Here is a 69,122-nt window from a genome sequence, read left to right as displayed (position 1 = left end):
TTTTATTGGGGTGTTTCATATAAATGGAATGATACAATACGTGGCTTCTTTTACTAAGCAGAATGTTCTTGAGTTTCATTCATGTATAGCATGTATGCCTATTTCCTTCCTTTTTATTGCTGAATAGTATTCCTACACCTCGGAAACAAACATACCACCAACCACCTGAAAGCCAAGTGCTGTAGTGGTTTTACAGCTGTCCTTCCCATCTGAAGTGAGTCAGAATTGAATCAGGTGAGGGGTGAGGGAAAGTTAATTTCATTCCCCTTTACTATCTAAATGCCTTTTGGAGAAAAAGAGGCTGCCTTAAAGATTTAATCCCTCTCATGGTAGAAAGAGCTATGCTTTTCTTAGAAACCCAGCTGTCTAGCCACTGCCACTGATACTTTCCTTGGGAGGAATTTTAAGCCTTCAGGACAATTAAAGCTGTCTTTATCTTGTTTGTTGAGCATCCTCAGTCAGGTTTGGATAACCTCCTCCAATTAGGCTGGGCAAATTGTTATGATGCTGTTTTATCTATTTAGGAAGAGTTCACATCTTGGAAAAAGGCTACCACGCCACAGCTCAGTAGGCAGTACGCATGTGGCTGATAGGTGCATGCTATTCAGAACTCCCACAGGGCGCAGCCCTCCTCTGATGTAATGTCACTGAGCCATTTGGCAGAGTCAGAACTATGCAACTATTTTTGTGACTGATCCTGAGTCTGTGACTACTACAAAATAAAGGAAATACCTCATTGGGTTTCATGGGTTATTTACCCAAAGATACATCTTAATTATTTTGTTTTGAAACATTTAAGAGAAGTCTTTATTTTTCTATTTTGAAAGGCCAACCACTGAGGGTGGGGGAATGGGGATGAGATTTCTTATTCTCCTTAAGTATACTGAGTGGGGGGGGAAAGATCTGAACTTAAGAGGTAATTGTTTCTGCTGTGGAAACATCTGAAGAAGAGGGAAAGTCAAATCTGCGTACGTTTGACTTAAAAAGACAAATTGTTAAAATTATAGTTTTATATTCAACTGAGTAATATCTCAGGGTTTTGTACTCCTAGGATGCCTGGTTTAATCCAGCTTTTTAAGAGTATTTGATACTCAAAGTTTAGACTAACTCCGTGTAGAGCAGAGGATTCCTAACTGGGTTGCACAATGCAATCACCTGGGGAGCTTTAAAAAGTACTAAAGCCTGGGCCCCACCCCAGAGATTCTAATTGATTTGAGCCAGGGCCAGGGCATGATGAGTTTTTAAAGTTCTCCAGGTGATTCTAATGTACTACTCAAAGGGCATAATGCTTAGGTCAATGTTAGAGGTTAAGTTACTAGTTCTAATTTTTCATTCTTCTTTCATTGTCTTTTCATTACAGTTGAGTTCAGTTCCTCAGTCGTGTCCGACTCTCTGCGACCCCAAGGACTGCAGCACGCCAGGCCTCCCTGTACCTCACCAACTCCCGCAGTTTACTCAAACTGATGTTCATTGAGTCAGTGATGCCATCCAACCATCTCATCCTCTGTTGTCCCCTTCTCCTCCCGCCTTCAATCTTTCCCAGTATCAGGGTCTTTTCCAGTGAGTCAGCTCTTTGTATCAGATGGCCAAAGTATTGGAGTTTCAGCTTCAGCATCAGTCCTTCCAATGAATATTCAGGACTGATTTCCTTTAGGATCTCATTACAATTCCACCTTAAATGTGCCTACTATGTTCCCCTAATAAAACATGAAAGCATCTTCTGGCCTGATGGTTGTTTGAAAACAACCCTTAACAGAAAGGTTGAAAACTCATTTTCAAAAGCAGTTTTTCCTGCATATGCTGTCCGATCACAGAATGGGTTGGCATTGAGAAGGAAGTGGGCTGCCTCTGAAACTGATATCCTAGGTGGCATCTTCAAGCTTTAGGATGCTGCTGATAGCCCTAAGAGAGTTTCTGAAGATGAGCATCAGATGTATCTCTGAGTGGATTTGGCTCATTGTCTACATAGATAACCTCTAGCTTATAGGTCTGCTCTGTTTTGTTTTTAGCTAAGTATGAATCTGCTCTTACCCTGAAGTTTTTATGTTCTTCTTGTTGGTATTTTGTTTCCATTTTTAAAAGGGATATCATTCAGTCCTGACCAACACCCTATACATTTAGGCTTTTGAACAGCTTTAGGTTTATAGAAAAATTGATAAGATAGTAGAGTTCCTATATGCCACACACTCAGTTTCTCCTGTTATTATAACATTAGTATGGTACAGTTGTCAGAATTCGTGAACCAATGCTAATGCATTAATGTTAATTGAAATCGCTGTTTTATACAGATTTCCTTAGTTTTTATCTAATGTTCTTTTTCTCTTCCAGGATCCTATCCAGCATTCCACCTTGCATTTAGTCAGCTTGTCTTAGACTCCTCTGCACTGTGACACCTTCTCAGTGTTCTTTATTTTGATGACCTCGATGACCTCGACATCTTTGAAAAGTACTGGTCAGGTATTTTGTACAGTGTTCCTCAATTGGGATTTGTCTGATGTGTTTCTCACCATTAGACTGGGGTTATGTATTTCAGAAAGGAGGACCACAGAGGTGAGGTAATACATTACATCATATTAAGGTTTCATAGTATCAGCATGACTTCTCACTGTTGATGTTGACCTTGGTCATCTGGCTGAGGCAGTGTTTGTCAGGTTTCTCCATGGTAAAGCTACTCTTTGTTTCCCCTTTCCATATTGTCCTCTTTGGGAGGCTGTGTATCCTTAAGTAGTAAGGAGTTATCAGCCTCCTTGAGGGCAGAGTAGCTACGTCAATTATTGGGAATTTTCCTGCAAGGGAGATTTGTCTCTTCTCCCCTTTTTATTTCTATACTGCTTTGCTTTTTATTTGTGGCATTTCATGTCTAAAAGACTGTCGGCTCCTTAAAGGCAGTGACCATTCCCTGTGCTCCTGTATGTCCCTAACTACTTGCATGATGCTTTGTAGCCCTGACTAGATGCTCAGTCACCAGGGTAGAAGATGGTCCATAACTTCCAGTCCTGGGAATTTTCTGCTGATGGCTTATCCTTCTTTCTCACTGCACAGTTTGGGCCAGAAAGTTGCATATTTGGTTCTCAGCAAAAGTGTAACCAAAATGCTGAAATAATAGTCATCCTGACACTGTATCAAGCTCTTCATACATATTACCATAGAATCTTTGTAATATGCCTGCAAGGTGGGTATCATCCTAATTTCATAAATGAAAATACTAATGCCCAGGTTTCTTAGAAGCCATGTACCACATCACACAGGTAGAGAGCAGAACCCATCTGGGTTTCTAAAGCCCTTATCCTTAACCATCAGATTATATTGTCTTTTCCCTCACAATAGCCAAGTAAAGCCACATGGAAAGGTTTGAATAAATGCTAGGAAGTGAGGGAAATGACAAGGGCTCTAGGAAGATGGAAAAAGAAGAAATAAATCCATCAGGGGGAAATGCCTGGTAATATCTTCCAGGAATGTATGGCCCTTGAAATCTGCTATAAAATTAGTACATCCTCCAGAGAAACACAGTATTCATAGGTTAGCATAACAAGATAATTTGAAAATATTATTATGCCTTTCAAATACAACACAAAAGGTTCTGCTCATATTATTAACATTCAGCTCAAATAGTAATTTCTAAAATACATTTTTATGAAGAAAAAGCCTGATGAGATTCAATTAACTTGTAAGGTAGATGGGCATTAGTGCTGATTCCAAACTTTGCTCCGGAGGTCCACTCTAGAAATGATTTTTATAATATACGTATTGTGGGACTGTTTATTCTCCTCCTCCCCAGGAGATGTGGTTGATTAATGGTATGGTAGTCAAATGATACTGACAGTAGTGGTTGTGTGAAGTCATTGATCCAATACGCTTTGTTGAATAATTAGGATCTGAAAGAAAATGTTTATACACATGGTTCTGGGAAATTTTATATTAAGGTTGAAATATGAAGCCTGCATAACTTTTTCTGTTGGAACAAAGAGTATAAGCTGAATATAAGATGTTTTCAAATAATTATGTATAGCAAAGACCAATTCCTTCAACACATATTAATTTTTAAAAGGTAAGACGTGAGAAATAGCTCTTTGAAATATGGTAGATAAGTTGAAATATTTAATAAGGCTTAACTCCATACCTAGCTTTTCTAATTTTAATGTTCTTCTACACTAGTATTTTCCTATTACATTTATTGTTGTTGAAGACATTTTCACATTTTGTCAAATCTAAGCTCCAATAAGATATAAGATACCATTATTAGTGTTATATTAAATAAAAAGAACATGCTTCTGGGAAAACTATAAGATGTAGGCCTGTTTTGGAGATGTGTGCATCAATGACATGTTTTTACTAATTCTGAAGGGTACATTTTTATAATCATTAAGTCGCTCAGTCGTGTCCGACTCTCTGCGACCCCATGAATCGCAGCATGGCAGGTCTCTGTATAAAGATTTATAAATCATGTAAAATGGATGCAGGGGACTCTTAAAAAATAGAGTAGTAATGAGATTTATCTTTGAGTTTCCTGGAAGGCTAGAACAACAACAACAAAAAGGCAGGAAATTCATTATACTATTTACTGAATGATTAAAAAGATTTATACCACCTTAAAAGAAAAACTTTTTCTGGAAGTGAGGTATAAAAAAACTTTTGATTTGGAACATGTATAAAGAGCTCCCTTGGAGAAGGAAATGGCAACCCGCTCCAGTGTTCTTGCCTAGAGAATCCCAGGGACAGGGGAGCCTGGTGGGCTGCCGTCTATGGGGTCGCACAGAGTTGGACACGACTGAAGCGACTTAGCAGCAGCAGCAGCAACATAAATTGAGTAGGCATGTGCTTCTATCAATTTATTACAGACTTATTGATCTCCTTTAAACTTAATATTACATATAGCTTTATTTGTCATGTAGTTTTTGCTGGGTTTTTGTTTGTTCACAACTTATTCAAAACTTCCATAGTGCCTGAGATAATGACAGCACCAATCAAAAAAAAAAAATAAGGAGTTGTATATTTTAAGTATTTAGAAACTGCTTTCAGGTACTGTGAGATATATCAAATTAGTAATTAGAGTACTATCACTGAGAATTGAGTTTTTTAATTGAAATATAGTTGATTTACAGTATTATATTAGTTTCAGGTATTCAGCATAGTGATTCAGTATGTTTACAGATAACACTCCATTAAAAGTTATTACAAGATAAAGGCTATAATTCCCTGTGCTATACAATATATCCTTATTGTTTATCTATTTATACATAGTAGTTTTGATAGTTAAAATAAAAAAACACAATAGAAAGAATGGATAGCAGACTAATACAGAAGAACCCTTAAGTGATCTAGAAGATAGAATAATGAAAACCACTCAATCACAACAGCAAATTTTTTTAAAATGAGCAATCTTGGAGATCTCTGGAATAACACTAGGCATTTCAATATTCATATTGTAGAGGTTCCAGAAGGAGAAGGAAGAAAGGGATTTAAATTATATTTTAAAAAATTATGACTGAAAATCCCCTTCATGGATTATACCTTGTTGTGGTGAAGGGGCTTGTTAACTCAATGAAGCCCAAACAGACCCACACCCAGACATATCATAATTAAAATGGCATAAGTTGATAAAGAGAGATTTCTAAAGGCAGCAGGAGAAAAACAGAGAGTCTTATATAAGGGAATCCCCATAAGGCTATTAATTGATTTCTCGGGAGAACTGAGATTTTTAAGTATATTTGAAAAAAGGAGGTAAAAATTAACAAGTAAACACCCTATAGTTCTGAGTTGGAATTGGAAGTACCCACGTGAACCCGTGATGTAGTTTATAGAAAAAAAAGTTCTCTCTATCTTTGTCCACTAAAAAAGGCCAAAGAAACAAAGACCAACTCAGTATCAATGGGCATGTTTAGCACCTACATTACAGTCTCTAAATACCATTTCCCATTAAAATGAATCAGAGTTCCTTGGTGAACTAGCCAGTTCTATATGTTGGGCAGGAAATTTTCATGATGAGCCAGGAACATCTTGTTATACAAAAGAGGAGGGAGCTGTTATCAAAGACTACTAGAATCAATGTCAAAAGGACTCAGGAGTAAACCAGGAAAGGCATCACAGATCACAAATGGGCCAATTTGAAGATGAACTAGGACAACCACACGAAGACTGAAATACACCAAATGTGCTAAAATTCATGAGTTCTTACTAACACTTTAAAAAAGGCAAGAATAAACAAACGGTCACTTTTGGAAAGTGAATGAAAACCAACTTTTGTTGTTGTTTTTAATTTATTATGGTAAAATATACATAACATAAAAGTACCACTTAAACATTTTAAAATGTACTGTTCAGTGGCATTAAGTACATTCACACTGTTGAACAACCATTAGCACCATCCATCTCCAGAACTTTCTCACCTTCCCAAATTGAAACTCTGTGCCCATTAAACACTAACTCCTCATTCCTTCTTCCCCTTAGTCTCTGTCAATCCATTATTTTGAACTGGAAAATAAAGGTTAAAAATGAATCATTTATCCTGCTTTTCCCATAAGATCTGCATCTCAGGGTTAAAAAAAAAAAGGAAAAGAGAGGTTACTTTTTTTTAGAAGTACTCCAGATAATAAATAAAGAAGACATGTTAAAATTAAGTGTCACTGGGACTCCCCTGGTGGTCCAATATTTGGGAATTCACTTGCCAATGCAGGGGATACAGGTTTAATCCCTGGTCAGGGAAGACCTTACATGCTGCAGAGCAACTAAAGCCATGCATTGCAGCTACTTAGCCTATGTTCCCCAACAAGAGAAGCCACTGCAATGAGAAGCCCACACACCACAACGAAGAATAACCCTGCTTGCTGCAACTAGAGAAAGCCCACGTGCAGCAATGAAGACTCAGTGCAGCCAAAAATAATAAAAAAATAATTTAAAAATAAAGTTCTTTAAAAAAAAGTATCATTTTGAAAGCTCCAATAAATTAATAAATTAAGACAATGGCTACTTAATGGCTGATGACATCACAAAAGAAAACATTTTACTTCTGACACTTTCAAGTACAAACTGTGGGATTTTCCTCATGGTCTAGTGGCTAAGACTCCACGCTCCCAATGCAGGGGGCTGAGTTCGATCCCTGGTCAACGAACTAGATCCCACATGCTATAACTAAGCGTTCACACGCCATTGCCACAACTAAAAGATTCCGCATGCAGCAACTAAGACCCACTGTAGGCAAATGAACAAATGAAAACAAATAAATATATTTTAAAAATAAAGTACAAAAAAAAATAAAGTACAAAATGCCTGTCCTAGAGAATCTAAATGATACTCTTGCCCATTTGACCACTGTTTATTAAATATAATCACTAAAATCCTAAGAGATTTTGCTATTTTTTAAAGAGTTCTATGGGTAGATAAGTTTGGCAATCATTGATTTATATAAACTTAATCTGATTCCCTTGGTGTAAATACAAACTGAAACTGCCATGTGTAAGTATCACACAAACATGTACCACAACAAGAACAACAAAATGACCTGCCTGGATCAAGACTAGAGCTAATTCCTAAATGTATAAGAAATGAAGGGCCAGCAGAACATGTTTAATGACACCATGGAGATACAATCAGCAAAATACAAACCATGAGGAAAGCTAGGGGAAATGATCTGATTTTTCAATAAAAAGCAAACAGATAAAGAAAGAAAATTTTAAAAGAAAGCTAGAAAACCTAAATATCAGAAGAGGCTCAATATCAAACAATTATAATGTATAAATCTTATTTTGACCTTCATTCAGCAAATGATCCACTTAAATATAAAACTTGTAAGAAAACTGAAGTAATATAACCCTAAGTGGTTATGATATTAAGGAATTAATTATTTTTGCTGCTGCTGCTGCTAAGTCGCTTCAGTTGTGTCCGACTCTGTGCGACCCCATAGACGGCAGCCCACCAGGCTCCCCTGTCCCTGGGATTCTCCAGGCAAGAACACTGGAGTGGGGTGCCATTTCCCTCTCCAGTGCATGAAAGTTAGTATGGCATATTTCTGTGGCTTGTAAGAACCGCAAACGACTGTAAAGAGATGAAGTGCAAAGAGTGCTGAGTATTAAGTCTGTTAAGTCAGCCTTTCTGAATTGGAGTTTTAAAATATGATTTGACTATTTTCTCAGTTCTCTCATGGATGGTACATAGGAAGTTCCTATCTAGATGCAAAGGAGAGAAGTCAGTTCTTCGAATACAATGGATGCCTTAGGTTATTAGGGCTCGGGAATGGATTGGGAAGGGCTACTCTAGATTATTCTAGGAAATTTGAATCCCTTGGCAGAAGTTGCTTAAGATGTCATGCGTGCTAAATCGCTTCAGTTGCGTCTGACTCTTTGTGACCCCATGGACTGTAGCCCACCAGGCTCCTCTGTCCATGGGATTCTCTAGGCAAGAATACTGGAGTGGGTTGCCATTTCCTTCTCCAGGGGATCTTCCTGACCCAGGGACTGAACCTGAGTCTCCTTGTAGCTCCTGCATTGCAGGCAGATTCTTTACTCCTGAGCCACCAGTGAAGCCCTGTTTAAAGGGACCTTTGTTAGCCTAACTTATTCCTACAAAGGCTAAAGAAATTTCTGATCTGTTCCTGTTTGTTCTTTTGAAGCAACAAGTTTTTCCCTTTGTTCAGAGATTTGTTTTGGATTGTGGCATAATTGGGATGATGATTTCTGTACTGGATGACGTTTGTTTGCTTGGGCCTGCTAGTTACTGAGTTTAAATAATTCAACTGTGGAGTGTTAATCACACATAACTGTATTTGACAGACTGAAATTTTGCTGTTTGGCATTTGCTTGTGTTTTTTTTTCATGGGCTTCTTTTTTTCAATCATTTTGGTAGTAAAGTTTTTTTTTTAATTTAAAAATTTGTTTTGGTGTTTCCACTTTTGCTTCCCTCGTGATGGGGATGAAGAAGATGGACACGATCTCCTCAGACATGAAAACATGTTACCTCAGACATTAAATAAGATTTAGACTTTAAATGTACTCAGAAAATATGGGATTAAAACATGTGAGAAATACTGTGCTTTCTTTCACCTCGCCTTTGAGAAGTAACTTTTTCTAGGAACAGTAGCTCTTTAAGACTCTGGAGCCCTGTCTGGAACACAGAGTAATGGAACTGATGCATTAGAGAATACCTACTACCTAAATTTTAGTACCTAAAAATGTCCTCATTTTACAAATTAGGAAGCAGACCAGGAGAAGCCGACTGAGATACCTAAGACCGGATAACCAGTTACTGACAAGTGTGTTAGTCACTCAGACGTGTCCGACTCTTTGCAGCCCTATGGACTTTCCAGGCTCCTCTGTCGGTGGAATTCTCCAGGCAAGAATACTGAAGGAGATTGCCATCCCCTTCTCTCAACCCAGGGATCAAACCTGGGTCTCTTGCACTTCAGGCAGATTCTTTACAGTCTGAGCTTCTGTCAGCTCCCTGTCCTCCAGGGAGGCTTCCCTGTCCTTCACTATCTCCCAAAGTTTGCTCAAATTCATGTCCATTGAGTCAGTGATGCCATCCAATCATCTCATCCTCTTTCATCCCCTTCTCCTCCTGCCTTCAATCTTGAACCAGCATCATGGTTCAAAAGCATGAGTTCTTCAGCACTCAGCCTTCTTTATGGTCCAACTCTCATAGCCTTTGTAGTGCTCCTCTTTCATGTCTGCTGTGCATGTAGCTATGTATGTGCTCTATAACTTGTAAAACACTCTTCTGCACAGTTAGTGGTAGATATAAGGTCTGTGTCCAGCGAGGAGAACTAACCCCAAATGGTTATTTTGATGAATAATCCTTGAACTCGTAAGTATTTCCATGGAAACAGTAGGGTTTCAGTTAGAATTCAGAAGAGATGCATGATAGTGTGCAGAGTGTAAATAACATCATTTTAATGATTTAAAGTACTTTCACATCAATTATTTCTTTATCCTTTCTCCAGTCCTATGAGTTACAAGGATGAGTGTCTGTACGTGGCAGGTAGCAAAAATGCAGAACTAAGAAATTGTGCTGTTTACAGGATACATAAAAATGTAGAATGGCAGAGACTCTGATCTGCCCATCAGAAATCCCTGCTGAGAGGTTAGTTATCTAGACTTAGTCCATGTTCCTTTACTGGTTTCGATTTCTCTGGTGTTTTTATGAAATCACGTGATGCTGACTGTACTGTAATAGAAAAGGAAAGGACTGACACATCTAACATGTGTCGGTTACTTTAACTCTTCTGCTCACTCCCCTTCTCAGAGTCTGCTGACATAGCTCCTCCAAAGTGTGCAGCAGAACTAACCTGGTGATCATGCCCTCCCCAACCATCGCTTATGCCAAAGACAGATACCTGACCCTAAATGTAGAAGCGGCTCTTGAATAAGGACTACATAAAACCAAGGCTGACCCATGAACAAGCTGACCCAGGAAAGCTGACTGTGACAGAGAGGAGACTAAAGCAAGTCAACATTCACTTCCTGGTCAAGTGAATCCAGTCCCTTTTGAGGCCAGCTTTAATTTCTGGCTGGGAAATACTTGGTTTTCATCCAATAAATTCCTTTTTTCACTTACATACCTTGAGTGGATCTCAATATCTTACAGTCAAATGAGCCCTTAGACCTAGGAAATGCATTATTTAGGCAAAAGGAAATCACCTTAAGAGGCTGGTTCTGGGACTTTTACTTTGTTTCTAAGTAGAGATCACGTTTGTGTCAGTGCTTCTGCCTTTCCAGTGGTATTGACTGAGTCCCAATGGTATTGACCAAGTATTCATGGATTTCCTGTGGAAAAGCAAGGAGAGGAGCTTTCATTGTTAAAAACCACATCCCAATTCTGGAAAAGTTTTATCCTTCAGTTTCTCCATTTGATTTCAGATTTGTAGGAATTGGAGTGTTACAGTCTGGGATTTCTGTTGGTCAGATCAGAGTCCCTGCCAGCTCCTTACCTGCTCCTGAAAGTGAAAGTGTTAGTTGCTCAGTCATGTCCTACTCTTTGTGACCGTAGGGACTGTAGCCCACCAGGGCAGACCTAGGGATCTCCAGGGAGATCCCTGAGTCAGGGATTGAAACAATGTCATCTGCATTGACAGGAGGATTCTTTAATGTCTCAGCCACCATGGAAGCCCAAAAAGTCTCTTATTGAATTTGTTACAATATTGCTTCTGTTTTATGTTTTGGTTTTTTGGCCATGAGACATGTGAGGTCTTAGCTCCCTGACCAGGGGTGAACCTATACCCCCTGCATTGGAAGGCCAACTCGTAACCATGAGACCCCCAGGGAAGTCCCTATCTATTGGTACCCCCTGCCATTTGTGACCCCATGAACTGTGTAATCTGCCAGGCTCTTCTGTGCATGGAATTCTCCAGGCAAGAATACTGGAGTAGGTGCCCATTCCCTTCTCCAGGGGATCTTCCTGACTCAGGAATTGAACCTGGGTCTCCCACATTGTGGGCAGATTCTTTACCATCTGAGCCACAAGGAAGCCCTGGGCTTATTAGGATCCTAGAAACCTCAGAATCCAATGTTTCTTCATAGATGCCTTTTTTTCCCTTAAAAACAAAACTCCTTGGCATACACTGTCATCCACTAAGCATGTATTGTGTTAATGTAGTGGACATCCTGGTTGTCTCTGTGACATTCATGACATCTTTCCCCACTGTGTGACACCTCTCCACTCAGCCTGCCCACTCCTGCACAACAGGACATGGCATTGACCTGGTCACAACGACTAGTGCAAGGGCCTCCTGAGGACTCTTGTTCATTGTGAGAAGTCACTTTCTCTCTTCCCTGGATGTGAAGGAGAAAGTGTGTTGCCTCGGTAGCTGCTAGTGGGCATAATACAGCAGTGGGGGGAGCCAGCCTGCAGGAGAGGCCTCCAGTGGAGGTGGGCAGAACCAGGAGGACTGCAGAGAGGTCGAGCTGGACCTTACGTAAACAATGCCTGATGCTGGCGTCTTCTATGGACCTTTCAGTCACATGTACCAGTGAAACCCCATGAGCATTTAACCAGTTCCAGTTCGGTTTTCTGCTATTTTCATCAAAAAAATATTCTGTTAGGTGCAGAGCTGTTAAATTCAATTACGTCTTTCAAACTTTTGGATTTCTGGTTTCAGATTCAAATACTAGCACCTTCACTGTGCTGACAACAGCAGTAGGAATACTACCCATATTAACATCTGCCCTCACAGCAGTCTTTTGAAATAGGTACTGCTGTTATTGAATTTCCACTTTTCAGGTGAAGATAGGTTCTGGGAGAATGTGTTATTGTTGTTCAGTTGCTCAGTCGTGTCCGACTCTTTGTGACCCCATGAACTGCAGCATACCAGGCTTCCCTGTCAGTCACTGTCTCCTGGAGTTTGCTCGAACTCATGTCCTTTGAGATGATGAGTCATGCAAACATCTCATCCTCTGCTGCCCACTTCTCCTCCTGCCCTCAATCTTTCCCAGCATCAGGGTCTTTTCCAGTGGTTCAGCTCTTCGCATCAGGTGGCCAAAGTTTTGGAGCTTCAGCTTCAGGGTTGGTTTCCTTTAGAATTGACTGGTTTGATCTCCTTGCTCTCCAAGGGACTCTCAAGAGTCTTCTCTAGCATCACAGTTGGAAAACATCAATTCTTCAGTGCTCAGCCTTCTTTTGGTCCAACTGTCACGTCTGTACAGGACTACTGGAAAAATTGTAGCTTTGACTATATGGACCTTTGTGGTTATCTGGGTCATTAAGACCTTTTTTGTACAGTTCTTCTGTGTGTTCTTGCCACCGGTTCTTAATATCTTATGTTTCTGTTAGGTCCATATTATTTCTATCCTTTATTGTGCTCATCTTTGCATGAAGTGTTCCCTTGGGATCACTAATTTTCTTGAAGAGATATCTAGTCTTTCCCATTCTATTGTTTTCCTCTGTTTATTGGCATTGTTCACTTAGAAAAGCTTTCTTATCTCTGCTTGCTATTTTTTGGAACTCTGCATTCATTTGGGTATATCTTTCCTTTTCTCCTTTGCCTTTCACTTATTTGCTCAGTTTTTTGTAAAGCCTCCTTGCATTTTGCCTCATTGCATTTCTTTTTCTTGGGGATGGTTTTGGTCACTGTCTCCTATACAATGTTATGAACCTCCATCCATAGTCCTTCAGGCACTTTTGTCTATCACATCTAATCCCTTGAATCTATTTCTCACTTCCACTGTATAATCATAAGGGATTTGATTTAGGTCATACCTGAATGGTCTAGTGGTTTTCCCTACTTTCTTGAATTTAAGTCTGAATTTTGCAAGAAGGAGTTCATGATCTGAGCCATAGTCAGCTCCCATTCTTGTTTTTGCTGACTGTATAGAGCTTCTCCATCTTCAGCTGCAAAGAATATAATCAATCTGATTTAAGTATTGACCAGCTAGTGATGTCCATATGTAAAGTCTTCTCTTGTGTTGTTGGAAGAGGGTGTTTGCTTTGACCAGTGTGTTCCCTTGGCAAAACTCCGTTAGCCTTTGCCCTGCTCATTTCATACTCTAAGACCATACTTGCCTATTACTCCAAATATCTCTTGACTTCCTACTTTGCATTCCAGTCCTGTGACTTTTCTAAAGTCACAAAATCTGTAAGTGGTAGAAGAGGCTGAAATGGAGCCTCTGTGGCACCCCAGTCCAGTACTCTTGCCTGGAAAATCCCATGGATGGAGGAGCCTGGAAGGCTGCAGTCCATAGGGTCGCTAAGAGTCAGACACGACTGAGCGACTTCACTTTCACTTTCATGCATTGGAGAAGGCAATGGCAACCCACTCCAGTGTTCTTGCTTGGAGAATCCCAGGGACGGGGGAGCCTGGTGGGCTGTCGTCTATGGGGTCACATAGAGTTGGACACGACTGCAGCGACTTAGTAGTAGTAGTAGTAGTAGCAGCAGCAAATACTATATCATATCTATTTTTTATAGAAAAGATATTGGAGCTCAAAACATTCAGCTTTGTAGGCAGCTGGCCATAGTCACCCATATTTATGAAGTACTTTTTTATTTTTCCAAAGCCCCTTGGAACCTATGTTACCACTATGTTGACAAGTATCAACAGTTAACAAGTATCAACAGGTTCTGACTGATGAAGAGTCCAGAAGCAGATGCTCTCTAGGAAATGAATCAAGGTGTTTTTATCTAAAGGATTCACATGAAAGAAAGTGCTCTCAGGATACACAGTAGAGATGTCAACAATATTCTTCAGTGACAGACACAATGTATAAGCCTGTGGACCTTCCAAAGAGGGCTTGTAGCATCATTGTACGTGATTGAGTCTGAATGAGGGTTACCCTGGGACTTGTGGGAAGTGTCACTGAGCGATGGCAAGTGACATTTGCCCCACTGGCAAGCCCAGCTGGATCTTTAGGATCAGTTCATCCATCCTGGTATTATATGATATGGCCATAGACTGGCATAATACAGTGTACACAGGCATCTTATTTTTCTAGTTTTCAAAATATGGAATACTTCACAAATTTGTGTGTCATCCTTGTCCAGGGGCCAAGAATGACACACAAGGATATATATGTGTGTGTTTGTATGTGAGAGAGAGAGATTTAAATGAGGGTTTAATATTCTTAAATAACTGCCAAAGGTGGATTACAGCACGTGCTGCTGCTGCTGCTAAGTCGCTTCAGTCGTGTCCGACTCTGTGTGACCCCATAGACAGCAACCCACCAGGCTCCCCTATCCCTGGGATTCTCCAAGCAAGAGTACTGGAGTGGGGTGAGGGAACATCCCATAAAATGAACTTCACATTTTAGCATCACAAGCATTTGGAATACGAAATATCCAGGGATGGATGTTATAAGAAAGGTGAAAAGAAGTTTGCTTAAGAAATTTAAAACTTAAAAATTGATTATTCCCCCAAAGTCCAAATAATTGTGGTCCAGGTAACCATCAGGTTAAGACTTCATATGTTGATTTCTTTGATAAGAATCTTCTTCCCTGTATAGTCCCAGTTTTAGTCTATGGGCTGCAGGAGTGAGCACCACACTCTGTTTCAACACATTCACTTTCCCCAGGTTAGCACAGTCTAGTTTAGGATCTTTTCTGATCTTCGAGCTGCAGAGTGACACCAAAGGTCAATCACTCAGATATCTCTGAGAATCTCAAAAGCACTCAGACCAGCTATGCATCCGTCAGAAAGATGATTAAAATTTTACAGATAGGAGAATTAAAGTCGTTAAATTACAGGGGTAATTAGACTTAAAACCATTTGGCCTCCCAAGTACATGTAGTTGGATAGTAACAGAACTGAATAGAAAACTGAGGTAATTTGCTTTTGTGTTTCATCTTTGCTTAACTAGAATGCATTAGCTTTTTAATCATAGGAAGTTACCTAAGCAAATTTTATTTTGACTGAAGCCTAGAATAAAAACCAGGAACATCATTGGAAGGCCAGGCTTGTGTCTTTAAGTATAAAGCCTTAAAGGATTAAGCCTGGATTAGTTTTTAGTAATTAATGTTGAAGAGTTGGTAATGAGACTGTGCATGTGGTTTAATCAGACTGTCTTTTTGGAACCTAGATCAGCCATGCTATGATGACTGTGATGCTAATAAGAAAAAACGTGGCTTCTTGATCAAGGGAGTGACAATCAGTCCTCAGGGCAATGATGATTTCCCAGTGTGGTGAGGGGCTGCAGGGTCAGGGGGTTTTTCATGGCTTTCTCATGTATATGCTGATCAATGAGTTTTTGATAAAGTAGATAGTAGTCTCTTCTCATGGTTAATATCCCATTTTGGCACCCTAGTAATAGCCTAAGAAATCCTCTACCACCATAAATTCTAAATGCTCTTGGCTAACTTAACCTTGACAGTTCCTTGGACAGCAAGGGAATCAAACCGGTCAATCCTAAAGGAAATCAACCATGAATATTTATTGGAAGAACTGATGCTGAAGCTCCAGTATTTTGGCCACTTGATGCAAAGAACTGACTCACTGGAAAAGACCCTGATGCTGGGAAAGACTCAGGGCAAGAGGAGAAGGGTGAGACAGGATAAGATGGTTGGATGTCATCATCTACTCAGTGGACATGAGTCTGAGCAATTGCTGGGATGAACAGGGAAGCTTGGTGAGCTGTCATCCATAGGGTCACAAAGAATCAGACATGACTTAGCGACTGAACAACAACAACTTAGCCTTATTAGATAGACTAGAATTAGAGACAGTGATGCCATCCAGCCATCTCATCCTCTGTTGTCCCCTTCTCCTTCTGCCCCCAATCCCTCCCAGCACCAGAGTCTTTTCCAATGAGTCAACTCTTCGCATGAGGTGGCCAAAGTACTGGAGTTTCAGCTTTAGCATCATTCCTTCCAAAGAAATCCCAGGGCTGATCGCTTTCAGAATGGACTGGTTGGATCTCCTTGCAGTCCAAGGGACTCTCAAGAGTCTCCACTAACCTCACAGGAATGTTGTAGAGGTTAAACTAGATGCCATTTGTAACATACTTGAGAGTGGGTAATAGTCATTCAACAAATCTGACTAAATGGAAAGAACCAGAGAGTTCTTTCCCAGTCTGGTCCAGGTGTATTATCTTATTTGATACTTGTAACAACCCTACAAAGTAGTCAGGACATTTTATGTATAACCATAAAACTAGACAAACTGTAGGTAATATATGATAAAGATTGTTTTAATTCACTTTTTATACTTCTCTAAATAATTCAAATCTACAGCTACTCAATAACTCATTTTGATTTCTATCAGTCTGTTCTGTCAGAGCTTCTTTTCCTTGTATAAGCCTCTAAGCCTTTCATTCTTCACCCTATGCCTTCTTCCATTTTTAGCAAATTGTAAAATAGTTTTCAAAGACTTAAACACAGTCATTTATATTTGTAGCCTTCTCTTTTTCGTCATAGTTATATCTTGTGTACAGGTTGGTCTCTATTCATTTGAAGTTCTAAGTTTTATAGTTTCCTTCCAAATGTCCTGAACTTTTCTTCCTAGGTCTGTTTTCTTTCTTATTGTCTTCGTAGCTTTCTCTCTTTTCTCCGTGAAGGAGTCTTTCCTTCACAGAAAGCTATGCTGATCTTTTACACCGATGAGTTGTAATCTGTTAACTTTTCCAGCATAATTAGCTGAACACCACTAGGTTGCTTTGGGGAGGGCCTCGTGTTGCCTGATGGAAAACTACCAGTTACTTAAAATGCTGGAGGCTGGCAACCCTCCTGCCTCACCAGCCTACCCCTTCTCTCAGCTGGAACACCTTACTGTGGGAGGCCTTCCTTTTACTAGGTCTTAGTGGAAAAAGGCCAGGGCATATCAACTGAGTTCTACCCAAGGGGCTTTACTGCTTCCCTCTTAACATTGGCTGAGGATACAATTTAGACGGGCAGGAGAGAGCTCAGGCAGCCTGGGTTGCTGTCTGCTTTTCCTGGCAGGACTGTGGGGGCATGCTGTTCCTGTCTGTTCTCAGAAGCTGATCATTCTCCTCCTGGGGCAGCCTGGAGGGTTCCACACAGCACTGTGACCTCACCAGCAAGATGATAAAGAGGAGAGCTCCAAGGGGATGTCCACACCTGGCAAAACGAATGACAATCTCAAGTCTCACACTTTTCTTCAAGTCCAAATCCCGATAGAGATTCTCTGAATCACACCCTTCATCCTTAGATTATTCATCCTTAGACCTTTTGTTGTAATGGAGAAACAGAAAGAGAAAAAGAGAAGAGATGAAGGAAGAGGAACATTCAAAGAAAACTTGGAAACTTGACTCCTAGATGATTCAAATATATGTGTTTAAACAATGCTGAGAATGATTTCGCTGAAGGGAGCATGAAGGCAGTGCACCTGGTTTTACTAACTGTGAAGTGACTGGTATTTGAACATAAAAACCATATAAATTAGTGTCTTTCAGATATGACAGAAGGATGGAGTGCTTTATGGGGCAAAAAGTTATTTGCTATGTAATTTTAAGAGTAAGCAGAATAGTCTAAACACTAAAATTCTTTAAAAATAGAAGCTGTCTTAATTAGTGACAAATATAAAATCTAAATGATTTGTAAGAGTAAAATACTAGTTCTGGTTTTTATAATGAAGTACTTTTTATTAAAATTTAGTTTTTGAGAAACAGTACAAAATATAAAACTTGGCTCTAAAAATAAAACACTCTAACTTATCATTTGAGACCTACCCAATTTTAATGAGTTTCTTTGACAGGCTCTGTTTCCCTTGTGACAGACCGTCTCTTTTCAGTTTGAGTCATCATTGCACATTTATGAAATCTGACAATGCTGTTTTTATACAGCTTTAGACATTTGGGTCAATGTGATGGGTGAAACATTGCAAAAGTGGAGTTATTTGACTGATTGAAGGTGGGTGGCAAAGAAGGTTTACCTGGGGGTGGAAGAGGGTTACAGAAAGAAGTGGGGAGGGTAATGGGGCACCAAAGGTGAATTTCACTGCCTTTTCCATTTTCCCCATCAGTTAAGTACACAGCTGCCTGAAGCTGTAGAATCCAGTTCTTTGTAATTTTTGGAATTAGCCTAGAAAGGGATTCTTCTTGTAGCTAAATCTAAAGTTCTAAAATTGGGGCCCCAGGTGTGTTTGATTGTTAGTTCTGTATTTCTCTGCCGTGTACATCACCCATTCTTTTTTGTTTAATATTGTTGGTTATCTTGGAGAGTGCAATTGTGCGGTAGTTTGAGCATTCTTTGGCATTGCCTTTCTTTGGGATTGGAATGAAAACTGACCTTTTCCAGTCCTGTGGCCACTGCTGAGTTTTCCAAATTTGCTGGCATATTGAGTGCAGCACTTTCACAGCATTATCTTTCAGGATTTGAAATAGCTCAACTGGAATTCCATCACCTCCACTAGCTTTGTTCCTAGTAATGCTTTCTAAGGCCCACTTGACTTCACATTCCAGGATGTCTGGCTCTAGGTGAGCGATCATACCATCGTGATCATCTTGGTCATGAAGATCTTTTCTGTACAGTTCTTCTGTGTATTCTTGCCACCTCTTCTTAATATCTTCTGCTTCTGTTAGGTCCATACCATTTCTGTCCTTTATTGAGCCCATCTTTGCATGAAATGTTCCTTTGGTATCTCTTAATTTTCTTGAAGAGATCTCTAGTCTTCCCCATTCTGTTGTTTTCCTCTATTTTTTTTGCATTGATTGCTGAGGAAGGCCTTCTTATCTCTTTTTGCTATTCTTTGGAATTCTCAGATATGCAGATGACACCACCCTTATGGCAGAAAGTGAAGAGGAACTCAAAAGCCTCTTGATGAAAGTGAAAGTGGAGAGTGAAAAAGTTGGCTTAAAGCTCAACATTCAGAAAACGAAGATCATGGCATACAGTCCCATCACTTCATAGGAAATAGATGGGGAAACAGTGGAAACAGTGTCAGACTTTATTTTTCTGGGCTCCAAAATCACTGCAGATGGTGACTCCAGCCATGAAATTAAAAGACACTTACTCCTTGGAAGGAAAGTTATGACCAACCTAGATAGCATATTCAAAAGCAGAGACATTACTTTGCCAACGAAGGTCGGTCTAGTCAAGGCTATGGTTTTTCCTGTGGTCATGTATGGATGTGAGAGTTGGACTGTGAAGAAGGCTGAGCGCTGAAGAATTGATGCTTTTGAACTGTGGTGTTGGAGAAGACTCTTCAGAGTCCCTTGGTCTGCAAGGAGATCCAACCAGTCCGTTCTAAAGGAGATCAGCCCTGGGATTTCTTTGGAAGGAATGATGCTAAAGCTGAAACTCCAGTACTTTGGCCACCTCATGCGAAGAGTTGACTCATTGGAAAAGACTCTGATGCTGGGAGGGATTGGGGGCAGGAGGAGAAGGGGACGACAGAGGATGAGATGGCTGAATGGCATCACCGACTCAATGCACGTGAGTCTCAGTGAACTCCGGGAGTTGGTGATGGACAGGGAGGCCTGGTGTGCTGCGATTCATGGGGTTGCAAAGACCTGGACATGACTGAGCGACTGAACTGAACTGGTCGTGGAGAGTGTGATTTCTTGCTTTTTGTTTGTTATTTATTGACAAAATTCCAAGGGAACAGATTTCCTGTGCTGCTGGAGTATGAGAACGCATAGGAGCCACTAAATAAAGAGGGAAGAAAGGAGGCTTTTCCCCTTGGCTCTCACAGAGAATGCATTACTGGCAGCTTAATATACTCTAGCAGAGGGAAGGCCACAGCTGTGAATGCAGTTAATGGCCCTTGCATTTACAAAAAACACAGATTCATAAACATCAATGACGTCTTTTAAAATGTGTACCTTATTTAGGGGGTAAAATTTTTTTTTACAGACAGGGTAGGAATGTATTTAGAGTAGATGGATATGTTTTCAATGTACCATGATATGCAGTGGAGCATGAGAATGACCAGTTCTACCATAAAATATTAAATCTGATGTGTTCTGGAACTTTTTTTGGTGGTTGCTTCTTAGACCTTTTTAATACCCCTGCTTTCTGTCCAGATCTGGACCCAAATTGTGGCCAACTACTAAGACCAGAGAACTAAGTGGTTCCATGTGTTCCTGGCACCCAGTTCTTAGAAAACAAACATAGACGTGTTTATTGATTACTTTTTCCATCAATGTGCCATATTCTTGGAATTTTTTGATGTGTGGTCTACCAGATTGTTTACTACTATGCTGCTTCTTGGTAATGCTGACAAAGTCTTTTCAGGATGCCTTTGATCTGTGCTGTGCTTAGTGGCTCAGTTGTGTCCGACTCTTTGTGACCCCATGGAGTGGGGCCCACCAGGCTCCCCTCTCCATGGGGATTTTTCAGGCAAGAATACTGGAGTGGGTTGCCATGCCCTCCTCCAGGGGATCTTCCCCACCCAGGGATCAAACCCAGGTCTCCTGCATTGCGGGCGGCTTCTTTACTGTCTGAACCACAAGGGAAGCCCAAGAATACTGGTGTGGGTACCCTCTCCCTTCTCCAGGGGATCTTCCCAACCCAGGAATCGAACTGGGGTCTTGTTCATTGCAGGTGGATTCTTTACCAGCTGAACTACTGGGAAAGTCCTGCCTTTGATCAGTGGTTCTTAAACCTTATTGTACATCAGAATTACCTGAAAGTCTTGTTAAATACAGATTGTTGAGCCTCATCCCTGTAATTTCTGATTCATTGTGTGGAGGGTAGGACCCCATAATTTGCGTTTCTAACAAGTTCTCAGATGATGCTGATGCTGTTGGGAATCACATTTTGTGAAACATTTCTTTAGATAGAAGTTTATTAGCTATTAGTCCCAGTCTTCTAATTGGATTTAATTGACCCCTACAATTAGCCACTAGTCCTAATAAGGGTTTCCAGAAAGTACAATACAGTAAGTTAGAAGAACTCTTACCTGTTCATAAACTGCCTGAACCTATGAATGTTCCAGTGGAAGACTTTCAGGAGCCTATGTTGATCATGTGATATCTACTGTCTGTTGGAATTTGTCAGTATCTTTTGGGGTTTGTTAGTGTCCTGGTAGGATCTGGAGGTGCCAGGGTCGGAAATGTTAGACTTGAATATCTTAACACACTCTTTTGACTAGTCCTACAGACTGGATCCCCAGATCTCAACCACTGTTGAATCTGGTGAGATGAGACCTCATGGCATAGCCAGAGATATTGCTGATTCAGTTCCATGCCACTCAAGTAAAGTCAATGTTGCAATAAAGAAAGTCACACTAATTTTTGGCTTCCCAGTGTATATAAAAGTTATGTTTATCTGTAGTCCATTAAGTGTGCAATAAAATTATGTCTAAAAAGACAGTATATACCTTTAAATTTTTTTCTATTTTATTGAAATATAGTTGATTTACAATGTTATGTTAATTTCTTTTCACTTTCTTTTCCATTATGGCTTATCACAGTATATTGAATATAATTCCCTGTGTTATACAATAGGACCTTGTTGTTTATTTTGTATATGATAGCTTCATGTGCTGATCCCCAAATCCCAATTCATCCCTCCCCCAGCCCCCTCCTCCTTGGCAACCACAGGTCTATTCTCTATATTTGTGGGTTTGTTTCTGTTTCATAGATAAGTTTGTGTCATATTTTAGATTCTACATATAGGTGATATCATATGTATTTGTCTTTCTGTTCTGACATACTTCGCTTAGTGTGGCAATTTCTAGGTCCATCCATGTTGCAAATAGCATTATTCCGTTCATTTTTATGGCTGAGTAATATTCTGTTGTGTATATTTACCACATCTGCTTTATCCGTTGGAGAAGGAAATGGCAACCTACTCCAGTATTCTTGCCTGGAGAATCCCAGGACAGAGGAGCCTGGCAGGCTACAGTTAGTCAACGGGATCGCAAGAGTTGCAAGAGTAGCGCTATCTTTCTTTCTTTATCCATTCATCTGTTGATGGGTACTTAGATTGTTTCCATGTCCTGGCTATTGTAAATAGTACTACTGTGAACTTAGGGGTGCATGTATCTTTTCAAATTATACTTTTGTCTGGGTATATACCTAGGAGTGGGATTTCAGGATCATACAGCAATTGTGTTTAGCTTTTTAAGGACCCTCCCAACTGTTTTCTGTCGTGGCTGTACCAATTTACATTCCCACCAACAGTAGAGGAGGGTTCCCTTTTCTCCACAATCTCTTCAATGTTCACTATTTGTAGACTTTTTGATGATGGCCATTCTGACTGGCGGGCTACAGTCCATGGGGTAGCAAAGAGTTGAACGCAATTGAATATGACGACTATGATGATTCTGACTGGTGTGAGGTGGTACCTCATGATAGTTTGATTTGCATTTTTCTAAAGATGTTGAGGATCTTTTCATGTGCCTATTGGCAATCTGTATGTCTTCTTTGGAGAAATACCTATGTAGATCTTCTGCCCATTTTTTGATTTATTTGTTTTTTTTTATTTTTGAGTTGTATTATCTGTTTATTTTGGAACTTAAGCCCTTGTCAGTTGCATCATTTGCAAATATTTTCTCCCAGTCTGTAGGTTGTCTTTTCATTGGCAATATATACCTTAATTAAAAAATGCTTTAAAAAAAAAAAAAGAACCGTATGGAAAAAAAAATGCTTTATTGCTAAAAAATGCTAGTTATCATCTGACAATTTAAGAGTTGCCACGAACCTTTAACTTGTAAAAAACACTCTACAAAGTGCATAAAGCAATGCATAATAAAACAAAGTATGCCTGTACTTAGGACCTTATTTTATTTATTTTTTATTGAGCTATAACTGACATATTACATTAATTTCAGATGTACAGCATTATAATTTAATATATGTATATATTACAAAATGCTCACTGTAATAAGTCTAGTTAAAATCACCATACATAGTTGCATTTTCTTTCCTGTGTTGAGAATTTTAAAGATCTACTCCCTTACTGACTTTAATTATATAATACAGTGTTATCAACTGTAGTCACCATGCTGTAGTCACATTACATCCCAAGAATTTATTTATTTTATAAACTTATTCTTGTAAGTTCGTACATTTTGACCCCCTTCACCCCTTTCCTGATCCTCCACCTCTGTATCTATGACTTTGGCTTTTTTATTGCTTATTTTTTAGATTCGACATATAAGTGAGGTCAAACAGTATTTGTGCCTTTTTTTCACCTAGCATAATGCCCTCAAGGTCCATCCATGTTGTTGCAAATGGCAAGATTTCAAGTTTTATGGCTTGAAATATTTGAGACCATATTTTATTTGCTCAGCATAATAGCCCTGTTGTTATGGGATGGTTTTTAGTAATGAATAAAACAAAAGAGTCCTTGAGTTTCCTTCTGTTTAAATGATAGGTTATTGTATGATGAGAAAGAACCAACAAGGAAGAGTGGGAATAAGAATTTTCTAAGCAAAAGACAGACAGATTAGTTGTGATGATGAAGGAAAGAACTTGTGCTGCTAGGGTAACTGAAGCTGGAGTATGTGAGCAAGGAGGGAGGGGGATTAGCTGGGAGAGGTGGATAGGCATGAGTTCCTGTCCTCTGGCCATTTGAGCTCCGGAGGAGAATGAGGAACAGCAGACCTTTTGAAAGCTGTGTCTGAGTTATTGACATTCCTTATAATTACTGTCAAAACTTAGTAAAATTAATATAATGTCTCACTCTTTTTTGCCCTATATAGTTTCTTGAGTTAATTCTCTTACTTTGGGGTTAAGTCACATCTAATAATTACCTTAGTAGGCAATATTATTGGCTATTAACACTTTTAAACTTTTAACTGACGATCCCTTATTCAAGGATATAGCCTAGGTTGAGAGCTACTGTGCCATGCATTGTGTGGGCCTTACTCAACAGGGTGGAGTGGATTGTTCATAACAACAATTTAAACATTGTTTTTGTTGTTGTTGTTGATAATTTTAAAAAAAATGTAATGTAGACATATTCTAGGTCATCAGGTTGATCATCTTATAACTTGCCATTATATTTCATTCCCCACAAAGGCATGTCTGTTTATGATGGTTGTGTTGGGATCATGCATTTATGATAAGCTGTCATACATATATATATGAGAAAAAAACAGGGGCAGGTTGATATATAATGACACACTTGTACCAAGTGAAAATCAGAACACAGTGCAGAGACCCCATGTGAAGGAGCGTGCATCTGATGCTATAGATCCTGTGATAAAAAACCATTGTGGGGACTCAGAAAAGGTAGCGGCAATGAAGATGGAGTGGGGAAGAAGAAAGGTTCATGATGTTAAATCACTGTGACTCCATGATTGTCTCCTGGGGGAGGAGGGTTAGGATGGTAAAGGCGAGGAAGTACTTAAAGATGATTCCTCATGGTTCTTAAGCCTGAGCAATGGAGAGGTTTCTCCTAAAGAAAATAACTCTTATAGCATCTAGTGTCAACTTGAATTAAGTAAATGATGTTACTTAAATATGTATATGCATAAATTAGGTATAAGCTTATTAGTCTTAGAAAACCAAAACATATTTACAAATTTAATATAAAGATCTATAAAACCAGTTAATTTTAAATTAGCATTTTGAATTTTATATGACAAATGATATTGGCTTGAAAAAAAACTTAATCACTACTCACAAACTAAATACAGTGCAGACTGCTACTGCACAGATATTTTGAGTTAGGATAGGGAAAAGTGGTGAAGAATTGTGAATACACAGCTCACAGACAGATCAAACTCTCTTAAAGAAGAGGCCTTATTTTTCTCAAGCTTGAGAAACTTATTGAAGACTCCATTCAAGGGTTACTTCATTTGAAAGTCTTCTCTGACAAAACCAGCTGAACTGGCTGCCGCTCATCTGAGTCTGGGTTGAGTTCTGTAATTTATTTCAGAGCATAGTGATTCTTATGTATTTATCTTTCCCTAAAAGCAGTTTTTTCTAATGTCCTCAGAGACTGAAACATGGCATATAGTAGACGCACAGTAAAGACTTGTAGGTTTAATAAAAGCTTCAAATAGATATTCTGGACTTTTTTCCCCCCTCAAATAATTGATTTGTTGTTGTTCAGTCGCTAAGTTGTGTCTGACTCTTTGCAACCCCATGGACTGAAGCTCTCCAGACCTCCCTGTCCCTCACTGTCTCCCAGAGTCCGTCCAAGTTCATGTCCATTGAATTGGTGATGCCATCCAACCATGTCATCCTCTGAGGCCCCCTTCTCCTACTGCCCTCAGTCTTTCCAGCATCAGAGTCTTTTCCAATGAGTTGGCTCTTCACATTAGGTGGACAAAGTATTGGAGCTTTGGCTTCAGTATTACTCCTTCCAATGAATATTCAGGGTTTATTTCTCTTAGGATTGACTGGTTTGATCTCCTTGCTGTCCAAGGGACTCTCAAGAGCCTTCTCCAGCACCACAATTCAAAGACATCAGTTCTTTGGCACTCAGCCTTCTGTATGGTTCAACTTTCACATCCATATGTGACTACTGAAAAACCATAGCTTTGACTATACAGAGTGATTAAGCTAAATTAAAAGCCTTGAGGGGATATTAGGCAGAATGCAGTCTTGAGAGAAGGTACATTATGAATGCTATGGGATAAATGATTTTTATCAGAATTAGATCTTTTGCAGTTGAGAAGGTGTTTGAAAGGTGATGGTCTGGGAGGGGAATCATGGTTGGAGAAAGGTTTACCAAGGCAGGCATCAAAGGAGCCAAGCACATCTAGTAATGGTGTCCCTCATAGGCATGTCTGTGGGAAGCAGTTTGATATTATTTATGTGTCTGGTCCACACAGTCAAAGGCTTTGGCATAGTCAATAAAGCAGAAATAGATGTTTTTCTGCAACTCTCTTGCTTTTTCCATGATCCAGCGGATGTTGGCAATTTGTACTCTGGTTCAAGTCAGGAAGCAACAGTTAGAACTGGACATGGAACAACAGACTGGTGCCAAATAGGAAAAGGAGTATGTCAAGGCTGTATATTGTCACCCTGTTTATTTAACTTATATGCAGAGTACATCATGAGAAACGCTGGACTGGAAGAAGCACAAGCTGCAATCAAGATTGCCAGGAGAAATATCAATAACCTCAGATATGCAGATGACACCACCCTTATGGCAGAAAGTGAAGAGGAACTCAAAAGCCTCTTGATGAAAGTGAAAGTGGAGAGTGAAAAAGTTGGCTTAAAGCTCAACATTCAGAAAACTATGATCATGGCATCCGGTCCCACCACTTCATGGGAAATAGATGGGGAAACAGTGGAAACAGTGTCAGACTTTATTTTTCTGGGCTCCAAAATCACTGCAGATGGTGATTGCAGCCATGAAATTAAAAGATGCTTACTCCTTGGAAGGAAAGTTATGACCAACCTAGATAGCATATTGAAAAGCAGAGACATTACTTTGCCAACAAAGGTCCATCTAGTCAAGGCTATGGTTTTTCCAGTGGTCACATATGGATGTGAGAGTTGGACTGTGAAGAAGGCTGAGCACCGAAGAATTGATGCTTTTGAACTGTGGTGTTGGAGAAGACTCTTGAGAGTCCCTTAGACTGCAAGGAGATCCAACCAGTCCATTCTAAAGGAGATCAGCCCTGGGATTTCTTTGGAAGGAATGATGCTAAAGCTGAAACTCCAGTACTTTGGCCACCTCATGCGAAGAGTTGACTCACTGGAAAAGACTCTGATGCTGGGAGGGATTGGGGGCAGGAGGAGAAGGGGACGACAGAGGATGAGATGGCTGGATGGCATCACTGACTCGATGGACGTGAGTCTGAGTGAACTCTGGGAGTTGGTGATGGACAGGGAGGCCTGGTGTGCTGCGATTCATGGGGTTGCAAAGAGTCGGACATGACTGAGCGACTGATCTGATCTGATCTGATCTGATGTGTCTGGTCATAGGTGTGAGGCTGCTGTGGGCCAACAGTGTGAGCAGTGGGAAGAACTGGAAATGGAACAGTGGGGAGCAAGGACATGCTCCATCCTGAAAGCACCTTTGCATACTTCTGTCACCGTGTCTGACTGCAACACCTTTCAGAGAGTAATGGCCATGGCTTCATTCTGCCTTGTAAACCTTACACCAGTTTATTTCAACCCACAGCCACAGAAAGAGAGGATTTGGGGGTAATAGAGTTCCAGCTTAACTGAGTTCAGTTCAGTTTAGTCTCTCAGTCATGTCCAATTCTTTGCGACCCCATGAATCACAGCACACCAGGCCTCCCTGTCCATCACCAACTCCCGGAGTTCACTGAGACTCACGTTCATCGAGTCGGTGATGCCATCCAGCCATCTCATTCTCTGTCGACCCCTTCTCCTCCTGCCCCCAATCCCTCCCAGCACCAAAGTCTTTTCCAGTGAATCAACTCTTCACATGAGGTGGTCAAAGTACTGGAGTTTCAGCTTTAGCATCATTCCTTCCAAAGAAATCCCAGGGCTGATCTCCTTCAGAATGGACTGGTTGGATCTCCTTGCAGTCCAAGGGACTCTCAAGAGTCTTCTCCAACACCACAGTTCAAAAGCATCAATTCTTCGGCGCTCAGCCTTCCTCACAGTCCAACGCTCACATCCATACATGACCACAGGAAAAACCATAGCCTTGACTAGACGAACCTTTGTTGGCAAAGGAATGTCTCTGCTTTTGAATATGCTATCTAGGTTGGTCATAACCTTCCTTCCAAGGAGTAAGTGTCTTTTAATTTCATGGTTGCAGTCACCATCTGCAGTGATTTTGGAGCCCAGAAAAATAAAGTCTGACCTGTTTCCACTGTTTCCCCATCTATTTCCCATGAAGTGGTAGGACCGGATGCCATGATCTTCGTTTTCTGAATGTTGAGCTTTAAGCCAACTTCTTCACTCTCCACTTTCACTTTCATCAAGAGGCTTCTGAGTTCCTCTTCACTTTCTGCCATAAGGGTGGTGTCATCTGCATATCTGAGGTTATTGTATTTCTCCCAGAAATCTTGATTCCAGCTTGTGCTTCTTCCAGTCCAGTGTTTCTCATGATGTACTCTGCATTTAAGTTAAATAAGCAGGGTGACAATATACAGCCTTGACATACTCCTTTTCCTATTTGGCACCAGTCTGTTGTTCCATGTCCAGTTCTAACTGTTGCTTCCTGACCTGCATACAGATTTCTCAAGAGGCAGGTCAGGTGGTCTGGTATTCCCATCTCTTTCAGAATTTTCCACAGTTCATTGTGATCTACACAGTCAAAGGCTTTGGCATAGTCAATAAAGCAGAAATAGATGTTTTGCTGGAACTCTTGCTTTTTCCATGATCAAGCAGATGTTGGCAATTTGATCTCTGGTTTCTCTGCCTTTTCTAAAACCAGCTTGAACATCAGGAAGTTCACGGTGCAGGTATTGCTAAAGCCTGGCTTGGAGAATTTTGAGCATTACTTTACTAGCGTGTGAGATGAGTGCAATTGTGCGGTAGTTTGAGCATTCTTTTGGCATTGCCTTTCTTTGGGATTGGAATGAAAACTGCCCTTTTCCAGTCCTGTGGCCACTGCTGAGTTTTCCAAATTTGCTGGCATATTGAGTGCAGCACTTTCACAGCATCATCTTTCAGGATTTGAAATAGCTCAACTGGAATTCCATCACCTCCACTAGCTTTGTTCCTAGTAATGCTTTCTAAGGCCCACTTGACTTCACATTCCAGGATGTCTGGCTCTAGGTCAGTGATCACACCATCGTGATTATCTGGGTCATGAAGATCTTTTCTCTACAGTTCTTCTGTGTATTCTTGCCACCTCTTAATGTCTTCTGCTTCTGTTAGGTCCATACCATTTCTGTCCTTTATCCAGCCATCTTTGCATGAAATGTTCCCTTGGTATCTCTTAATTTTCTTGAAGAGATCTCTAGTCTTTCCCATTCTGTTGTTTTCCTCTGTTTCTTTTCATTGATCACTGAGGAAGGCTTTCTTATCTCTTGCTATTCTTTGGAACTCTGCATTCAGATGCTTATATCTTTCCTTTTCTCCTTTGCTTTTCACTTCTCTTCTTTTCACAGCTATTTGTAAGCCCTCCCCAGACAGCCATTTTGCTTTTTTGCATTTCTTTTCCATGGGGATGGTCCTGACCCCTGTCTCCTGTACAATGTCACGATCATCATTCCATAGTTCCTCAGGCACTCTACTTATCAGATCTAGGCCCTTAAATCTATTTCTCACTTCCACTGTATAATCTTAAGGGATTTGATTTAAGTCATACCTGAATGGTCTAGTGGTTTTCCCTACTTTCTTCAGTTTAAGTCTGAATTTGGTAATAAGGAGTTCATGATCTGAGCCACAGTCAGCTCCTGGTCTTGTTTTTGTTGACTGTATAGAGCTTCTCCATCTTTGGCTGCAAAGAATATAATCAATCTGATTTCAGTGTTGACCATCTGGTGATGTCCATGTGTAGAGTGTTCTCTTGTGTTGTTGGAAGAGGGTGTTTGCTATGACCAGTGCATTTTCTTGGCAAAACTCTATTAGTCTTTGCCCTGCTTCATTCCGTACTCCAAGGCCAAATTTGCCTGTTACTCCAGGTGTTTCTTGTCTTCCTACTTTTGCATTCCAGTCCCCTATAATGAAAAGGACATCTTTTTTGGGTGTTAGTTCTAAAAGGTCTTGTAGGTCTTCATAGAACCGTTCAACTTCAGCTTCTTCAGCATTACTAGTTGGGGCATACACTTGGATTACTGTGATATTGAATGGTTTGCCTTGGAAACAGAGATCCTTCTGTCATTTTTGAGATTGCATCCAAGTACTGCATTTCGGACTCTTTTGTTGACCATGATGGCTACTCCATTTCTTCTGAGGGATTCCTGCCCGCAGTAGTAGATATAATGGTCATCTGAGTTAAATTCACCCATTCCAGTCCATTTGAATTTGCTGATTCCTAAAATGTTGACATTCACTCTTGCCATGTCTTTGACCACTTCCAATTTGCCTTGATTCATGGACCTGACATTCCAGGTTCCTATGCAATATTGCTCTTTACAGCATTGGACCTTGCTTCTATCACCAGTCACGTCCACAGCTGGGTATTGTTTTTGCTTTGGCTCCATCCCTTCATTCTTTCTGGAGTTATTTCTCCACTGATCTCCAGTAGCATATTGGGCACCTACTGACCTGGGGAGTTCCTCTTTCAGTATCCTATCATTTGCCTTTTCATACTGTTCATGGGGTTCTCAAGGCAAGAATACTGAAGTGGTTTGCCATTCCCTTCTCCAGTGGACCACATTCTGTCAGATCTCTCCACCATGACCTTCCCGTCTTGGGTTGCCCCACGGGCATGGTTTAGTTTCATTGAGTTAGACAAGGCCGTGGTCTTAGTGTGATTAGATTGACTAGTTTCCTATGAGTATGGTTTCAGTGTGTCTGCCCTCTGATGCCCTCTTGCATCACCTACCGTCTTACTTGGGTTTCTCTTACCTTGGACGTGGGGTATCTCTTCACGGCTGCTCCAGCAAAGTGCAGCCGCTGCTCCTTACCTTGGACAGGGAGTATCTCCTGGTGTTAACTGAGTTAACACCATGCAAACCATCACAGTCAGATTTCTGCTTCTGGTAGTTTGACTCTCTGGGATACACTCTTGGGGGCATGTCTGGTCTCATAAGAGGTAATAGAAGTTTCAAAGGACCCTCTCTCCACAAATGTAGCAAGCAATAGATCAGGGACAGTGAAAGCACAAGGCAGATAAAAGTATAAATCACAGTGCTATCAAGATATTGGGCCTTGGCCTAGTGGCCAGGTGAGGAATCTGAACCTGGGACATATAGCATGAGCAGAAGAAGAAGCAATTGTCTCTGGAGGAAATCTTCTATGATTCAGTTTGCAGGTAAAGCAATCATTTCACAATTAAAGATCATTTTGCACATTGGAAGGTAAGCCATTTTGAATGAGAGGCAGCAGAAATAATGAACAGATTTAGATCTCTATAGTCATAGCTCAGTCAATAAAGAATCTGCATGCAATGCAGGAGACCTGGGTTCAATTCCTGGGTCGGGAAGATCCCCTGGAGAAGGAAATGGCAACCCACTCCAGTATTATTGCCTGGAGAATCCCATGGACAGAGGAGCCTGGCAAGGTACAGTCCATAGGGTCGCAAAAGAGTCAGATACGACTTAGTGACTAAAGAGAGAGAGAGTCTTAAAGCTGTCAGAATTGTCACTTATAGAATATAGGACAACCATGTTACAAATGTTTAAAGAAATACTGTAAGCAGTTGCAAAGATGAGTAAGCAACAAAATACTATCAGAAATGAATAGGTAGACTTGAAAATAAAAGGGAATTTCTGGAAATGGAAAATATAATTGCTTAAAATTTTAAACCTCAATAAATGTGTTTAACACTAGATATGGTACAGCCTGGAGAAGGAAATGGCAACCCACTCCTGTGTTCTTGCCTGGAGAATCCCAGGGACGGAGGAGCCTGGTGGGCTGCCGTCTCTGGGGTCACACAGAGTCGGACACAACTGAAGTGACGCAGCAGCAACAGCATGGTACAGCCATTATCACCCCAACATAGGGAGAAAAGAAATTGGAAAATATGAAAAGAAATAGATGTATGAGGAAATCTAATATATATGTAATTGGGAGTCCCAATTAGAGTGAGAGTGGTTAGGTAATATTTAAAGAAATATAGGCTTTAAGTTTTCCAGAATTAACTTCTTCCATAGACCCTAGAAACAAATTGTTTGAAAAAGAATGGAAAGCCCCAGTAGTTCTAAAACTATTAAAAAATTCAACCGGCAGTTAATATTTTCACATGAAGAAAACTCCAGACTCAGATTGTTCTACAGGTGAGTCCTACCAAATTTTCAAGAAGTAAACTTGCACAAATTATTTCAGAGAATGGAAAACTTATTCTATGAGGCCACTTTGGCCTTGGTACCAAATCCAGCCAAATTTCAATATGGAAGAGAAAATTACAGGTCAGTCTTACTCATTAAAATATCTACTGATAGAATCCATCAGTCAATAATGAATACCCAGGCATTTCCCTGGTGGTCCAGTGGCTAAGACTCCACACTCCTAATGCAGGGGGCCAAGTTCAATCCCAGGCTGGGGAACTAGAAACCACGTGCTGCAACTGAAGTGTTCGCCTGCTGCAACTGAGACCCAGTGCAGCCAAAGAAATAAATAAATATTAAAAGAGAATGAATACCCAAGCCCGAAGGAGATGGTTAAAGGAAGTAAAAACAAGGAATGGAGCTCACTAGCATGGAAATCAGAAGATACTGCCAGGTATATTCTGTGCACTTCTGCACACTCCACCATAGCGAGAGCACATGTAAGTGGGTACACGTTTTTAGCCATGTTCTGTTTTTTAGATTGTCAGTCATACAGGGAGATCTTTATCTTATTTTGCTTAATACTTATGTATATCCTTTTGAATATATGTAGAATTATGTACATCTTTGTGTGTATGTATATGTGCCTATATATGAATTTCAATGAAAAGGTGATGGCATTAAAAATAAGCTCATAATGGAGTGAAATGGCCAAAAAGAAGTAAAAAGAACAAAGCAGAATTGGGTCTGAAACTAATGCTAAGCATAAGCCATGCAGTTTGGGAAATTTCAGCCAGTTAAAATAGAGTTTGGACTCAAATGATGAAGTGAAAGTGAAGGTTGCTCAGTGGTGTCCGACTCTTTGCGACCCCATGGGCTGTGTGCATGGAATTCTCCAGGTCAGAATACTGGAGTGGGTAACCTTTCCCTTCTCCAGGGAATTTTCCCAACCCAGGGATCAAACCCAGGTCTCCTGCATTGTAGCGGATTCTTTACCAGCTGAGCCACAAGGGAAGCCCAAGAATACTGTAGTGGGTAGCCTATCCCTTCTCAGTGGATCTTTCTGACCCAGGAATTGAACTGGGGTCTCCTGCATTGCAGACAGATTCTCTACCATCTGAGCTATGAGGGAAGCCCCAAATGATGAAAAGTTGCAGCCAATGAGCCAATACCCAACTGTCTATTGAGGAGATAGATGCAGAAAATAGGTGGAAGAAAATTCTCTAGTCTTCTAACATTTCTTAAACGATCCTCAGCTTTGGGTCAGGACCCCAGGGTATCAGAATCTCTTGATAACTTTTCCAAAATATACACGTATCTTCATTGATTTTTGGTATCTGCTCTTTTCTATGAGACTCACACCTCTAATTCACACTGATCAAGGCTGAGCATGGGTGGTTTATGGCAGAGAGTATCATGGTGGAAGTACCTCTATGTGGAAGCCATGGAAGTATGGCTAATTTCCCTTACATTTTCTTTTTTTTATTTTATTTTATTTTTTTTTTTACTTTACAATATTGTATTGGCTTTGCCATACATCAACATGTATCCGCCACAGGTGTACATGTGTTCCCCATCCTGAACCCCCCTCCCACCTCCCTCCCCATACCATCCCTCTGGGTCATCCCAGGGCACCAGCCCCAAACTTCCTGTATCCTGCATTGAACCTGAATCGCCAGTCCCTTCCATTTTCTACTGATTTGACAGCTTATGTCTGTTCAGGTTTGTGTCCATGAGGGGAGAACAGCTAACCTGTAATAGTGGGTCAGGAGTCTAGATCAACTACATATTATCCATGTGACCCTGAGCAAATCAAATTTGTCTCTTAGCATTAATTTCTTGACTGTAAAATGGGAGAAAATAATACTTACTTAGCAGAGTTTCTGTGGATGAAGTAGGAAGTATGTAAAGCCCTCAATGTATCAATAGAACGTGGTACATAGTAAACCCTCAATAAATTGAGTTTACAGTTTATAACAACAGAAGCATGAGTTTCCTAAATCATTATACATAACATGTTTGTGTGTTTGTGTATGTATAAATATTTAAAGGAGAAATATTTGTCAATGGACTTGGGTTGTTTTATATGTTCAGCAATTATTAGCAACTGTAGTAGGGAACCATTCAGATGTATTAGCTGAGGAACTTGCTCAAGGAACTTTCGAACCACTTTATTAGAATTTTGGTACTGCCAGCAAACTGAGAAATGATACTGATAACTGATCCTTGAATTCCTTTTTTATATTTCTGGAGTGGAACCAAGGGGTTCTGTGGCTCAGATCTGACTCACTTTAAAGACAAAATCCTGCAGCCTAAATATTGGTACCAAATGGTTGAATTTTCTTCCCTCATGGGTTTCCTTCTAGCAAAACTGAGTAGTCACAGAGGTGCCAGTCTAATTATTGCTTTCTTCTTGAAGATTTTATAAGAACTGCAGAAACTTAAAGAGAGCTTGTTGAGTTCAAATATCCACTGTAATTTTTTTTTACAAATATATCATTTGTGGCCGTAGAATTAATCAAGTACAGAACCTAAAACACACAAAACGAAAACAAAGGTAAGCTTCACCACCCTTGTGGAAGAAGATGGTTGCCCTTTGTCTAGTGGAAGAATAATTAGACCCCAAAGTATTGAGATTCTCGTTTTGATCTTCACTTGAAGTTAATGTAGCTTCTGAGTTTTAGCCTCACTGATATTTATGGTTCTTAAAATTATGTTGTAATTATTGCTGAACTGTTAATATTGTTGAAGTCATTGGAACAAAATTATAGTGCTTTAGTCCTTAGAAATTAAATACTTTTAATTTGGTAATTAATATACTCTTACATTTCTTTATTCCAGGAAAAGTTATTGCAAAGTCATAAAACTCATAAGAGAAATACATTAAAACAATTAAACATTTTTGAAGACATTTTCTTTAAAACTTTTGTTAGAAAGTTTACGTTAAGATTTTGCTAGTTTATGATTAAATGTAAGCAATTTCGAATATTGCACATATTTTTGGGCCTCTGCCATCCAACTCTTTCCTTGGCATGGTCAAAAAATTGCAGAAATATATTCACCTATGCATGAATAACATTGGATACCTTTTGTATCCAGTAATCACTCTTGGCTTTTACTTGCTGAATTTTTCCAAGCACGTTCTCTATTACTATGATATTGAAATGTTTTAAAACTGTTTTTATTGTAATAAAACAGATACAGAAATTTGCATGAAACAAATATAAAACATAGTGAATTATTATTAGTTGAATATACTTGTAACCATACTAAAAATTTTAAAAAGTGAATACATTAGAGTCTCATGGGTTGTTGAGATGGTAAATTGGTGCAGTGATTTTGGAGGGATATTGGCAATTTAAAATTCACATGCATGCTTTTGTCCAAGTTTTCACTTCTAGAAATTTACACTAAAATATACATGAGTATATATACACAAGGATTTTTTTTTGCAACATCTGTTCATTCAGCAAACATCTTATAACCTGTCCGCTGTGGTCTACTGTTTCAGGCACTGAAAATATAGTAAAGAATAGACAAAAAAAAAAAAAAAAGACCAATAAAGTCTCATAGAGTTTACATTTTAGCAGAATAGGCAATAATCAAATGAAAACATGAGACACGGGGTAGTAATAATTGTCATAATAAAAATAAAATAGAGGGAAGAGATAGAAAATGGCTGGGTTGGGGATCAGGCACTTTATATTTGTTTGGGAAAGAACATGTGTGAATTGATACTTGAATAAGATGAAGGAGTCAGCCTTGTGGAGAACAGGGCAAAGTGTTATAGTGGGGGAGCAGCCGTGATGAAGACCCTAAGGTGGAACTTGTGTATGTGAAGAGAAGCAGGAAGGCTAATGGAACTGAATTCTAGTGACCTGGGGGCAGTGGTGGAAAATACAGGCAGAGTAATTAGATCATAAGGATCTGGGTAATGACAGAAAATCATTAGAAGAATTTGAGAGGGGAAAGAATATGATTTGATGTACACTTTCAAGCTTTTATTTTCAAATATTTCAAAGTTTCAAGAATAGTACAAAGAAATACCCTAGCCCTTTATTCAGATTTACCAATTTTTAACCTTTTGCTACATTTGCAGTCTCATTCTCTCTCTCTTTATATATATATATATAAGATATAAATATGTATTTCAGTCTTAACATACTCATGTGTAATTACTGTATAGCTACAGTGCAGTTATCAAATTCAGGAAGTTTAGCGTTGATAAGATATTTTTTTATCAGTCCGTGTTCCAGTTTTGTCAGTTGTTCCATAGTGTCCAAATATGTCATTTGTTCCATAAGGTAGCAAATTTCCTGCACCTGTCTTTAGAATAGGATCCAATCTAGGATGACATAGTGCATTTGGTTGTCATGTCTTTTTGTTTTCTTTTCTTTGTCCTTGTGGTGTGTGACATCTTAGTTTCCTGACCAGGGACCAAACCCATTCCCCCTCTCCGCCTACACTGGAAGCATGGAGTCTCAACCGCTGGATGCCAGGGACATCCTGTCATGACTTTTTAATCTCCTTTATGGTACAGTTCCTTAACCTTTCTTTGTCTTTCATGACATTGACGGTTTTGAAGAAAGCAGGCAAGTTATCTTAACAAATGTTCTTTACTTAGGTTGGTTTTTCTCATGATTAGATTCAGGGTATTTATTTCCAGTTGGAATTCCACATAAAAATGCTGCATCTTCCTCATGGTGTCATATTTTCCTGTATATAATTGTTGATGTTAATTTTGATCACCTGGTTAGGGGATTCTGTGGTTTCTCCACTGTATAGTTAGTAAAACTTTTCCTCCCTTGGTATTTTTTAGGTATTATGTAGTATCATTCTAAAGAAAAGTTTAAAATTTAATTTTATTAAATTTTTAAAGTAAAATTTCCTGTATACAATGTGCAATGTCAGTTTAAAAATACAAATATAAGAACATATGTGGAATCATATGATATTACACAATCTGTATTTTATAGCTTTTATATGCATATTTGTTTCATTTTTACAGGACATTGGAAACACTGCACACAATGAACGCAGCTATTTTGATTTTGCTTCTCAGTATGCTTACATTTCACCAACACTACTTTCGGCTTACTGATGAGTAAGACTGCAAGCAAAAGCAGTATGGGTTGCCCTATTTTTCCTTTCCTTCTCTGTCTGTCACCACTTTCAGTTTAAGTGGTTGGGAAACACAAGGAAGTAACACAAATGAAAAAGGATGCGATAAGTTTCCTAGGTCCTTCTTGTTTCTTTTAATGCCATTTCCTTCTTTCTGTGCTGGAAGTAAGTACCAGTTCAAACAGCACGGCCTTTAGGACCGTCAGTGCCCCCACTGAGGCGTGGGCCAACCACGCTTACCTCGTCCTCGTTCTGAGGCTCACCGACCTCCCGCAGGTGGCGGCCCCCGGAATTCTGTGCTCACGGGACACGAGGGACGTTGGAAGCCAGTGGGGTGGCAAGGAGGGCCAGACACACATATTGAGTACATCTCCTCTGCTTGCCCACATGATCCTCTATCCCATAGGACTTCACTTAAAAAATACAAGTTCAAAGACAGAAGTATTAAGAAATTCAAGGTGGCAGTAGCAGAGCGTGAAACCAAGCTTGGAGCCTTTCTAAGTGGGGCCCTGTGGAGCTGACCCTGCCCCTCATTTATCAGTCATCCCTCTTTTCCAGGAAAGACCCACCGCCTTCTTTGTTTACCTACATAGGTGTGTATTTATTATTAATATGGACTCATCAAGGGCAATGCCAAAGAATGTTCAAACATTCTTTGAATGGTGTTTTAGGAGTGTCTCTTTTATATAGCCAACAAAGAGTCGGACAACGATTTAGCAGCTGAACAACAACAATTTATACGGCATAGAGTTGTGTTTCAATTTATGAGCCAATTTTAAATTTTTTCTTTTAATGGACAAGCTAAGCCCATTAAGTGTTCTTGCCTGGAGAATCCCAGGGACGGGGGAGCCTGGTGGGCTGCCGTCTATGGGGTCGCACAGAGTCAGACATGACTGAAGTGACTTAGCAGCAGCAAGCCCATTAAAGTTTACTGATATGTTTTATTAATATTGTAATGTACATCTGATATAATTTATATCTGTATCTTATATATGTTTTATCTTAACTTTGTTATATAATTTAATGTTACAACGGCTGTTAGCTGCTAAGTTGTGTTTGACTCTCTTCAACCCTATGAACGGTAGCCCCCCAGGTGCCTCTGTCCATGAAATTTTCCAGGCAAGAATAATGTAGTGGGTTGCCATTTCCTTCTCCACTGGATCTTCCCAACCTAGGGATCAAACCAGCATCCCCTCTTTGGCAGGCAGATAGATTCTTTACCACTGAGCCACCTGGGAAGCCCAGCATTACAATTACCGGATGCAGTTATATTCACTGTGTAAGTCTATGTAATATGTCTTCTTTGCTTTAAAATTTTTACATTTGATATTGAGCAAGATTTGTATTGTTATCCTTGTGGTTATCTTTGTATTTATCCTTGGAAGAGTGCCCTTAATCCCCCTTTTCTTACTTTCTACTAGCTGGTCTGTCAGTTTTAAATGATGTCCCTGACTCCTGCCTATTACCATTATAATACTCATTGATCTTTTCCTACTGTTTCCACATCTCTCTCTTCTACTTCCCTTTTTTGGAAGTTGCACTCTTTCTGCTTTGTCAGAACGTATAACGTTCACATACTGTTCTCACAACCCTGTCCCTGCCTTTGTTTTTTTCTTTAATTCTACCATTAGATACAAGAACTGCTCACCATGTCTGTTTACTGCTGTTTAGCCATTCGTTTCCTGCTGTGATAAAGTTATCCTCTGGGAAAGGGGTCAACAGTCTTTTTTCTGTAAAAGGACAAGAGAATGTATATTTTAGGCTTTACATTCTTTTTAAAAATTGAAGTATAGTTTATTTTATTAGTTTCAGGTATGTGGCACAGTGATTCAATATTTTTCTATCACATGCACTCTTTTTTTTTTTTTTTTTTTTAATGTCAAGTATAGCTCTGGTTATCTGAGTCTGGAGTTGAAGAGAGATTCATGCAAGAAATATCGATTTGAAAATAATTAGCATGTAGATGGCATTTTAAGGTGAGAGCTTAGATGAGATCATCTGGGGCCATGGTGTCCAACATGATAGCCATTAGCCACATGTGACTACTGAGCATATGAAACATGGCTTGTCTGAACTAAGGTATGCTATAAGTGTAACACATTGATATTATTTTATTTTTTAAATTTTTTTTATTTTTAATTTCAATTTGTTTATTTTAATTGGAGGCTAATTCAGTTCAGTTCAAATCAGTCGCTCATTCATGTCCGACTCTTAACACATTGATTTTTTTTTTTTTTTTTTAAGCCCAGGAAACATGTTTATTTTCTTTTTTTTTTTTTGTCTCTTTTGCTGTCTCGTATACAGGGTTATCGTTACCATCTTTCTAAATTCCATATATATGCGTTAGTATACTGTATTTATGTTTTTCCTTCTGGCTTACTTCACTCTGTATAATAGGCTCCAGTTTCATCCACCTCATTAGAACTGATTCAAATGTATTCTTTTTAATGGCTGAGTAATACTCCATTGTGTATATATACCACAGCTTTCTTATCCATTCATCTGCTGATGGACATCTAGGTTGCTTCCATGTCCTGGCTATTATAAACAGTGCTGCGATGAACATTGGGGTACACGTGTCTCTTTCCCTTCTGGTTTCCTCAGTGTGTATGCCCAGCAGTGGGATTGCTGGATCATAAGGCAGTTCTATTTCCAGTTTTTTAAGGAATCTCCACACTGTTCTCCATAGTGGCTGTACTAGTTTGCATTCCCACCAACAGTGTAAGAGGGTTCCCTTTTCTCCACACCCTCTCCAGCATTTATTATTTGTAGACTTTTGGATCGCAGCCATTCTGACTGGTGTGAAATGGTACCTCATAGTGGTTTTGATTTGCATTTCTCTGATAATGAGTGATGTTGAGCATCTTTTCATGTGTTTGTTAGCCATCTGTATGTCTTCTTTGGAGAAATGTCTATTTAGTTCTTTGGCCCATTTTTTGATTGGGTCGTTTATTTTTCTGGAGTTGAGCTATAGGAGTTGCTTGTATATTTTTGAGATTAGTTGTTTGTCGGTTGCTTCATTTGCTATTATTTTCTCCCATTCTGAAGGCTGTCTTTTCACCTTGCTAATAGTTTGCTTTGATGTGCAGAAGCTTTTAAGTTTAATTAGGTCCCATTTGTTTATTTTTGCTTTTATTTCCAATATTCTGGGAGGTGGGTCATAGAGGATCCTGCTGTGATGTATGTCAGGGAGTGTTTTGCCTATGTTCTCCTCTAGGAGTTTTATAGTTTCTGGTCTTACGTTGAGATCTTTAATCCATTTTGAGTTTATTTTTGTATATGGTGTTAGAAAGTGTTCTAGTTTCATTCTTTTACAAGTGGTTGACCAGATTTCCCAGCACCACTTGTTAAAGAGATTGTCTTTAATCCACTGTATATTCTTGCCTCCTTTGTCAAAGATAAGGTGTCCATATGTGCGTGGATTTATCTCTGGGCTTTCTATTTTGTTCCATTGATCTATATTTCTGTCTTTGTGCCAGTACCATACTGTCTTGATAACTGTGGCTTTGTAGTAGAGCCTGAAGTCAGGTAGGTTGATTCCTCCAGTTCCATTTTTCTTTCTCAAGATCGCTTAGGCTATTCGAGGTTTTTTGTATTTCCATACAAATTGTGAAATTATTTGTTCTAGCTCTGTGAAGAATACTGTTGGTAGCTTGATAGGGATTGCATTGAATCTATAAATTGCTTTGGGTAGTATACTCATTTTCACTATATTGATTCTTCCAATCCATGAACATGGTATATTTCTCCATCTATTAGTGTCCTCTTTGATTTCTTTCACCAGTGTTTTATAGTTTTCTATATATAGGTCTTTAGTTTCTTTAGGTAGATATATTCCTAAGTATTTTATTCTTTTCGTTGCAATGGTGAATGGAATTGTTTCCTTAATTTCTCTTTCTGTTTTCTCATTATTAGTGTATAGGAATGCAAGGGATTTCTGTGTGTTGATTTTATATCCTGCAACTTTACTATAATCATTGATTAGTTCTAGTAATTTTCTGGTGGAGTCTTTAGGGTTTTCTATGTAGAGGATCATGTCGTCTGCAAATAGTGAGAGTTTTACTTCTTCTTTTCCAATGTGGATTCCTTTTATTTCTTTTTCTGCTCTGATTGCTGTGGCCAAACTTCCAAAACTATGTTGAATAGTAATGGTGAAAGTGGGCACCCTTGTCTTGTTCCTGACTTTAGAGGAAATGCTTTCAATTTTTCACCATTGAGGATAATGTTTGTTGTGGGTTTGTCATATATAGCTTTTATTATGTTGAGGTATGTTCCTTCTATTCCTGCTTTCTGGAGAGTTTTTATCATAAATGGGTGTTGAATTTTGTCAAAGGCTTTCTCTGCATCTATTGAGATAATCATAGAATAACAGAGGCAGAAGATAGGATTAGTGAATTAGAAGATAGAATGGTAGAAATAAATGAATCAGAGAGAATAAAAGAAAAACGAATTAAAAGAAATGAGGACAATCTCAGAGACCTCCAGGACAATATTAAACGCTACAACATTCGAATCATAGGGGTTCCAGAAGAAGAAGACAAAAAGAAAGACCATGAGAAAATACTTGAGGAGATAATAGTTGAAAACTTCCCTAAACTGGGGAAGGAAATAATCACCCAAGTCCAAGAAACCCAGAGAATCCCAAACAGGATAAACCCAAGGCAAAACACCCCAAGACACATATTAATCAAATTAACAAAGATCAAACACAAAGAACAAATATTAAAAGCAGCAAGGGAAAAACAACAAATAACACACAAGGGAATTCCCATAAGGATAACAGCTGATCTTTCAATAGAAACTCTTCAAGCCAGGAGGGAATGGCAAGACATACTTAAAATGATGAAAGAAAATAACCTACAGACCAGATTATTGTACCCAGCAAGGATTTCATTCAAGTATGAAGGAGAAATCAAAGGCTTCTCAGACAAGCAAAAGCTGAGAGAATTCTGCACCACCAAACCAGCTCTCCAACAAATACTAAAGGATATTCTCTAGACAGGAAACACAAAAATGGTGTATAAATTCGAACCCCAAACAATAAAGTAAATGGCAATGGGATCATACTTATCAGTAATTACCTTAAACGTAAATGGGTTGAATGCCCCAACCAAAAGACAAAGACTGGCTGAATGGATACAAAAACAAGACCCCTACATATGTTGTCTACAGGAGACCCACTTCAAAACAGGGGACACATACAGACTGAAAGTGAAGGGCTGGAAAAAGATTTTCCATGCAAATAGGGACCAAAAGAAAGCAGGAGTAGCAATACTCATATCAGATAAAATAGACTTTAAAACAAAGGCTGTGAAAAGAGACAAAGAAGGTCACTACATAATGATCAAAGGATCAATCCAAGAAGAAGATATAACAATTATAAATATATATGCACCCAACACGGGAGCACCGCAGTATGTAAGACAAATGCTAACAAGTATGAAAGGAGAAATTAACAATAACACAATAATAGTGGGAGACTTTAATACCCCACTCACACCTATGGATAGATCAACTAAACAGAAAATTAACAAGGAAACACAAACTTTAAACGATACAATAGACCAGTTAGACCTAATTGATATCTATAGGACATTTCATCCCAAAACAATGAATTTCACCTTTTTCTCAAGCGCACATGGAACCTTCTCCAGGATAGATCACATTCTGGGCCATAAAGCTAGCCTTGGTAAATTCAAAAAAATAGAAATCATTCCAAGCATCTTTTCTGACCACAATGCAGTAAGATTAGATCTCAATTACAGGAGAAAAACTATTAGAAATTCCAACATATGGAGGCTGAACAACACGCTGCTGAATAACCAACAAATCACAGAAGAAATCAAAAAAGAAATCAAAATTTGCATAGAAATGAATGAAAATGAAAACACAACAACCCAAAACCTGTGGGACACAGTAAAAGCAGTCCTAAGGGGGGAAGTTCATAGCAATACAGGCACACCTCAAGAAACAAGAAAAAAGTCAAATAAATAACCTAACTCTACACCTAAAGCAACTAGAAAAGGAAGAAATGAAGAACCCCAGGGTTAGTAGAAGGAAAGAAATCTTAAAAATTAGAGCAGAAATAAATGCAAAAGAAACAAAAGAGACCATAGCAAAAATCAACAAAGCCAAAAGCTGGTTCTTTGAAAGGATAAATAAAATTGACAAACCATTAGCCAGACTCACCAAGAAACAAAGGGAGAAAAATCAAATCAATAAAATTAGAAACGAAAATGGAGAGATCACAACAGACAACACAGAAATACAAAGGATCATAAGAGACTATTATCAACAATTATATGCCAATAAAATGGACAACGAGGAAGAAATGGACAAATTCTTAGAAAAGTACAACTTTCCAAAACTCGACCAGGAAGAAATAGAAAACCTTAACAGACCCATCACAAGCACGGAAATTGAAACTGTAATCAAAAATCTTCCAGCAAACAAAAGCCCAGGTCCAGACAGCTTCACAGCTGAATTCTACCAAAAATTTAGAGAAGAGCTAACACCTATCCTGCCCAAACTCTTCCAGAAAATTGCAGAGGAAGGTAAACTTCCAAACTCATTCTATGAGGCCACCATCACCCTAATACCAAAACCTGACAAAGATGCCACAAAAAAAGAAAACTACAGGCCAATATCACTGATGAACATAGATGCAAAAATCCTAAACAAAATTCTAGCAATCAGAATCCAACAACACATTAAAAAGATCATACACCATGACCAAGTGGGCTTTATCCCAGGGATGCAAGGATTCTTCAATATCCGCAAATCAATCAATGTAATACACCACATTAACAAATTGAAAAACACATGCACTCTTTACTGCTGCAATTTGCCTGCTTCCTCTCCCTCCCTCTCCTCCTCTTCCTATTCTTCTTCCTTCCCCTTCTTTCTCCTCTTTCTTATCCACCTTCATCTCCTCCTCCTCCATCTTCTACAATCCTTTAAAATATAAAGCATTCTTCATTCATAGGCCATACAAAAATACGTCACGGGCCAGAGTAGACCCGTGGACTGTAGTCTCCCACCTCCTGCTTTAATAGACTCTTTCAAGAGGTTTTTTGAGCATTCTATTTCTTGAGTTCCTATACATTCATAACCATTTTTTAAAATATATTTGATGCTTGAAGGACATTATGCTATACAATTATTGGTTTATGATTTCTTTCCTTGAGTTTCTTGAAAATGCTGGCCCTTTGCTTTATATGTTGCCCTTATGAAACTTTATCCCAATCTAAAGTTTCTTACTCCTGTAAGTAATTTGATGTTCTTTTGGCCTTAAAATGTTGAGGAATATTTTTAGCCTTTAAATTTTGATATTATAGGTCAATAGTCTCAGGCAAATGAAGGGCTCTTTCAGTAGGTTTAAGTTTTCTCTTATTTCCAGAAAGTTTTATTGAGTTATAGTATTAAATATTAGTTATGCTCACTGTTTTTTTTTCCCCTTGGTACTGGATGGAAGACAATTGGCATGTTTTATTTCTGAAGAATGCTTATGTATTTTCACTTTTTATTTCCTATTCCCCTTTGCTATCACTTTCCAAGTGTCCCTACCTCTTCTTTATTTATCTCTTTCTCTTCCAGAATTAACATTTCCTCTTCTCTCACTTCTGGTTCTTTTTACTTTTAAGGCCCTTTCTTCTATCAGGTGCCATGTACAACTAAATTCTTGGACTTGTGTTCAGTATTTTGGCACTTACACTGGACTTTTTCTTTCTGGGGGTAATGTTATTTGTGTTTTGTTTGAATCCTCTGCTGTCTTCTCCTCTTTTTTACAGAGTGTCTTAAGGCTCCTGTGTCACTGTTCTCTACATTCATAGACTTGCATTGTTGGTGGGAGCTATGGTGGAATTTATTTCTCTACTTTTAGGTGATTTGAAATTCATGACATTCTCTATTTCATTGTGATGTTAAAGGCATGTATCACATTTGGTTTTATTTGTACTCCTTGTTGGTATACCAGCCTCCAAAATGATAAAAAAATAAATGTCTGTTGTTTATAAGCTGTGGTATTTTGTTAGAAATAAAAGCAGTATTTCTAACAAAATATTTTGTTAGAAAGCAGCCATAACAGACTAACACAATGATCAGTCTATTTATTTATCAATTTACAGAATGAGTTGGCATACTAGCAGCCTTCATAAATGACCAGTGAGTTGTTTATTTTTATCATTATTTTGTTTTATTATGGATTCATGGGTTTTATTTTGAATAGAGAAAGAAATAATCTGTACTTTCTCTAACATATCTACTTACTACTTTATTTTTGCACATTCTCTTCTGATTCTGTCCATTGGCTTACGTATTTTTCCCTAGCTATAATTAACAAGTCTATTTGGTTTTATATTCTACCTAATATTATGAAATGTGAACTCATTGCAAATAGAAATTTTATTCTGTTTTGTTCACTAATATGTTCCTAGTGTCTCAAATAGTGACTGGAACATAGTAGATGCTCAAAAAAATTTGTTGAGTGAATAAATGAATTACTGCACTTCGAAACTGTTTCTTCTAAATATGTGTTTAAATTCATCAAACACATTAAAATGTTGTAGCATGGTTAAAGAGTACTGTTTGTTTTCCTCGTAGTAAAACTCTATTTATTCTTCTGAAACTACTATTTATTAGTCTTTGGAAAGTGACATCCTGGAGGGGAAAATGCTCTATTACGTTTCCTGGAAATAATTAAGAAAGTTATTATTTGTGTTATGTCAGTCTGGGAGGAACATAACAAGTGTTTCAGAGGTCTTATTTTGAAGTTATGATCCTTAATCTTTTTCTGGAATGGTATAATGGAGAGAACAACATAAGCTGAGTCAGTTGGAAAGTACCTGGAAGATATTATTAGACTCTAACATGGATCTAGTAATTGAAAGAGTTTTAAATATGGCATATGGCCGGATAAAATTCAGTACAGTTAATTACTGCTGAGAGGAAACAGAAAATAATATGTAACGGGGACTTAAAACAGACAAATATGGCTAAAATTTTGAATTTTAAGGTAGGGTAAACATGTCTTGAATCAGTAATGTTAGTGGGATGTGTTAAAAGGATAAGTACATGGCATTAAAGGGCACAATGGCAGAATGTTATATAAGTGTTGGGATCAGAGTAGCGTACTAGGGACTGGAGTTAAATTCTAGGACAGAAGTTACAAGTTCAGTTGCTCAGTAGTGTCCGACTCTTTGCGACCCCATGAACTGCAGCATGCCAGGCCTCCCTGTCCATCACCAACTCCTGGAGTTTACCCAAACTCATGTCCATTGAGTTGGTGATGCCATTCAACCATCTCATCCTCTGTTGTCCCCTTCTCCTCCTGCACTCAATCTTTCCCAGCATCTGGGTCTTTTCAAATGAGTCAGCTCTTCACATCACGTGGCCAAAGTACTGGAGTTTCAGCTTCAACATCAGTCCTTCCAATGAACACCCAGGACTGATCTGCTTTAGGATGGACTGGTTGGATCTCCTTGCAGTCCAAGGGACTCTCAAGAGTCTTCGCCAACACCACAGTTCAAAAACATCAATTCTTTGGTGCTCAGCTTTCTTTATAGTCCAACTCTCACATCCATACATGACCACTGGAAAAACCATAGCGTTGACTAGATGGACCTTTGTTGAAAAAGTAATGTCTTTGCTTTTTAATATGCTGTCTAGGTTGGTCATAAGTTTCCTTCCAAGGAATAAGGGTCTTTTAATTTCATGGCTGCAATCACCATCTGCAGTGATTTGGAGCCCCCCAAAAATAAAGTCAGCAAGCTGGGGCTCCACAAAACCCCTTCACATAGGTTTTGTTTGAGTGAAAGAAAGACCTTTAAAAAGTGGGAGATGTGGACATACAAATCTGTATTCCCTGTGTCTCTTGAAAACTTGCAAATTTGGCAGTTCTGGGTCTTCATTCCTACCTATAAGCAGTAGACTAGTGCTGACTTACTGTTGCTGTTGTTGTTCAATCGCTGTGTCTGACTCTCTGTGACCCCATGGACTATAGCACTCCAGGCTTCTCTGTGCATCAGTATCTCCCAGAGTTTCCTGACTAGTAGCTGCCTGTTTAAATTGGGACTTGTCCCATCCTTTCCTCCACACACCCCCACTCCCTAGCTCTAAGACAGTAGAGGTATTGTTACATGTCTTCCTCTGGCAGCTGTTTTTCCTATACCAGGCCCATGGCCTGTTTTAATGGTCTCCTAGAGCCTTGGTGGCTCAGTGGTAAAGAATCCACTTGCAATACAGAAGACTTGAGGAGATGCAGGTTTGATCCCTGGGTCAGGAAGATCCCCTGGAGAAGGAAATGGCGACCCAGTCCAGTATTCTTGCCTGGAAAATCCTGTGGAGAGAGGAGCCAGGCAGACTACAGTCCATGGGGTCACAAAAGAGTCAGACAAAACTAAATGACTAAGCAACAACAAATTTCACCACACTGGTAAGGAAAGGATTCCCACTATAGGGTTGTGATGGCGGCTGTACACATGACACTCGACAGTGGACAGATGATGTTGTTCAGTCGCTAAGTCACATCTGACTCTTTGCAACCTCATGGATTATAGCACGCCAAACTTCCCTATCCTTCACTATCTCCCAGAGTTTGCTCAAACCCATGTCCATTGAGTCGGTGGTGCTGTCTAACCATCTCATCCTCTGCTGCCCCCTTATCCTTTTGCCTTCAATCTTTCCCAGCGTCAAGGTGAGTTGGATCTTCATATCAAGTGGCCAAAATATTGGATCTTCAGTAGAAATATTGGTTTCCCTGGTGGCTCAGATGGTAAAGCATCTGCTTATAATGTGGGAAACCTGGGTTCAATCCCTGGGTTGGGAAGATCCCCTGGAGAAGGAAATGGCAACCCACTCCAGTACTCTTGCCTGGAAAATCCCATGGACAGAGGAGCTTAGGCTACATACAGTCCATGGGGTCGCAAAGAGTTGGACATGACTGAGTGACTTCACTTTCACTTTTTAGCATCAATCCTTCCAGTGAATATTCAGGACTGATTTCCTTAAGGATTGACTGGTTTGATCTTCTTGCAGTCCAGGAGACTCTCAAGGATCTTCTCCAGCATCACAATTCAAAAGCATCAATTCTTCAGTGCTTAGCCTACTTTATGGTCCAACTTTCACATCTGTACTTGACTACTGGAAAAACCATAGCTTTAACTATGTGGAGCTTTGTTGGCAAACCGATGTCTCTGCTTTTTAATATGCTGTCTAAGTTTGTCATAGCATTTCCTCCAAGGAGCAAGTGCCTTTAATTGCATGGCTGTAGTCACTGTCCACAGTGATTTTGGACCCCAACAAAATAAAATCTGTCACTGTTTCCCCTTTTTCTCCATCTATTTGCCATGCAGTGATGAAACTGTATGCTATGACCTTAGTTTTTGAATGTTGAGTTTTAAGCCAGCTTTTTTACTCTCATCTTTCATGCTCATCAAGAGGTTCTTTAGTTCCTCTTCATTTTCTGCCTTTAGAGTGATATCATCTGCTTATCTGAGGTTGTTGATATCTCTCCTGGCAATCTTAATTCTACCTTGTGATTCATCCACTCCAGTATTTTGCATGATGTACTCTGCATATAAGCTAAATAAGCAGGGTGACAACATACAGCCTTGTTGTACTCCTTTCCCAATTTTGAACCAGTCTGTTGTTCCATATCTGGTCCTATCTGTTGCTTCTTGACCCGCATACAGGTTTCTCAGGAGGCAGATAAGGTGGTCTGGTATTCCCATTTCTTGAAGAATTTTCCAGTTTGTTGTGATCCACACAGTCTAAGGCTTTAGCGTAGTCAGTGAAGTAGAAGTAGATGTTTTTCTAGAAATCCCTTGCTTTCTCTGTGATCCAGTGAATGTTGGCAATTGCCTTTTCTAAGTGCAATTTTTACATCTGGAAGTTCTCAGTTCATGTACTGCTGAAACCTAGCTTGAAGGATTTTGAGCATTATCTTGCTAGCATGTGAAATGAGTTCAGTTGTGTGGTAGTTTGAACATTCTTTGGCATTGCCCTTCTTTGGAATTGTAATGAAGACAGATCTTTTCTGGTCCTGTGGCCACTGCTGAGTTTTCCAAATTTCTGGCATATTGAGTGCAGCACTTTAATAGCATCATCTTTTAGGATTTAAAATAGCTCAGCTGCAGTTCCATCACCTCCACTAGCTTTGTTCATAGTAATGCTTCCTAAGACCCACTTGACTTCACACTCCACGGCGTGTGTGTGAAGTCTAGGTGTGTCATGCTCTAGGTGTGTAACCATACTGTTGTGGTTATCCAGGCCATTATGGTTGTTTTTTTTTTTTTGGTATAGTTCTTCTGTGTATTCTTGACACCTCTTCTTAATCTCTTCTGCTTCTGTTAGATCCATACCATTTCTGTCTGGATACTCGAGATGACAACAATTTATGAATCACATATACCATCAGCCCTCCTGCCATGGAAGGCAACATAGGGATACATTCAAGAAGAGAGTGAACAAGCAGACACTTAAATATCTAAAGGGTGAGGCAACTTCTGGTTCCTATAGGAAGGTGTGATTGGCTAGTTTGAATAATTTAGGGATGAGAAGGACCTGGATCAGGTGGCCTTAATAAGAACGGTTGCTTGTCTAGGAGACCTTATCCATGGGGCAGAGTGGGAAAGAGAACTTTCAGTTAGGCCATATGAGGCCCTCTTGATTTCTCCAGATATCTAGGCAGCACATATTGCTGGGCCTTCATTTTAGGTCTCACACCAAAATACCTTGCTTCACTCATTTACTTGGCTTGCTTAGCCCTGTATCTAGGAGGAGGAATTTTTTTAAACTCTACAGTTTGTGGGATTGAAATACATTGGCAAGAATAGTTGTATAGTTTTCTTCTGTGAAAATTAAAAAGAAATACAATGAACAAAAGCAAAACAAAAATCTTATTGTTATTTTTTTTATCGTACTTCTGTCCAGAGTGGTTAGCTTTTAGTATCTTTTAGGAATTCTTCTAATCACAAGATGGCATTTGAGTTGGTATTAAGAAAAACTTCAGGGATCTCCCTGGTGGTCCAGTGATTAAGATTTGGCCTTCCAGTGCAGGGGGTGAGGGTTTGATCCCTGGTTGGGGAGCTAAGATCCCACATGCCTTTCAGCCCAAAAAACCAAAACATAAAGCTGAAACAATATTGTAACAACTTTAATAAAGGCTTTTAAAATGGTCCACATTAAAAAAAAATCTTAAGGGAAAGTTTATAACAGGGTTGATGGTGAAATAGGTTACCAAGGAAACATTCATTCAGCCAATATTTTTCCACTTGCTCGAAAATGTTTATTAAGCACAAGCTGTGTCAAATGTGAAGGCTTTAAAAACTGCAGGGTTCATTTTCTTTCCTCTGAGAGCCCACATCACTTTATGAGACAGAGTTAAGCTAACAATTATGATGCAGGGTGGTAGGCACTATCAGGATGGATCAGAGAGAACAAAGACAGGAAAGGTGGGAACAAAGAACAAAGACGGCAACACTATCTTCTTGGAGGTTAAATTCTTTGAAAATTACTGACATCTGGGCTGATTCAAGTATAGTTTTGAAGTTGAGAAAGCTTGTCTTTCAGGGTTTTTCCAAGGTGAGTGTTTCTGAAATCCTCAATTGGAAAATTAGTAACTTCTGTATAAAGGTGTCACAGGTACAGTTCATTAAATGAAATGATTCCACCAATTCTGTAGATTCCATGCCCTTTCTCTGTGATAAAATTTCTCTACAGTCTGTTGTTCCCTAATCCATTGGGTCTCTTATAAGCCATAGTGGTTCAAGAACGCATATGTCTGAGGACAGACTTCCTTGGTCGGTTCTCTCCAAGGTCCTACACCTGACTCTGAAGTCTGAGAGGTGAGTCCTGGCCTCTTAGCAGTGGACTCAGCCCAGGTGCAGAGGGTGTAGGTGTGTCTATGTGTGTGTACACACACACATACACAGCATGCCATCATCAAGTGAGTGAGTGGCTATATTTTAAAGCCAGAATGTAAACAACTTGAGCATTCTTAGTCATTGTATCGGAGAAGGCAATGGCAACCCACTCCAGTATTTTTGCCTGTAAAATCCCATGGGCAGAGGAGCCTGGTGGGCTGCGGTCCATGGGGTCACTATGAGTCGGGCACGACTGAGTGACTTCATTTTCACTTTTCACTTTCCTGCATTGGAGAAGGAAATGGCAACCCACTCCAGTGTTCTTGCCTGGAGAATCCCAGGGATGGGGGAGCCTGGTGGGCTGCCGTCTACGCCTGAAGCGACTTAGCAGCAGCAGCAGCCGTTGTATAGTAATTATATACGTGTCTTTCTTCTCTCATTTCTATTGGCATAAATCAGAATTTCCTAGATACATTCTTTAGAATACCGATTCCCTCAGATGCTCTCAAAATAAATTCCATGATCAAAAAGGATCATGGAGAAATTCCATGATCAAAAAGGTCTAAGAAATGCAGCATATATGTAAATAGCCTATTTTTTTTGTTGCTTCTACTGTTTACAAACCTTTTTGCTAGGTGCTTTAAAAATTTATTTTACCTAAAGTGTATATTTTTAAAACATTTTCATTGAGGATATGGAAAGTTACATTACCATATGTAAAATAGATAGCCAATGGGAATTTGCTGTATGGCTCAGGAAACTCAAACAGTGTCTCTGTATCAATCTAGAGGGATGGGATGGGGAGGGAAATAAGAGGGAGGTTCAAAAGGGAGGGGATATATGTATACCTATGGCTGATTCATATTGAGGTTTGACAGAAAACAAAAAAATTCTGTAAAGCAATTATCCTTCAATTAAAAAATAAATAAAATATTTTAATTAGAGGATAATTGCTTTACAGTGTTGGTTTCTGCCATACATCAGCATGAATCAGACATAGGTGTACACATGTCCCCTCCCTTTTAAACCTCCCACCCACCCCATCCCACCCGTCTGGGTTGTCACAGAGCACTCCTGATGTATATTTTAACTTCAGAGTTAGGATTCTATGGGACCACTTTGAGAAATCATGGTCCCAGAAGAAAACAGATGAGTGAGTGGAGGAGATTTTAATGAAGAAATGATTTACAAAGCATGGGTAGGATCTAGAGAAATCAGGACAGATATTGGAATACGCTGGGGCTGGCCAACAAGGAGACACTTCCTCTGGTCCTAAATGGACAGGACAGAAAGCCCTTATTAGTCCTTGCAGAGGGAGAATTCCTGGGGAAGACCTCCTAATAGGAGCTGCGGCCAGTCTGTGGTGACACTTCTTTCTTTGATCCCCTGTTGATTTTCTTTAGCTAAACCCCAAGGGATGCCAGAAGGTAAGGGAGGCATTTGATTTAGTCCATACAGTCAGCCTTCTGAGGCACAGAAAAGGGTGGAGGATAAATCTGGAGGGGCAAACGGGTGATAATCCAGCTTATAAATAATTAAGAACTGATTAGATTGAAAGAGTCAATCAGCTTTTAGTCCTAATAACACTTAAATGGTCACTGGAAGAGATCATGCGAATTATCTGTGAATAAGTAGTGTTCTAGGTATGTTTCTCTCAATGTTTCCTTTTTCTTTTCTTACTTTGAAGAGCCCAGAATGAGATAAGACTTTCCACAACGAAATTATCATGGAACAGCTTGGGGTGCTATTACCAATAGGAAATAGTAAGAGAAAGTTTTCATTGCCATTTGGTCTGACCTGATTCTAACCCATAATGTTGTTAATGCTTGTATTTGCCACCTGTTCAAAAAGCACAGCAAAGCTAAAGCAATAAGAGATCTTGAATTGAGGTGGTGGTGGCAGAGACCACCACCAGCTGCCTGCAGAATCAGTTCTTTCCTTCTTCCATAGTAACAGCGTTATAGTCAGTTACCTGATGAATAGACGTGATGTTTGCCACTTCTGGATGAAGCCTTTCGAAGAATAAGAATTCTTCCTCCATTCTCTGTTCGACTGGCTGGATGCAGATGATAAGAAGGCCACAGAGAAGCCACAGGATGGAAGGAACTTTGGTTCCTGAATCAGTGCATGTAGAAAAGCTGCCTGCTGACCTGAACAGCTGTTCTGAACTGTTATATAAACAAGAAATAAACTTCTGTTGTATTTAAGCCACTACATATTTGCATCTGTTTGATTCAGCAGTTTATTTAGCCTACCCAAAGTAATACAGATGCCATTAGAATTTTAATCTCAAATACTTAAATTATTTATTATATGTTTACAACCCTTATGTGGTAAGCAGGGCAGGCACCTATTTTATAGGCAAAACAGTGAGGAATATGGAGATTCATAAATTCTTTCAACAAATACTTATTGACCATTAGGGAAATTTGTTGCAAACAATTTATTAAATCATTATTTTATGAGAGCATTCATTCTTTCATTCATTTTATAAATATTTACTCAGGGCTTTCAATGTGTCCTTCAGGAGCTCACAGTCTAGTATAAAAGACAAATACTAAATTTAAAAATTAAGGACATAAATTGCTACAGTGTTTAGTACACATGAGAATAATGTGTATCAGGAAAGCATATAATAAGGGGTTTGACCTAGTCAGATAAGTAGGCGAAGGGAATCCCTGAAGAAGTGATGATTAAACTAAGATATGAGAGAAATATATATATTTAGGCTGGTGAGAAAGAGGAGGGAACTTTCCTAAAAGAGAACAATGTGTATAAAAGCCCTGAGTTGGATGGAAAGGGCTGGTGACTAGGGGGTAGGAGAGAGGCTGTCTACATTTTTCTTCTATTTTTCTTTTTATTTACATATTTTTATAAAATATACATATACCCCCTCCCTTTTGAGCCTCCCTCTGGGAGCTCTGCATTTAAAGATGAAGTCAAGGAGGATAAAGCTGTAGAGGAGGTGGGAAAGTGGGCAGAGAGGTGTCTTAGTCAGCTTGGGCTGCTGTAACGAAATGCTGTGGACTGGGTGACTTAAACAACTGACACTTATTTTCAGTTCTAGAGACAGGGGAGTCCAGTAGCAAGATGCCAGCAAATTTGGTTGTTGCTGAGGACTCTCTCTGGCTTGCAGATGACCACCTTCTCGCTGTACCCTCACACAGCAGAGAGAAGACACTAGGCTGTCTCTTCCTCTTCTTCAGTTCAGTTCAGTTCAGTCGCTCAGTCATGTCCTACTCTTTGCGACCCCATGAATCGCAGCACGTCAGGCCTCCCTGTCCATCACCAACTCCCGGAGTTCACTCAGACTCACGTCCATCGAGTCAGTGATGCCATCCAGCCATCTCTTCCTCTGTCGCCCCCTTCTCCTCCTGCCCCCAATCCCTCTCAGCATCAGAGTCTTTTCCAATGAGTCAACTCTTCGCATGAGGTGGCCAAAGTACTGGAGTTTCACTAATTCCTTCTTGGGAGCACAGCACAGCTCTCTGGCTGATGTAACTAGAGATTTCCTCAGCTCCCGCGTTTGTTCAGCTCTTTGTGACTGTTCTTTTCCCAGAAGCTGTTCTTTTGTTGGTGTTTCCTCTCAGCCCAGCCTTGTCAGGTTTCACCCTGTGCATGAGCTCATTATTTGGCCCCAACTTAAGGGATCCTGTTTAAGTTTCTGAGCTCCTTCTCTATTCAAGCCCCTTTTCTCTGAGATCCTATCCTAAAGATTTTAGATTTAGTTGCTTTGAATTCTACCATCTTTTCCCTCAGCTTGGCAAAATGGCTCTATTTGGGCATCTTCCACTAATTATTATACATATATTAGCCTTGTTTGATATTGATTTTCTCATGTGTAATATGTGTATTGTTGAATTAGATTAGATAATCTCTAAAGCTGGAAAAGGAAATGGCAACCCACTCCAATATTCTTGCTTGGGAAATCCCATGGATAGAGGAACCTGGTGGGCTACAGTCCATGGGGATCACAAAAGTCAGACATGACTTGGTGACTAAACACAGTTCAGAAATTCAGTGATTTGCCTCTAGAATGATCAGTCTTAAGGAGTTTTCATTACAAATAGTTAATGACATTCTACTTTTGATATTTTATGCTGTAAACCCACACAGATGGGGAATAATGGTTAGTTCTGAGTAATAAAATATTCTGGTTAGTAGCTTATCATCAAACATGCCAGACACAATTTGAAAACCAAAAGTCTTCAAAGTTAATAACATATTCAAAATACTATATTGAACAGGTTTTGTTAGGTGACTCAGAAGATGTTTCAGGATTACAGCTCCTCATAGGAACCATCATGGACATGAATCATCATTGTACCTTGGGTTTATAGGAGTACAAATTGGTAGAAACTTCTAGTTGCTACAATCTTGTATAAACCACCCTTTACATTCCTTGTTTTCAATAATTTCAAGATGCTACCAATCGTGAAGAACAACTATTGTAAAAAACCAACCTCTTGCGGAATCTTTATCTAAATTATCAATTACCACTTACTTTTTAACGTTTAAGTTATCATTCTCAAAGGAAAAAGCTATTTTTTCTCTTTATTTTTTAAAGATAATTTTATTTACGTATTTATCTATTTATTTTTGGCTATGCTGGGTCTTCATTGCTGCACATGCTTTTCTCCAGTTGTGGTGAGGGGGCACTACTCTAGTTGCGATGCACAGGCTTCTCATTGAAGTGGCTTTTTTGTTTTGGAGCATGGACTCTCGGGCACATGGGCTGCAGTGGTGGCAGCACTTGGGCCCAGTAGTTGTGTTCATGTGCTCTAGAGCGCAGGCTCAGTAGTTGGGTGCGTGGGCTCCGTTGCTCTACAGCATGTGCAATCTTCCTAGACCAAGGATGGAACCCATATCTCTTGGCAGGCGGATTCTTTACCACTGAGCCACCAGGGAAGCCCCTGTTTTCTCTTTATTACTTTATTTTTAACTATACCATCAGATGCCTACTGATTCTCCAGTTGTCAAATTCAGGAGATATTACTAAAACATGAAAAGCAAAAAAAAATTAATAAAAGTGATTTGGGAAATAGAAGAAACATACTGGTTTTTCAGAGGAACGTTTTTCCATGGTAACTTCTTGGAGCTACTCTCCTTTTGTAGGATCTAAATACTGATGGAATAAAAAAAAATTTAAGCAAAGCTTCATGGGAGGAGTTCATGCGTGAAAGTCAGATTGAATTATTTTGTCACCTGATGACTTAGGAAAACTTCTATGAAACTATTTCTTGTGAATCTGAGAAAACTCCGAGTCAGTGAATTCAGAATGCATAGACAGAGGTATTTTACCTTGGCATCTGAGTGATTTGAAAGAATGCTATGCCTGTTTTGTTACTGTAGTTCATTCTTTGGTTTCTACTGTCTAATATTAACACAGAGACCAGAAAAACACTAATAAAACCAGATATGCCGCTCCTCTGCCCAGAACCATCTGGTTGCTTTCCCCCTCATTCAGAGTAAAAGCCAGATTCTGTAAAGTGGCTTCTCCCCTTAGCTTGCTCTTTCTGTTCCTTGTTTCTAGCCACCCCTGTTGACAGCAGCTTCTGGAACCCTACAGGCCAGCTTTGTCTGGTTCCTGTGGTCCCTCTGAATGGAGCAGTCTCACTCCATGTCTTGCTGTTTCACCAATTTCTGGTCTTAGCTCTCTGTTATCTGTTCAGTAAACCCTAATCCGATCACTCTTCAGTAGTGGACCTTCCAGTTAAAAATTTTAATGGAAATTTTTACTGAGATAATTGTAGACTCACACACAATGGTAAGAAATAAAACAGAGATCCCATGTACCTTTTGCCTCATTTCCCCCAAAGATAACTATACAACATCATAACCAAGATACTGACATTGAAACCATCTACCAACCTTGTTTGGATTTCCTATATTCATTTTAAAGTATAATTTATTTTTTTTGCAGCACTTCTTACTGTCCAAAATATTTTATATTTTACATATTCTGTTTATTGACTTACCCTACCTCACTAGAATGTGAGCTCCAGGAAAGTAGTAATTTTTGTTTGTTTTGTTCATATCCTTATCTCAGGACCTGGAATAGAGTCTGGCGGAGTGGATACTTACTTTTTGTTGAGCTAATGGATGAACTGTATAGTGTCTCACACTGGATTCTGTGTGCGGGATGATTCAGTGCAGTGACACTGTACTGTACGTAAAAAGGAAGAAGCGAGACTCGTCACACTGAGAAATGCCTCTGATTTGTGATAAGTTCTGTTGGCAGCAGCCATCGTCTCTGAAGTGCTACAGAACTTAAGATCTATAGTCTGGAAAGAGCCAAAAGCCTTTGATTTTCTGCCCTAGAACCTTTATCGTCTTAAGTCATTAAAGAGTAGCTAAAGCTAGTAACAAATCTGAAAATTCACTCTTCATTTTTATTAACTACATTACAACCTAGAGACAGTAAACAAATCAGATCCAAATGGTTAAATAAAGCTGGTTCATCATTAGAAGAATGAACTGATGATACTGCATAGCAGGGCCACCTTTAGTTTAAATTCCCAGGTCTTCCCGTTGTTCACTGGTAGCCATCCAGGATCTGACAAGTCAATTCAGAATGTCGGTAAAAAGGGATTCTGATGGAACTGCGTTTTTCTCAAAGACCTGTCTGGCTAAAAACAGTACAGAGAACAATTCTTGATTTATCTCTCAGAATGTTAAGGATACAGATAGAAAACTGTATGCTCATGGTCAAATTTTGACCATAAGGTAAAATTTGCTGGTAATGAACAGGGTGATGAGAAACGTGAGGAAGTCAAGTACTTTGTACAACCTGTTTGGGGCACAATTTGACTGTACTCTTCAATTCGTGTATTCTTTGCATCAGCTTTTATATTTCCAGGACTTTAACAAATATTATTCACAGATTTGCTATAATGGAGATGATGACCTTAAGTTTCTTTGTTTGACAACTCTAAATATGGAACTTATTTGTCACTGACAGAAATAGTTTGCTAAGGAGAAGAAATATTTATATCATTTTTTTTTCTCATCTCATTGGCTCTGCAGAACTCTATAATCTGCTGGAAGCTTTGTTTAGACAACTCTAATATATCCTATATCCTCAAAGGTTAGAATTACAATGAATCAGAATGACATTTCTTATGACATCTGAATTATTAAGGATGATATTCATTTTTTTTATATGTAACAGGAGAACTGAAAGTAAGTTTCTAAAACTTCCAAAATATAAGATATGTGGAAAAGGAAGACTACAAAATTATTTATGCAGTTTGGTTATTTATATACTATATAAACTGTATATATATTATGTGTTCAACTTAAGAATGTGAAATTCACTCAGTCATATCCAACTCTTTGTGACCCCATGAACTATACAGTCCATGGAATTCTCCAGGCCAGAATACTGGAGTGGGTAGCCTTTCCCTTCTCCAGGGGATCTTCCCAACCCAGGGATTGAACACAGTCTCCCGCACTGCAGGCAGATTCGTTAATCTGTCTGTGCAGTGCAGGAGACCCAGTTCTATTCCTGGGAAATCAGTAGGAGAAGGGATAGGCTACCCACTCTAGTATTCTTGGGCTTCCCATGTGGTTCAGCTGGTAAAGAATCCACCTGCAAGGCAGGAGGCCTGGGTTTGATCACTGGTTTGGGAAGATACCCTGGAGAAGGGAAAGGCTACCCACATCAGTATTCTGGCCTTGAGAATTCCATGGACTACAGTCCATGGGGTCGCAAAGAGTTGGACATGACTGAGCCACTTTCACTTTCAAACTGTATATATAATACATTAAAGACATTTTTTCCAAAATGTTTGTAATAACATAAGAATAGAAATGTCCCAAATGAACATTGATATGGGACTGGTGAAAAAATTAGGATTTATCCATATTTAGGAAATTACACAGCTGTAGAAAAAAAGAAATGTTTTTTGTGCTGATAAGAAACAAGCTCCAAGGTATACTTCTGAGTAAAAAGCAACTTGTAGGGCAGGGTGTATGGTCTGATGCAGTTGGGGTTTAAAATGGGATATGTACACACATGTATATGTATGCAAATATAATGTGCGTCAAAATGCATAGAGTATTTCCAGAGAATACACAAAACACATAACAATGTTTGCCTCTGGGAGAAGAGGGAGTGACTTGCTTTTTATTTTTTTATTCATTTGTATACCATTTGTGTCTTTTTTTTAGTTTAGAAGAATAAAAAGCTACATGTTAAGGACATATAGGATATCCTTATATATGTTAAGGATATCCTCACCTCAGTTAAGGATAGCCAGAGAGGATGAAGGCCAGAATCATTCCATGTGAACCTCAACTTGTAGGAATACACGTTTGGAAAAGTTCATTAAAAAGATGGGCATGATTCTGTGACATGAAACTCCTTGAGGAAAATATGATTCAAGTAGGACAGGATTCTTTACATAATATAATTCTTATGTTGTCATCACAGATGATCCAGTGAAAAAAACAAGGAAAAGAAGAAGGTATCATTTCCAGAGAGCTGTCTAGTAAACTCAGATTTTAAAAAGATATGAATAAAAGATGAAAAGAAGGACGTATGCCAGGAGAAGTTTAGAGAGTGGCCCAGAACTGCATAAATGGTGTCAGGAATAGTTGTACCCCACCATGAGTCAAGCGTAAGAACAATAAATAGTTACTGGTGATTGAGCGCATAGGCCAGACTTGGCCTGGATCATCACATTGCATCTTTATGACAACCCCATGAATTGTCATCACAATTAGAATTCAATATTCAGTTGGAAATATTACCACAATTATTGTCACCTTACTCTACTGACAAGCAAGTGAAGTACAGAGAGGATAAGTGATTCATCCAAGATAATAGAACCAGAAGGAAGAAGACAGGCCCTACTCATTTTTTTTAAATTTATTTGGTTGTGCTGGGTCTTACATGTGGCACCCAGGATCTTCCATCTTCTTGTGGCATGTGGAATCTTTAGTTGTTGCATGCGGGATCTGGTTCCCTGACCTGGAATTGAACCCTGGCCCCCTGGATTGGGAGTATGGAGTCTGAACCACTAGACTAAGTTATTAATAATAATGTAATAACTCTTAATTATTACATTATTATTTTTCCAGTAGCCAAAAATATGCCAGCAGAAGTGATAGGCTTTTTGTCCAACAGCTTAGTAAGGCTAAGTGGTAGCAGTTGCTCTCCGAACTTCACTGATGCTGCCCAAGGACAATAAGAAGAAAGAAGAAAGATGCCAGAAAGTCGGCCAAGAAAAACAAAGATCCAGTGAACAAATCTGGGGGCAAGGCCAAAAAGAAGTGATCCAAAGACAGAGTTTGAGACCAGCTCAATAACCTAGACTTGTTTGACAAACTCTGTAAGGAAGTTTCCAACCAGAAGCTCACAGCCTCACTGTCATCTCTGAGAGACTAAGGATTCACAGTTCTCTGGCCAGGGCAGCCTTTCAGGAGCTCCTTAGTAAAGGATTTATTAAGCTGGTTTCAAAGCACAGAGATCAAGTATCTTACAACACCAAGGGTGGAGATGCCCCAGCCACTGGCAAAGATGCATGAACAGGTCCTTCCAGCTGTACCTTTTGAAAAATGAAACTTTATTAAATAAAAGAAGTAGTAGAGATGGCACTGCTAGTGAAGAAAAATTTAGTGAAGTTAAAGGAAATGTTCTGTATCAAAATTTTTTTGATCATAGAGTGTAAGATGAGATATTTTGTCTCTGTCACTAAGTTCAGTGGGGCTTCCCAGGTGGCGCTAGTGGTAAAGAACCCACCTGCGGAAGACCTCCTGGAGGAGGGCATGGCAACCCACTGCAGTATACTGGAGAATCCAATGGATGGAGGAGTCTGGCAGGCAATGGGAGTCCATGGGGTCCATGGGGTTGCAAAGACCAGGACATGACTAAAGTGACTTAGCAGGCACACATTCAAGGAGAGTAGCATGAAACAGTTCTTGTGGTCTTGGGTTGTGTTAATTGTAACAAAGTATGAAGAACAAAGAAGAAGGTAGACTTAATTCAGCAACCACACTCAGGCACTGTGAAACACCAAACTTTAAACAATTAGAAGATGACCCATTGATATCATTAGAGAAAAATTTGAAAAGAAAAATACGCCAGAATTGCAGTCCCCACTGCAATTACTAAAATTTTTTCATGTTACTCCCAAGTAACATTCCATAACAGATGCATTTTAATGCAATTGTGTGTGTAAACTGTTTTGCATTTTCTTTTCCCACATATCACGTATAATCATTTTAATTATCATTTTTGGAAATTGAATAATTTTCTGTCATGTTGATGCACCATAATTGACTAAACCAAATTGTTGAGTACTTAGCCTGTTTGCATTTTCTTTCCATTATAGGGAAATGTCCTTTTGATCAATTGGAATTTTAACTTTTCTGAGTGGGTTGTATTATGGTTGTCTAAACATAGCTCCAGGCTGGATATAGAATTTTTCAGAGCCAGTGGAATAGAAAAGGAATGATAGAATGTTTCTACATTTATTCTTCATTAGCCAATGGTTTTTCTGTCAGTAATTTGTACTATCCTGAGTAAAGGAGGGAGTGACAGTTATCCCAAAGGTTGTCTTAATACATGAAAAATCAAACCACAGCAATATCTCTGGGGGAAAGAGATGAGTACATGTTTCTTTAGATCAGAGTAACTGCAACAAAGAGGATGCTGATCCTGGGAAAGATTGAGGGCAGGAGGAGAAGGGGGTGACAGAGGATGAGATGGTTAGATGTAATCACAGACTCAATAGACATGAGTTTGCACAAACTCCGGCAGAAGATGAAGGACAGGGAAGCCTGGGATGCTTCAGTCCCTGGGGTCACAAAGAGTCAGACGTAACTTGGCAACTGAACAGCAGTAACAACTGCAGCAGTAATGTTGGAAATGAGTGATCAGTTGCTGGGATATATTGCTCTGGTCTGTTAGAATCAGTAAATAGGAAAAACTGAAAATTATTTCGCTTCTTGAGCAGATTTGAGCTTGACTGTGGTGTTTCCCAAAGCCATACCCTCTCGTGTCCATCTGGTAAACTTTAATTCCTTTCTTAAGAGATAGCTTACCTGACTCCGTTTTTGTGAAACTTTTCTTCTCCTTTCCAGCACAGAACTCTGCAATTCACTTTTATTCTCACATTCACAGCTCAGTTTTTCAGAATAAACTAAGAGTTCCTTGGGCCTGGGACTTTGTCTTGTTCATCGTTCTAGCTCAGCCATCTATCATAGTATCTGGCTTGTAGTAATTTTTTAAAAAGAATTTAATAAGTGTTTGTTGAGTGCACTAGAGTGAACAATAAGAATCTATTTCACCTATTGTACTTTGTCCAACAACTTAAATACCAAGGAATGTTCCTGGTTTTACTGTATAGGGGGTGCACGTGCTCGTGCACATTCTCACACACACACACACACACACACACACACACACACACTTGCTGTGAGGGAGAGTTGGAAAGAGATTCTCTGACTTATGCATCCTCCTCTATAGAAGATGTAGGTGGGAAGTGGGGGCAGCTGGGAATAGGCATAAATGAGCTTTGGTAGCTGATCAGCACCTAAAACATATTTCATCATTCTAGGCTTACAGAGCATCCCTTTTAGAGCATGATGTCTTTTTATACATATTGCAATATCTTCATTTATTAAACATGATTTATTTCCCACAGTCTGTATCCATACCTCTTTTAAAGCAGGGAAGCTTGTTTATTCGTCTTACCACTCACAGAGCCAAACTGTTTGAAATAGCTTATCTTTAGAAAGTAATAAGAGATGTAAGGGAAGGGATCACCAGGGTCTGTGTATTGACAGGAAGGAAGTTCCAGACATGCAGCGACATTCCTAGCCTTAATACCAGCTTTTCTTTTGCTCCTTTATTCACTTTTCATTTGAATTTCTAAATCTGTCATCATGTCCAGACAGCAGGTCCAGACACTTGCCCCCATTCTGCCTTTCCAGCTTTATTTCAGAGTTGAATTCCTTTTCCTTAGGTCAGCAACTTCAGTCAGCATCCCTTCTTTCTTAGATGCATATCTGAATTTATACCCTGCTACTCTACTAACAAATTCTTGGTCCTTGTCATTTTAGCTTTTCACTTCTTGGTTCTCCAACAAAAATTGCTGGTAGGTCACTGTGATTTTCTTAAAACTTTTCAAGGCTAAGCTACTAGCAGGTAGCTAGCCTTTGACACTGGAGTTATTAAACCTTCTAATTAGAGACTTCAGGGTTAGATGTTTCCCAGGGGCATTATTTTTAGGATACCGCTTTATGCATATAGAACCAAGATGTGGGATCCTTAGAGGCAGCCAATATGTCGGGGGAAGGCAACATGTCTAAGTTTCAGGCTCATGTCACATGTCTGTACATGTTTCCATTGGACAATACACAGGGCTATCCCAGCATCATCAAAGTCCAATAGTATCCTGATTCAGGGAAAATTCTCTTCCAAACGTGGCTGGATTAATCAGTACACTAGGTTTCAGGCAGCAGTGAACACCATCTAAGAGGCAGTTACTGGTGAGCTTAATGTCAGCTCCTATCAAGACTATAGAATGATGAATTAAGAGGACGGACTTTTTTGAACACAGAGGGAAGATGCGTGATTCTAAGAACACATGATGTCAGATGGATCTAATTACTTTTTGACATGGTTGATAAACTGACAGTTAAGAGGAGTGGCCTTTATATAGATAGCATGTGAGTTTCATCAAGATGTTTAGCTGGATCCTGTGATACTCTTTCAAATAAAATGGAGAGAAATAGGCTATATAAGAGTAAGCTTAATGGCTCAAAATTACTGAACAGCTGTATCCCAAAATGTCTATTAATGGATTAATTTTCGTTTAGGGGACTTCTTTAATGCCAGGTTACAGGATTAAATACTTGTGGTAGTCAACATTTTTCTAAAATGTAACCCAGGTCTCAACTGCTCCATCATTCTTCTGTTCCATGCTTCATGCTTCATGCTTATGATAAGGAATCTGCTCACATCAGAATGTGAGCAATGTGGTTTTCACTGAAGATTCATAAGTCAGGGGAGAGGTTTTACATGGTATACTCCAAAGTTAACAACTTATTCCTTCCATCAGACTTTTCTGAGCTTTATTGTCTCTTTACTATTGTGTGACCACTGAAAGTTCTTTCTCTGTATTTTTTCTGATACTTTGCCATCCTTCCTGTCTCTTGTCTCTTCCTCAATTTTCCCTAGGCATTTTGAATTCCATTATAAATCAGAGCCACTCAACTTGAACCTCTTTTCTACTGCTGTCTCTTACCTCCATGTTTTTATACCCAAATCCACCATGGCATTTGTCAAAACTAGGAACCCTCTAGAGTAATAGGGCACACCTACTTTGGAAAGCAGGCAAGATTATTAAGAAAAAGAAAAACATTTCCATAACAGTACTGGCTTAGATAGATGAGAGTTAAGATGATAAGGGGGCTCAAAACCATGTTGTCTGGTTTATCACTGTGTAACAAATATCCTAAAGTGTTAGGATTTATTATTATTTATTATTTTCTCCATGGTTCTGAGAGTTGACTGTGCTCAGCTGGGTGGTTTTCTCTTGGGGAATCTCAAATGTAGTTGTAGTCAGATAGTGACTGGGACTGAGGTCTCCTGCAGGCCTGACTGGGCTATATAGTCACATGTCTGGTAACCTCAGTGCTCCTCCACACGCCTCTTTTTCAGAAGAGTAGCCTAGACTTTTTACATGATGGCTCAGGGCTCTAGGGACTGAGAGTGCATGTTCTAAGGCAGAAGCTGCTCGTCTAATCAAGTACAGATACAATTCTTTGGGTACCACACCTTGAGTATGGTTTCTATTAATGCAAAGGCTTTGAGCTAAAGAGACAAGTGTATCTTCCCTCTGCACTCCCAAGATACTGTGGTGATACAGGATAGGATAACTCTACCATAAATTAACAGTCCTGGCAAAAGGACATAGTTGGCATTGGTCTAATTCTGAAATCTAGCTAAAGCATATGTCATCTCTTCTTTTATTTTTTAATCTTTTCAAAAATTTGTTTATTTGGCCTGTCCTGGGTCTTAGTTATGGCACATGGGTTCTTCCATCATCATTGCAGCACAGGATATCTTTTAGTTGATGCATGCGGAATCTAATTCCCACACCAGGATCAAAACCCAGTCCCCCGCTTTAGGAGCCTGGAGTCTTAGCCACTGGTCCACCAGGGAAGTCCCCACCTGTTCTTTTAAATGGGCCCATCCTGCTCCCTTGGGAATGATTCTCCATGGTTCTTGTCTCGGAACTCTGAGTCATCCTTCCTTTTCTATAAACACTGTTCATATTTACAGTGAAGTAGTTTTCTCAGCCTGCAGCCTCATAAAACTTTGGGGAGCCCAAAGACAATCTAAAGGTATAAAGTGATATTTCATTGTGTTTTTAATTTTAATTTCTCTGATTACCATACATATTAATGAATTTGAGCATCATTTTTATGTTTCTAGATAATTTCCTATTCTGTGAAATGCCTATTTGTGTCTTTTGCTTATTTTCCTAAATTGGATTGATTCCAATGGACTTGTAGAAATTCTTTATATATTCTGGATTAGAATCCATTTGAGGTGATATGTGTTGAAAATACCTTTTCCTAGTTTGTGGCTTATCTTTTTACTTTATTATGTTGTTTGAACAGAAGGTATTAATTTTCATATATTCAAATTTGTCAGTTACTTCTTTTGTGGTTGTGCTTTTTGTTTTTTAAAAGAAATTGTTCTTTACTCCAAGATTATAAATATATTTTTTATTTTCTTGGAAAAGTTTTATAGTTTTGATTTTCATATTAAAGTCATTAATCCATAAGTATGATATGAGTTAAGGATCTTTTTTTTTAATATGGATAACCAACTTTATCAGCCTCATTCAACACTATGTACAATGTCTGCTCAGCCTTAAATCAGGTTTCTATATATTCATGAGCTCTCTATCCTGTTAGTTGTGACCAATACTTCATTGACCTCTGTGGTCAATACCACAGCTTCAGTTATATATCTTTAAAGTAAATCCTAGGGACTTCCCTGGTGGTCAAGTGGTTAAGACTCTGTGCTTCCAAGGGGATGCAGGTTCAATCCCTGGTCAGGGAACTAAGATCCCACATGCCCCACAGCAAGGCCAAAAAATAAATAAAAATAATTAAAAAAAAAAAAAAAGTAAATCCTAGTGTCTGATACGGAAAGTCCCCCAGCATGGATTTCAGGACCGTCTTAGGTCTCCTTGACCCTTTGTGCTTTCATACAGATTTTAGAAGCAGCCTGTCAGGCCCCATAAAAATAAAAGAAAGCAAACAGCTCCTCATTCATGTTTTGATTGCAATTACAGATTTTACTATTTTCACTGTCACTCACTCTCATGCCCTCATTTCCTTCCTCACCCAACTTGGATTTCATGTTTAATCACTCCCTTGCAAACACCCTTAATTCCCTCATCCCACTCTCCCTTCTTTATACTTATGCCACATAATTACTTTCTCTGTGCCTGTATCCAATCAGCTATAATTGCTGGAGAAAAACAAATAACTATGATGAGCGGTTTCATTTAAAATTCATGACCACAAGTTTCCAATAAGCCCTTAATAATATCTAACATCCCACTACACTTAACCATTCTCCAAAATTACCTCTATCATACCTCTCCCTCTCTTGTCAAACCTATGTCTTCTGGTTCCTTTTTCTTTTTTTCTCAGAAGATAATGTGCCTCACTTTATTGAGAAGTCAGAGCAACAAGCAAATATCCAAATCTACCTACCACATCAGTCCCATTTTCTGCTCCTCCCCACTCCCCATCTGGTTGTTACTAATACTAAGCATGAAACTCACTGTTTCTGTCAAAGGCCAACTACTTCCTTGCGTTCTGGATCTCATCCCCTCTCATCTTTTCACGATGTCTCCTTATACATTCTCTCTCGTCTGCATCATCAGGTTTTCACTTTCCACTATTATTCATCAGCATAAAAACAGGCCGTACTGTCAAACTAACAAAAAAGCAAAACCTCTTGGGATGACTGCTTTCAGCTAATGTCCTGATAGGGGCAATATGATGTGGTGATTAGGAATATAAACTCTGATGCCAGATTCCTTGGGTTCAGATTTCATCTCTGCCACTTACTAATATTATGACCCTGGGCAAGCAACCATGTCCATTTCAGTAGACACTAGCCACATGTAGCTATTTGCATTTAAATTTATATTATTGAATAATTAAAATTCAGAAAATAATTTAAAATAAAATTTACTTCTTCAGAAGGACCAGCCACATTTCAAGTATGGCTGATAGCTACCATATTGGACAATGTAGCTGTAGAACTGTTCCATTATTGCAGAAAGTTGTTATACACCACTGGTCTAGAATAGCAGTATTTTTTTTTTTTCATTAAAAAAAATTGAAGTATAGTTGATTTACAGTGTTTCAGGTGTATAACGAAGTGATTCAGATATATATATATATATGTATCTATGTATATGTATGCATTCATGCTGCTGCTGCTAAGTCGCTTCAGTTGTGTCCGACTCTGTGAGACCCCATAGACGGCAGTCCACCAGGCTTCCCCATCCCTGGGATTCTCCAGGCAAGAACACTGGAGCGGGTTGCCATTTCCTTCTCCAATGCATGAAAGTGAAAAGTGAAAGTGAAGTCGCTCAGTTGTGTCCAACTCTTAGCGACCCCATGGACTGCAGCCCACCAGGTTCCTCGGTCCATGGGATTTTCCAGGCAAGAGTGCTGGAGTGGGGTGCCATTGCCTTCTCTGGTATGCATTCATACATATATCTAATTCTTTTTCAGATTAATTTCCCTTTTAGTCTATTATAAGATTTTGAATATAGCTTCCTGTTGTTGTTGTTCAGTCACTAAGTCATGTTTGACTTTGCAGTCCCAAGGACTGCAGCATGCCAGGCTTCCCTATCTTCTGGAGTTTGCTCAAACTCATGTCAATTTAGTTGGTGATGCCAATCTATGATAACATAGTTCCCTGTGCTACACAATAAATCCCTGTTGTTTATCTGTTTTATATATAGTCGTATGTATCTGTTAATCCCATACTTTAATTTACCCTCCCCACGTAACCACAAATTTGTTCTCTATGTCTATGAGTCTGTTTCTGTTTTGTAAAGCAGTTCATTTGTATTATTTTTATTCCACATATACATGATATCATATGATATTTTTCTTTCTCTGTCTGGCTTAATTGAGTGTGATAATCTCTAGGTTCATCCATATTGTTGCAAATGGCATTATTTCACTCTTCTTTATGGCTGAGTAATATTCAATTATATATATGCCACATCTTTATTCATCTGTTGATGGACATTTAGGTTGCTTCCATGCTTTGACTATTGTAAACAGAGCTGCTATGAACATTGGGGTGCATGTACTTTTTCCAGTTTTTGTCTTTTCTGGCCATATGACCTGTGGTGATATTGCTGAACCATATGGTAACTCTAGTTTTAGTTTTTTAAGGAACCTCCATGCTGTTCTCTATAGTGGTTGCACCAGTTTACATTCCCACCAACAATGTAGGAGGGTTCCCTTTTCCCCACACCTTCTTAGCATTTATTGTTTGTAGACATTTTGATGATAGCAGTTCTGATTGGTGTGAGGTATTACCTCATTGTGGTTTTGATTTGCATTTCTTTAATAATTAGTGATGTTGAACATCTTTTCATATGCCTATTGGCCATCTATATTAGAACAGCCAGTTTACAAATTTTTTTTTAATTTATTTTTGGAAATTAAATTTTTTTATTTTTCCAGCTTTATGAGATATAATTGACATATAACATTATGTAAGCTTAAGGTATACAATGTGTTCATTCAATATACTTATGTAATACACCCCTTTAACATTAGCTAACACTTTCACATAATTATCATTTGTTTCTGTTATGAGACTGAGATTCCACTTCTAATTATATTTTATCATATCACAATTTAAATTTTTATCATAGCATTTGTCCCTATCTGATATAGTTTATGTCCACTTATTTGTTTGTTTATTGCCTGTCTTTTCCTATCAGAATTCAAGCTCCATGGGAACAGGTTCTGCCTCATCATTTGATTGTCAG

At 39.2% G+C, this 69,122-nt stretch overlaps 1 pseudogene; it reads left to right on the top strand.

The window, feature by feature from the left end:
• The first annotated feature begins 57,634 nt into the window (after window positions 1–57,634).
• Window positions 57,635–60,622, top strand: LOC109575209 (small ribosomal subunit protein eS25-like; annotated as a pseudogene).
• The last annotated feature ends 8,500 nt before the right edge of the window (window positions 60,623–69,122 follow it).

The sequence above is a fragment of the Bos indicus genome, chromosome 21 (assembly GCF_029378745.1).
Source record: "Bos indicus isolate NIAB-ARS_2022 breed Sahiwal x Tharparkar chromosome 21, NIAB-ARS_B.indTharparkar_mat_pri_1.0, whole genome shotgun sequence".
Taxonomy (NCBI): Eukaryota; Metazoa; Chordata; class Mammalia; order Artiodactyla; family Bovidae; genus Bos; species Bos indicus.
This window is presented reverse-complemented; position numbering and strand designations above follow the sequence as displayed.